Source organism: Marmota flaviventris (assembly GCF_047511675.1).
Source record: "Marmota flaviventris isolate mMarFla1 chromosome 5 unlocalized genomic scaffold, mMarFla1.hap1 SUPER_5_unloc_2, whole genome shotgun sequence".
NCBI classification, from domain to species: Eukaryota; Metazoa; Chordata; class Mammalia; order Rodentia; family Sciuridae; genus Marmota; species Marmota flaviventris.
In genome coordinates this window covers 566,324-638,412 of record NW_027287680.1, presented here as the reverse complement: position 1 = coordinate 638,412, position 72,089 = coordinate 566,324, and the positions used below count along the sequence as shown (strand labels likewise).

The 72,089-nt window shown below is 43.1% G+C and overlaps 4 protein-coding genes, 1 long non-coding RNA gene and 1 pseudogene across 5 annotated transcripts; 2 read left to right on the top strand and 4 right to left on the bottom strand.

Annotated features, from left to right (window-relative positions):
• Positions 1–11,644: 11,644 nt before the first annotated feature.
• Positions 11,645–15,866, bottom strand: LOC114084607 (olfactory receptor 14C36-like; the record flags this gene model as incomplete). Its single annotated transcript, XM_071607149.1, has 2 exons — positions 14,952–15,866; positions 11,645–11,665 (listed from the first exon to the last, which is right to left on the bottom strand). Coding segments are annotated over exons 1-2 (921 nt in total), but the record flags the coding sequence as incomplete, so codon positions are not given.
• A 5,569-nt stretch (positions 15,867–21,435) lies between these two features.
• On the bottom strand, positions 21,436–21,997 carry LOC114079509 (olfactory receptor 14C36-like; annotated as a pseudogene).
• Positions 21,998–30,595: 8,598 nt separating this feature from the next.
• On the bottom strand, positions 30,596–64,519 carry LOC139703675 (uncharacterized). Its single transcript, XR_011705792.1, has 3 exons — positions 64,347–64,519; positions 31,910–32,126; positions 30,596–31,279 (listed from the first exon to the last, which is right to left on the bottom strand). It is a non-coding gene; the product is annotated as an uncharacterized lncRNA (long non-coding RNA).
• LOC139703656 (olfactory receptor 2T3-like) lies at positions 33,323–34,279 on the bottom strand. The gene has a single exon (XM_071607133.1). The coding sequence runs from the start codon at positions 34,277–34,279 to the stop codon at positions 33,323–33,325; it is 957 nt and encodes a 318-aa protein (XP_071463234.1).
• Positions 49,585–50,568, top strand: LOC139703655 (olfactory receptor 2T27-like). Its single transcript, XM_071607132.1, has one exon. It carries the CDS (start codon positions 49,585–49,587, stop codon positions 50,566–50,568), a length of 984 nt encoding a protein of 327 aa, XP_071463233.1.
• Positions 61,520–62,461, top strand: LOC139703654 (olfactory receptor 2T2-like). The gene has a single exon (XM_071607131.1). It carries the CDS (start codon positions 61,520–61,522, stop codon positions 62,459–62,461), a length of 942 nt encoding a protein of 313 aa, XP_071463232.1.
• Positions 64,520–72,089: the final 7,570 nt, after the last annotated feature.

The following is a 72,089-nucleotide window of genomic DNA, read 5'->3' as shown; positions in this document are numbered from 1 at the left end:
TCATGTAAGGTCACCACAGCATATCCAGCTTTGCATTCTCCATATTCCATAAAGGAACTCCCATCTGTGAACATGGTGAGGTCTGGATTGGATAGAGGAAGGTTTTGAAGATTCTTTCGAGCTGAGTAATTTATAGCTAGGACTTGTTGGCAGTTATGTTCAGAATTTCCCTCTAATTTCTCTGGGACGAAGGTAGCTGGGTTTAAATTAGAACAAGTCCTTATTTGAGTTATAGGTCCTTCTAAAAGTAGGGTTTAATATTTTAGAAGGTGATTATCTGAGAGCCATAGTTCACCTTTTGTATTTAAAATTCCTGAGAGATCATGGGAGGTGTAGACTATAAAGTCTCTTCCCAGGGTGATTTTAATTGCCTCAGGGACTAGCAAGGCCACAGCTTCTACTACCCTCAAACAATGAGGCCATTCTTGAGACACTAGATCAAGCTCCTTACTGAGATAAGCTAATGGCTGTTAAACTGGTCCTTTCTTTTGTGTGACCACTCCTAGGGCTATTCCTCCTCTTTCAGTAACAAATAGGTTGAATTTTTGTTCAGTGGGTATGCTGAGGGCAGGGGCTTGGAGTAAGGCCCCTTTCAATGCCTTAAAGGCTTTAATTTGTTCTGGTTCCCATATAAGGGAAGTCATTTCTTGGCATAGTGTCTCTTTGAGGAGGCTATAGAGATGTTTAGCTATTTCCCCATATCCAGGGATCCAAAGCCTACAGTATCCAGTTATCCCTAGGAAGTCTCTAAGTTGTCTTATGATTTGAGGTAGAGGATATTGTCCTATTCTTTCTGGTCCTAGCTTGCGAGTTCCTTGAGACAGCTGTAATCCTAAATATTGAACTTATTCTTGGCATAATTGAACTTTTTTCTTTGAAACTTTATAACCCTTATCAGCTAAGAAGTTTAAAAGCTCTTTAGTAGCCTTTTGACATTCCTTTTCAGTAGTGGCACACAAAAGTATGTCATCTACATATTGTAGGACAGTCAGAGATGTCTTATCTCTGAACTCTGTTAAATCCTTAGCTAGGGTTTGGCCAAACAAATGAGGACTGTCTCTAAAACCTTGGAGTAATACAGTCCAAGTTAGTTGAGATCCACTATCTGGTTCTTCAAAGGCAAACAGATATTGTGTTTGGGAGTCTAAGGGTATACAAAAAAAGGCATCCTTTAAATCTAACACTGTAAACCAAGCAGCGGCTGCTGGAATCTCAGATAACAGAGTGTATGGATTAGGAACCATAGGGTGGAGAGGAACAACTGCTTCATTAATTATTCTCAGGTCCTGAACTACTCGTCATTCCCCATTGGGTTTTTGAATTCCTAAAATGCGTGTGTTACATGGGCTATTGCAGGGCACTAAAAGTTTCTGTCTTTTGAGGTTCTGAATGATCTTCAATAAGCCCTTTTTTGCCTCTAGGCATAGGGAATATTGTCTCTGATGTGAAAAGACAGAAGGGTCCTTTAAGACTATTTTGATTGGAACTGCAATTTTTGACCTTCCAATTTTGCCTTCAGTAGCCCACACTTCAGGGTTTATATCACATTCTAATAAAGGCAAACATAACGGTCCTCTCAGTCCTAAATTCATTGTAATGGATGTCTGAAGTTTTGAAAGTAAGTCCCTTCCCAATAAAGGGGTAGGACATTCTGGGATTATCAGAAATGCATGAGAAAACATCACCCCGTCCCACTCACAACTCAGTGGGGGAGTAAACCTTCTGGTAATAGGCCATCCATACACCCCTTGTAAGGTTACAGTATTAGAGGAAAGGGGTCCGGGATAAGAGTTGAGCACAGAATAACTGGTGCCAGTATCTAAGATGAAGTTGACCTTTCGGCTCCCTACGGAGAAGCATACCCGGGGCTCACATGCGGTGATAGGAATTATGGGAGCCAGAATAGAGCCGGGCCCCATCATGCCTGTGTGGAGGAGTCTGGCTTCAAGGACCTATGCCTCTGAGGACAGTCACTCTTCCAGTGATTTCCTTGACATTTAGGGCAGGGCCTTTGAGGTGGACGCTTGACTTTTGGGCAATCCTGTTTGAAATGTCCTTCTTCTCCACAATGAAAACAAGTCCCTTTTGTGGGTTGAGGAGCATTTCATCTTCCTCCTTCACCCTGGGAGCTTACTCCTCTAAGAGCTTCAGTTCTTTTTCTGTCTCTGAGCTCTTTCTCCTTTTTTCCCTCTATATCTCTATTATAAAAAACCGAAGTAGCAAGTCGGAAGATGTTATCTAAAGATTGATCAGGGCCATATGCCAATTTTTGTAACTTCCTCCAGATGTCTGGGGCTGACTGAGTGATAAATTTGTCCTTTAAAAGTAATTGGCCGTCTGTGGATTCAGGATCCACACTGGTGTGTTTTCTCATTGCCTCTCTGAGTTTCTCCATGAAAATAGCAGGGCTTTCTTGGGGTCTCTGAATAATTTCTGAAATCTTAGAATAGTTAATGGGCTTTTGCTTGATTCTCCTAAGGGCCTCAAGGATCAACACTTGGAAATGGCTAATTTTCCAAGCATCTTGCTAGTCGTTTGGGTCCCACTCAGGATCATTTCTGGGAACTGCCTGTGCTCCAGATGGGTAATTAGGTTTGCTCCTAGTCTGTTCTGCTGGGGAAGGAGCGAGGTGTAGTTCATCCCCAAATTCCTCAGCTGCTCTAAGAGTTGCTTCTTTCTCATTGAAAGTCAAGGTCTGGTTGAGTAATAGCATAATATCTTTCCAGGTGAGGTCAAATACCTGGCATAAGTTTTGAAATACCTCAATATATTTATCTGGTTCCTCTGAAAATCTCCCCAAGTCAGTTTTTATCTGCCTTAGGTCTTGAAGGGAGAGGGGGTATGTACTTTGGCCCAAATTCTCCTCCTGGCATCTCCTGGAGAGGTAGTATATTTGGTTTGCCTGTTGGGGCAGACGTAGGAAGGTCAGGATATGGAGGACAGGAAGGCTGTTGTTGTGCACCAACAGGAAATGGAGATTTTATGGGTTCTCCTGATACTTTCTCCTCAGTAGGTAAGTCCCCAAGATTTTCTCTCTTCATGGCAGATATCATGGCTAAGTCTACTTTACATTGTTGGCATAATTTAGGATTTTCCCTTAGAGCAAAGAAAACCTGAACATACGGCACCTCACACCATTTCCCTTCCTTTTTGCAAAATTTATCAAGCTGTAAAATTGTATTAAAATTGATACTTCCCTCTGGTGGCCAGGTTTCTCCATCAGGGAGGAGGTATTGAGGCCAGGCCTGGTGGCAGAAGAAAATGAGGTGCTTTTTCTTGAGCGTCTGAGGGTTAAATCTATTCCAATTTTTCAATATGCAGGTAAGTGGTGTACCTGGCATATTGGAGAGTGAAGCTCCCATCTGAGTGAGAAGAGGAAAAAAAACAGGACTCAGGCACCTGCGCCAGAGAAAACTGTTCATCTCCCTAAGCTTGAGCTTCCTAAATGGTCCATAAAACCTGTCTCTCACCTTGCTTTGCCAAGGGGGTTTCTGGTCCCCTTTGGCAAAGTGCTAGGGTCTCAGTTTGCCCTGTGCCAGAGACCTTGGGAGGATTCAGACTTAAGGGCATTACTGCTTATCCTCCCGGCCACTAAAAATCCATTGCAAAAGAGAATCATGTGCTCTTTTGTTGCCTTTGCTCTGTAGACTAAAGGAACCGCCTGCCTAAGGGTGAGGGATATCTACTGGTTGTAAGGTAGCACTTTCTATCAGAGAGATTACAGAAGGAATGGATTCTAAAAATGCCTCTCTAGCAGCTTAAAGAGAACACAGCACATTTTAAACATTGGGGCGGTAAAACAGACTAGTGAAAGTTACCTATGCACCTTAGGGAACCTGGGCAGATTTTACTAATTATCCCATGCTTTTCTCTCAGTCCTACAACCTGAAACATCAGTGTAATTGGTGCTATTAATGTGATCATATCTTCCAGGTATACAAGTCTGTAAGGTAGAAGCTTTAGAAAGAGCATTATATCAAGCTGTGTTTTAAAGTTGTATGGTAATTTTAGGCTTAAAAAAGAAAAACATGTTGGAGATTTATTTATATCATTTGTGTTCTATAACTGGACTTGTTATCAATAAGATATGTAAAGTTCTATGTTACATTTTACACTGAGATACAATTTAAATGTATTTTTAAGTTAATGAGAGCCTAATCTGTGTGAAGGTTTTATTGCAAAACACAAAAGTACATTACTACTTTTCTACAAAAGTTTAAAATCTTTCAGCTTTTCTTTAATTCATGTTTTAGGTGTGATATTATATTGTGTTGGCTAATATTCATGTGAACTTGAGCAACAATTTATGTAGGCTTTTTAAAATATTGTTTAAAAAAGCAAATATCAGTTTCAGAACTACAGTACTTAAGATTTATGAAGAACCCCGCCTTACCTGAGATAAGGCTCTCTCTCTGTCCCATCTCATTACATGTGAAAGTGACTATGGAAGAAGTAGGCCAGATTTCAGTACATTTAAAGTTGTGTCCAAAAGTTGGTTTTTGCCAAGATTACTAGAATCTCAAACAGGGGATTATAATGTATAACTCTGCCAAAATTCAAGGTAGCTATTACATGAACTAAACATGTTTTTACTCTTGATAATTTTATTTTGTAGTTTTCTTATAAATGATCTAAAAAAATGCCTGTTAATGTTTTGCAGAGGTACTGATTTAAGAACACACAACCTGGGTTAATTTAAGATAAGGAGTTATCACCTACAGGAGAGAGATATAGACATTAAAGCCCAGTACTCTTAATATAAGGCTGTTGAAACTTATTTGCTGGATGTTTAAGATTAAGTTTTAAAATTAGTTAAATTAAAAGGGCCAAGAAAACCAATATTTGGCTCTTGCCCTCTGAGTCAGTCTGAATCAGGGAATAGGGGACTTCTCCAAAGAGCTTTGCAACTCTGGGCCACATAACCTCCCGATCAGGGAGATTAATGAGACCAGTGGAGGACAGAAAGCCAATCAGTGCATTTGCTGTGAAGAGGAGGGTCATCAGAAAAGGGAGACATCCCTGATGCTTCCAAGGGAAGCCACATGGTCAAGCAAGGCCTGAACCCATCCTAGCGCAAATGGCACTAGCAGAACTGAGAAGCTGCTGTAAGTTCCCCGAGGACTCCCAGGGAAATTCAGCTGACTGTTAACAATAGATAGAAACAAAAGTCAGTTTGACTTGCTTCATCTTAAACACTTAGCAAAGACAGTCAAAACCAAAAGAGCTATTCCTGGGCATTTTAAATGATAATAATAGTTATTCCATAAATAAGTAAACTGGAGGCTGAAAAAGAGATTCTCAGACAGGAATGCCTGATAACTATCAAAAGGAACTGCCGGAGTAGTTTTTAGTTTAAGGCCTTTATTTCTAACCAACACAGGGAGGCTTAATGTTTGATAGTATGGTTATCCAGCCCTAAGTAACAGAATTAAAGATTTCTCTATTAGACACAGAGGTCATACTAGTAAAAGGATTTTGCAAGATCAGATGACATTAAATTATTAAACTGTATCTTAAGGAAAAGGACATCTGTAACCCTAAAAGTTAAATGTTGTGTTTACATCCCTGACATTTCTGGCAATGTGACAAATGTCCTTAAAGATTTACATGCTCAGATAGAAGCCATGTCCTCAGCAACTTTGTCATGGAAACAATATCTTAGCTCCTGGTTCTTGGTACTTCCTGGTGGAAAACATTGTTAGTCTGTCTTTTGTCATCATACTCATTGGCATATTCCTGTGCTGTGGCATTTATTGCTGCATCAATCTGGTTCCAGTACTAATAAATTCTTGTTTCTCTTATAGACCACCCATCACTCAAATGGCCCTTCAGCCTATTACTTCTCAATTGGACTTCTATCATGGACCACTCGATAGACCCGATTTTTAAAGGGGGACTCCAAACTGCTTGCCCCACACCATCCCTTTTCAGCCTGAAGAAGCTAGAAAGATCTTCTTTGCCCCCCTTCCTTACAGCAGTAAGGAGTTCCCAAATTAGAGGGGGGATTGAAGCCAGATTTAAAGTTAGGTAGTCAGTGTAGTTAGATAAATCGGGTCTAATACCGAGTGAAATCTAAAATGGAGGCCATGCTGAGAATGATTCCAGGAAACAACTCATGGAATGTTAATGAAGTCCTGAAAAGGCCCTAGGCCAAAGTCCATCCCAAAGAAGTGTTAATGAAGTCCTTCCAGCTTAGACTACTTCTTTGGCCCACCTGTGTCCCACCCCTCGGGCCTTCCAACCTACATTCCATCACCAAAACTATAAAAAGGGGAAACAACCGCACTTCCATGGATTCCACCTCTTTCTGACCAACAAAGGAAGGGGAGCATCCAGGAGGGAAGGGATGCGAGGTTGGGCGTGTTGCATGGCCCATACGGAAGCAAATGTGATTGGGGCTTTCCCTCAGTGCTAGATACCCCTAGGGCTGTCAGGAGGGGGCTCAAGAGAAAGGAACCTTAGGAATCATCTGAGTGTAGCCCAGACCAGAATTCCGCAGTTGTTCCAAACTGGCAGATCAGGATTTGGGACACTGTGTACTCACGCCAATTGCTCTCCGGGCCCAGACAGAAAGGTTGGAAGCGGCTTTGGCAGAACCCAACATGCCTGCTCTGTATTGAACAGGTGATTGAGAGCTGCCTAGCCCTGGAAACCTCTCACCCGAGTCTTGAAGAGTGGCAGCTGCACTAATTGCGTTTAAGTAGCCATCGGGTGCCCACCTTACCCTCCAGAAAGAAAGAGAGAAAGATGCACTTCAAACAGACATGGGGTGCGTGCACTTACCTCGGTGTAGAATCTCAGTCTGGGACCTCCAATATGTTACCGCTGTTGGCCTGTGACGAGTCCTTGCTTCCCCAATGTTGAAGAATAACACCAAAGAAGCACGCCGAGGCAAGGTCAGAGTAGAAATTAGAAGTTTATTAAAGGACAGCAGAAAAGACTTCTCCCAGAGGAAGAAGGGGACCCAAGAGGTGGAATCCGTGGAAGTGCGGTTGTTTCCCCTTTTTATAGTTTTGGTGATGGAATGTAGGTTGGAAGGCCCGAGGGGTGGGACACAGGTGGGCCAAAGAAGTAGTCTGAGCAGGAAGGACTTAATTAACACTTCTTTGGGATGGACTTTGGCCTAGGGCCTTTTCAGGACTTCATTAACATTCCATGAGTTGTTTCCTGGAATCATTCTCAGCATGGCCTCCATTTTAGATTTCACTCGGTATTAGACCCGATTTATCTAACTACACTGACTACCTAACTTTAAATCTGGCTTCAATAGTGTCAAAAGTTGTGTAATTGTGAAGTGTGGTAAATAACACTGGATGATAACCGTGAACTGTTACAAACGTTAATTTTGTGTCATGTGGATTTCATCTCAGAGTAAGAGATTTTGCTGCTGAACTTCAGACAGTCTTAGATGTTTCCCACTTACATGTTGGGGAGTGTGAGAGTTGCCCACTACCCTCAGTGTTAACAGATCCCCATAAGCACCCCTAACTCACACTGAGGTGAAGGAGGGCAGAGATGAAAACACACAGTGGGCACCATCAGTTTCTCCTCAGTGTTACTCAATTTTCAATAACGACTTAGGGTGATGCCCAGCAGAGGAGTTCCACTGGGTCATCCACTGTCCATGCTGGCATGTGGCCAGGTCCTCTCTCCTGGGCTCTGGAGGTGTTGCTGCATGGTGATGTGCTCAGGCCTCCTGCTGTCTCTGCAGGCTGAGCTCTGGGCTCCCTGGGACCCTGCTCCCACTGGCCAGGCACCAGGTTCACACAAAGCAGAGATGACTGAGGTTCCCACATCACTCATGGCACTGTGCTGGCTGGACAGATCCATACTGGCTGCAGACACAGTTGATGGGAGACACCAAGGAGAGACAAGGTTGTGCTCCCATGTAGAGAACTGGTGACACTCAGGAGTGAATATTTGGAAGAGTCCAAATGCATCTGAACCTCATTTTCATTTTGCTCAGCAATTGCAATATCATCCAGAGAATCATCTAGCCCAGGGAAGGAATTAAGAGTTAAATCTGTGTTGAATAGCAGGCACAGACAAGTCTTGTAAACATTGTAGTGTCTGCTAGGATTTCAGGTACTTGAGTAGAAATACCTCTCAAGTATGATGAGTGTCTGCACAGTGTTTGCACACGTCAAGCTGCCTCTTATGGGTTTGAAATTCTTCTTTTCAAATTTCTTTTACTTACCAGAAACTTAGAAAATGTACAGAATTTTCTACACAGATTAGAGAGGTGACAAAGAAATATATTCTGATTAAGGAAACATGGAGTCAGAATGCCAAATATTTTGCAGGTGACAGGTAGATAGATGAAAATTCATTGATGCAAATGATATACATTTATAATTTTCAGTAGCTGTGGGAAATAAAAACATGCAACATTCTACACAGTTTTTTTAAGAGAGAGAGGGAGAGAGAGAGAGAGAGAGAGAGAGAGAATTTTTAATATTTATTTTCTAGTTATCGGTGGACACAACATCTTTGTACGTGGTGCTGAGGATCGAACCCAGGCTGCACGCATGCCAGGAGAGCATGCTACTGCTTAAGCCACATCCCCAGCCCCTCTACACAGTTTTTATTGAAGCTTTTAAAATTCATCAATCTCAACCTTTTGAATTTATCAATCTCAGCTTTTACTGATCAAAGTTATGTCCTCCTTTTTAATAATTTTTTTTTTACATTTTATATTAAAAGTATATCAGGTGTGATGAGAATGTGTGTCCAGTGGTAAATATATATCAAAAAAGAGTGGTATAGTCTTTGGAAGCACATTGTGAAAGCCAGGATGTGATAAGTGCCTCTCAGCATTCCTCAGTGACTGATCAACAGAGCTAAGCCATAATTGCTAATACAGCAAAATATGATTTAGAAAATGATTAATTCCTGTCTCTTACAACCCAAGCAATGCTTTGCATTTTTACTTGTAATCTGTTTCCCATACACTTCCTTATTTTAAGCACTACCAAGAGAAGTACCCAAAGGGAAAAATCTTTCAAACAGGTGGTCATGCAGGAGAGGAGGTGGGCAACCCTGGAAATGCTTTGCATGGAGTCTCAGGAAGTCTGGGGAGGCCTGATGGGGAGCTGAGGACAAGTCCTGCAGGTAACATTCAGACCCTGGGCTGCAGACCTCCACACCTGCACTAGGAAGTACACTCTGTTCAGAAATGAGTAAACATATCAGAAAACCAAGAGTGACCTTTCTTCTGCAGGGAAAGTACAGCAAAATATAAGAAAACACTCTGGAAAAGAGTATGTAAAGTAATTGTATTAATTATTCTTTGCTTTCTCTCTCTTATCTCTTTATCTTCTCAGGAAAATGATAATTTCCAGTAAATGGCCAATTTCACTAGGGTAACTGAATTTGTCCTTTTCTGTCCTCCTTATGGTTAGAATCTGAGATTCCTCTATTTCACAGTATTCCCCATGACCTACCTGGGTACCATGTTAGGAAAACTTCTCATAACCACTCTCACCACTGCTTACCAGAACCTGCAAATGCCTATGTAAGGATAGTATAAGGAGTTAAATCAAAGGACATATACAGGAGGTGAAAGATCACTTCAATAAAAACTTAGAGATTGTGAAAAAAAAAAGCAAAATTCCTTGAAATGAAGGAATCAATAAACCTAATTATAAACTCAATAGAAAGCATCACCAACAGACTAGACCATTTGGAAGACATAACCTTGGAAAATGAAGACAAAATATATAATCTTGAGTGTAGAGTTGACCATGCAGAGAAGATGATAAGAAACCATGAACAGGACATCCAGGAATTATGGGATAACATGAAAAGACCAAAAGTAAGAGTTATCAGAATAGATGAAGAAGCAGTAATACAAACCAAAGAATGCACATTCTTTTCAATGATATAGTAGCAGAAATTTTCAAATCTAAAGAATGGAATGGAAAATCAAATACAAAAAGCTCACAAGACCCCAAATACACAAAATTACAGCAGATCCTCACCAAGACACATTATAATGAGAATGATTAACACAGAGAATAAAGATAAAATCTTAAAGTCCATGAGAGGGAAAAAAAATATATATATAGGGGGAAATCAATTCAAATCTCAACTGATTTCTCAACCCAGACCCTCAAAGCTAGGACATCCTGTAATAATATATTTCAAGCTCTGAAAGATATTAGATACCAATCAAGAATTTTATTTCCAGCAAAATTAGGTTTCAGATTTAAAGATGAAATTAAAACCTTCCATGACAAATAAAAATTAAAAGAATTCACAACTAGAAAGCATAAAATATAGAATATTCTCAACAAAATATTCCATGAGGATGAAGTGAAAACCCATAAAGGGAGGATCTACACTAAAGGAATATTCGACCAAAGAAGAAACTAAGTCAAATTAAAAACCAGAAATAAGTCAAAATTACAGGGAAAACAAATCATATCTCAATAATAACCTTGAATCTTAACAGTCTAAACTCAGCAATCAAAAGACATAGAGTGGCAGATTGGATTAAAAAGCAAGAACCAACAATATGCTGTCTTCAAGAGAGTCACCTCATGGGCAAAGACATCCACAGGCTGAAAGTGAAAGGATGGAAAAAACTTATCATCATATGGATTGCAACAAACAACTAGGAGTTTCCATTCTCATCTCAGAAAAAGTAGACTTCAAACCAAAGCTAGTCAGATGAGACAAATAAGGACAGTCCATACTTGTCAAGGGAAGTGTTATGTCTTCAGCAAAACATAACACTTATAAATATTTATGCCCCAAACAATGGAGCATCTACATACATCAAACAAACCCTTCTCAATTTCAAGAATCAAATAGACCATAACAAAATAACACTGGGTGACTTTAATACACCTCTCACTACTGGACAGATCTTCCAAACAAAAACTAAATAAAGAAACTATAAAATTATATAATACAATTGTTGGGGTTTGAGTGTGCAGAGTTTAGCTCCCTCAGGCCTGACATTTTGCAAGAGCTGTGGTTGTGATTTAGGTCAGCTGAGGCAAACCTCAGTTAGGAGGAGGAAAAGTTCTCTTCCCCTTATCGCAAGTCACAAGTTCTGCATGGTTTGGCCAAGAGGAAGAAGCTTCCTGCATACTTATCCTGGGAACAGTACATTCTAAAGAAACAAATGCATCCTCAGGGGATTAGATAATGTCTACAAAGAACTTTAAGAGGGTACTTATCAAATAAACAGGAACGATCTGAATTTAGCTCTGTGTATCCGCTGAGGCATGATATTTGGGCAATGTGGGTAACGTGATATTGAAGAATTGCTTGCTTTGTTAGAAGAAGTAGATAAAAGGAACTTGCAAATAAACCTCAGCATGCAGTTGCAATTGCTGCCTTTGCTCTGCATCCCCTGTGTCCTGGTTATTTCGCGACCCTTACCCAGGGACCCGAACACTCTAGACGTTCACATACAATCAATAATTTAGACTTAACAGACATATATAGAATATTTCATCCATCAACAGGCAAATATACTTTCTTCTCAGCAACACATGGCTCCTACTCTAAAATAGACCATATCTTATGCCACAAAGCAACTCTTAGTAAATACAAAACAACAACAATAAAAATAACAGAGATAATACCTTGAATTCTATCAGATCACAATGGAATTAAATGAGAAATAAATGATAAAGTAAAAAAATAAAAGTTTCTTTAACAAATGGAGACTAAATAATATAAAATTGAATGATGAATGGATAGTAGAAGAAATCAAGGATGAAATTAAAATATTCTTGGAGGTAAATGAGAACACTGATATAACATAACAAAATCTCTGGGACACTATGAAGGCAGTATTAAGAGAAAATTTTATTGCATTGAGCTCATTAATTAAAAGAATAAAAAGTCAACAAATAAATGACCTAACATTACACCTCAAATCCCTAGAAAAATAAGAGCTAATCAACACCAAAAGCAAAGGAAGACAGGAAATAATTAAAATTATAGCTGAAATCAATGAAATTGAAACAAAAGAAACAATTGAAAAAAATTGGCAAAACAAAAAATTGGTTCCTTGAAAAAAAATAGATAAAACCCTAGCCATGCTAATGAAGAGAAAAAGAGAGAAAACTCAAATTACTAAAATACAAGATGAAGACGGAAATATCACAACAGACATGTCTGAAATACAGAAGATAATTAGAAACTATTTTGAAAATTTATAATCCAATAAAATAGAAAATGTAGAAGAAATCAACAAATTTCTAGAGACATATGACCTACCCAAACTGAAGGAGGAGGTCACACACAATATAAAGAGATCAATTTCAAGTAATGAAATAGAAAATGCCACCAAAAACCTACCAACCTAGAAAAGCCCAGGACCAGAGAGATTCTTAGCTGAATTCTACAAGACCCTCAAAGAAGAATTAACACCAATACTCCTCAAATTACTTTATGAAATAGAAAAAGAGGGAACACATCCAAACTCATTCTATGAAGCCAATATCACCCTGATTCCAAAACCAGACAAAAACACGCCAAGGAAAGAAAACTTTAGAACAATATCTCTAATAACATATATGTAAAAATTCTCAATAAAATTCTGGCAAATCAAATAAAAAATATATTAAAAAGATAGTGCACCATGATGAAATGGGGTTTGTCCCAGGAATACAAAATTGGTTCAACATATGGGAATCAATAAATGTAATCCATTACATCAATATGATCATCTCAATAGATGTAGAAAAAGCATTTGACAACTATAGCACCCCTTCATGTTCAAAACTCAAAAGATTTCTAACTATTGGCTGTCTTTGTCTTCCATAATTTTGAATCTACAAAGCACTGACAAACAGAAACACAAAAAAGGCTCTACCAAGGACTCTTAAATATAGAGTCCTTATAAGGGGAGACTTGATATTTCAGAAAACCTGTCTTAACAAAATATATCTTTGACATAATTAATATTACTATAAAAAAATTGGTTCCTGGATTCACAACTAGTACCCAAAGTAAATGCTTTTGCCAAATTTTGCAGAATTTCCATACCACATCCACACACTTAGAGGGTTTTGCATTATTTGATGTAATATGTGAGATATCATGGTATCATTATATCAATATTTTCTTTTTCATCTCCTTTACCACCAGCCTTTCAATATGAAACATAATTAAATATCTAAAAGTGTGTTTCAAATGGACACCTCTCAATAGGACTGGTGGTTGCAATTCAATGTCTTTCCAACTTTATCCATTAAATTTAAACTTCAATTACATGGCCACCTCAACTAATGAAAAACTCATGAATTAAGATTCAGTAAGCTTTTGTTGTAGAGGAAATGTGTGTAAAGGTGGAGTTCGCAGATATAATTGTGTGCATATATAATTGTGTGTAGAATTCATCTGGGGTACTCCTTTTACTCTAGCAGGGAACACTGGAGCACTGAGGACCTGAAGATATGGACACAGTGTGTGGACAGAGCTTGTGAGGATCATGTTACAGCAGATCAAGGCTTCCTGCATTAGCCATTGCTGGGTTGCTCACTGGTTCCCATTACAAGTACTCCCTTGTCTGCACACTTTAAGAAATGCTTTAGATAATTAATTGCACTTATTTAAGCTTTTTTTATTTTATTCAGTAATAAATGCATTATCACTTTTCTCCACTTTTTTCCTACTAGTGTACTTGTAAACAAAATTGTTTTTTAAAATTTGGAATTCAATATAATGATTGTGATTTGCATAAGCAATTTGGATCATTTTGTTATATAAGCATTCCTAGGTAACTTGACATTGAGCCTATGTCAGTTATAATTAATGGTTAGCAAAGCATATGCCAGGGAAGACACTAAAATGTTTGTAGAGGAATATCTGTGTGAGATGATGTGTTGCCACAAGTGGACTCAGGGGTGTACACCTGCAATCCCAGTGGCTCAGGACTCTGAGGAATGAGGATCTCAGGTTCTAAGCCAGCCTCAGCAACTTAGAATGTACCTGAACAACTTAGCCAGACCCTGTTTTCTGTGATTAAACAGAAAAAGGACTGGGGCTGGGCCCTTGGGTTCAACCCTGCTGAAAACAACAGCAGCAACAACATAAAGACAGCCACAAGACAGATACAGGATTGCTTTCCGAATTCCAGGAAACTGGGGGGGAATTTTGGAGTCGACGGAAGACACACTCTTTGGTCAGACACTTACATTCCATCTTTGGTCATTTCAGGCAGGACACATCCCCATAGACATTACAGAAGTAAACATTGGGGGAGGAATGATCAGAAGGCTGACCTCAACTCAACCCCCAAATTAGCTCCCTGACACTGGGTCACTCGTGGACATACTAAAATCCTGGCAGCCGATGTTCCCGAGGAAGGCAGGTGCTCTTCCCCAGTGGACATATTTGACTGTGGACAAAGGGGGTGGTAACCATCACTCTCTGTTTACTTCATGGACAAAGAGTGTCTTCCTTTTTCATATTCCAGATGGAGAGAAATATTATTGTGATTATCTCTAAGTATTTGGTAAAATGTTCTTTAGGATTTGACTTTCCTTTATTTTCATATTAAACTGACACAATTATGTATCACAGTGCTTAAAATATGCTTTCCATTTCTCTCTGCAAGAGCAGACTATTTGACTATGTGTTATCTCCATGTTTTATTTGTAAAGGTTTCCTCTGTGACAGCAACTGAAACAGGTACTGTTTATATATAATGAAACTTTAATGTATATATTTACAAATGATTTCAGAAAACACATATTTTAAATGCATTAATAAAATTACACATTTCATGAAGGATCCATGGAAATGATATGTTAAATCATAAAAAATGAATTTATGAAATAACCTAGCTTAAAATAAGGTGACTTTAGTGTAGGCAGTGTAACCTGTAAAGCCCACATAGGAGATCCCTTAATCTCATTGAACTCCACTCAGTGATATTATGATAGCACATCTTTATCATTTCCCTGAGAACAACTGTGTCCCATTACTCTCCCCACAGCGTCCTTTACCTGTTTGTTCCTGAGACTGTAGATGAGAGGATTCAGGAAGGGAGGAACCATTGTATAGAAGGCAGAGAGAACCATGTCCTGGAGGGTGTCAGAGGTTGCTGAGGACCTCAGGTACACAGCTGTGCCAGAACTGAGGAATAGGGAAAACACGAGGATGTGAGGGGTGCAGGTGGAGAAGGCCTTCCCTGGGGCTCTGGTGGGAAATTTCAGCACAGCAGAAAATATGTGAAAATATGACATGATTATTATACCAAAGGATCCCCCACCAACTGCCACAGCAGAGACAAGAAGGAGGACCATGTTGCTGGTGGTGTCAGAGCAGGAGAGCCTCAGCAGAGAGGGGACGTCACAGAAGAACTGGTGGACCACATTTGACTGGCAGAACGACAGCCGGAATATGTTCCCTGTGTGCACACCTGCATACAGCAGACCACTGATCAGGGAAGCCAGTGTCATGCGGACACAAATCTGAGGGTTCATGATGAGGGGGTACTGGAGGGGCTGGCAGATGGCCACATAGCGGTCCCAGGCCATGATGGTGAGAAACAGAAGTTCAACACATGCACAGAAAATGACCAAGAAGATCTGTGTTGCACAGCCAGCCACTGAAATGGCTCTGTTGCCAGTGAGAGAGTTGACACAGGCATTGGGGACAGTGATGGAAATGTAGCACATGTCCAAGATGGACAGGTTCCTGAGGAAGAAGTACATGGGTGTGTGCAGGTACTGGTCAGCAGTGGTGACAGTGACAATGAGAAGGTTTCCTAACAAGGTGCCCAGGTAGGTCATTGCGAATACTGTGAAATAGAGGAAACTCAGATCCCAGCCATCAGGAGAGCCCAGGAGGAGAAATTCAGTTACCATGGTGACATTGGCCATTTGCTGGAAATTCTGGTTGTCTGGGAAGATAAAGAGAGAAGAGAGAGGAAGAAAAAAAAAAAAAAAAAGAACAGGGTCTGGGTGTGACCTACAGGGCTTGTCCTAAGCTCCCCATCAGACCTCCCTGACCTAATGAGACACCCATGTGGAGCATTTCCAGTGGTTTTCCCCTCTTCTCCTGCATGACCACCTGTCTGACAGTGCATTATTTAATATTCTCAGATTTATTTACCTTTAATTTATTCCATGAATATAATTTCCACATTATTGTGCCATTATATTCACCCTTAATAATTCAAATAATAATTGCTTTCTACTTTTTTTAATGTATAGGAAACTATTTATAATGGTGGAGAATATATCTCCATGAACACGAAAAAATTCGGCTCATTTGGAGAGCATCTCAAGAATTCACTTTCCCACCCTGGCTCACAGGTCCAGTGTTGTGAAAACTGAGGTGACCTGACTGCACTTGGACTTGCCTGCAGTCTCCCACTCTCACTGCTGCTCCCCCAGGACATGCATGGTGCTGTGTTATGGCCACAGGACCTCAGCCAGACCAGTCCCAGCCCCCACTGAGGCTCTTTCCTCTCCAACTGAGCAGCATAAGGACTTTTCAACTTCTAGGCTCCAGCCCAGCTGGCATTGACTTAAACTTCTACTTTTACTTTGTTCTATTTTTATTTCATGTTCAGCACCATGAAGTTGAAGCTTCTTTTGTCCAACACATAATTTGCCTTAGTCTTGGTGACACCTTCTATTATATTGATTTCTTATCCACATCATAATCCCACAAACTGAAACTGGCTGTAAACACTAAAAGGAAGGTTTTGCTCATAGTTTCAACACTTCTGCAGCAGTTCAGACCAGTTCACTCCTTAGTCACCTGCATCTTCATCTTTTCAGCCCTCTGCAAACCGGGGTCCTCCTCAGCCCCTTGCCAGGTTAGCCATACATGCTCTTAGAAAAAAGACCTTCCTTCTCATCCTGCCTGAGCTCCTCTGGAAGTCTGTGTGTCTTCCAGGGCAATAGGTGAGTGGTCAGACTCAGGTAGGTTGCTGTTAATTTGGTTGTGAGTGTGAAGTTCAATGGGTCAGTCTACCTGCAATCTGTTCCTCCTGACACACACCTGACATTCAGCCTGAGGGACCCTCTTGTTCACTGCTGACTTTTTTTACTGCGATGTATTAGTTTCCTTTTCCCTTTAGTTGATATTGGGCTTTAAAGGAGACTACACTGGAATCTTTCCTCTGAAACCTTCATAATCTCTATTTTTTTTTTCCAATTTTGTTGAGTGTTAGAAATCACCATGGTATAAAACCTTTCAGCCCATCAATATATATTCATCATCCCAAGTCACTGGTGCAAATTCCTTGATTTGGGATCTTGTATTATCCATCATTTTACCTTTCAGTAGCAGTGCATGACTTCCTGTGCAATGGTTAATAACCTAGCACCTGGTTCATTGTTCAGACCACTCACTTAGACTGGCTTTCTTTATGCCCCTGATTTACAGGTGAAGGGCTCCCAATCAGGCTCTGCCCCTTCTGCACTGCTGTAGCACACACAGTGCAGGGTGGTGTGAGGTCAAGTGCACTTGCAAATCGAGATGTCTTTAAAGCAGTACTCGCCCAACAAATATTACTAAGGACATAAATATGGTGACAGGTATTTCAGACCTTGAGGATTTGAAAAGAGAAAAAATATTGGTATTTCAAAATAAAATGATTACCATTAGAGGACAAATATAATAACACAATACCTAAGGTGTAAATATACATGACAAATTGAGAATGTGATAGGTGATGTGATAATTCCATATTAAAAAAACAGCAGCTTTCCCCCCTTCTATGCTAACTTCTGGGTACTTCATGGGTGATTGCTGACCAACTCCAGGCATTTGTGACAAATATTAGTTGGAAAATCAACTATCTGTTAGGATTTGGAAGCTGACATAGAACCACTTGAGACATTTTCTTTGTTTCACTTTTTTTATACTAAACCATTTACTGTTTTTGTTTTTGCAACAGAATTTAGTAATTTCTCTAGTAAGTATTTTGCATTATATCAACTTATTTGATGTCCTTCTTTGCTTATGTGGTTTAACTACAACTTGAAAACTTCTCTAAATTTAACTTAATTTTCTCATGGGTGAGTCTCCTAGAAAACTTCAGACTATATATGTGATAGAGTAAATATATGAATCACCACCTAACTTTCATAGGTCCTCAGAGTTTTCTGAAGATCTTCAAAACATTATTACTTTATGAACCTATATTTTGAGAAATAACAAATAGGTTTTAATTTTTGTAGTTTGACCTCCATATTTTTAGAGTGTTCAGAACTACATTCTCCTTTAATGGGTGAAAAATTCTTATTGAAATTCCCTTGAAAAACTCAAAAGTTGGGGAGGAAAAAACAAGGACCAGATATTTTGAGGGTTCAAAAAATAAGTACAAGGAAATGTTAGCAAATGTTTAATGCCAGATGTATGTAGAGAGACTGCTCCAAGTGCTTCCCTCTGTAAGTGGGGACAGCTTACATTCTATATTCTATAGATATAGCTGTAGAAAGTACAGCAACTACTACACTGTTTACAAGACTTCTCTGTGACTGTTATTCTTGCACAATTAACCAAGCATTTCCTGGGATACCTCACAATATGAATGAGATGGAAATTTGCTGAGCAGCATCAAAATGAGGCTCAAATGAGTTTGGACTCTAATTGCCAAGTACTCACTCCTGAGTTTCACCTGTTTTCGACCTGGGAACAGAACTCTGTCTCTCCTTAGCATCTCCCATCCACTGTGTCTGCAGCCAGATGGGTCAGTTCAGCCAGCTCTGTACCATGTGGGATTTGGGGAGCTCAGTCATCTCTGCTTTATGTGAACCTGGTGCCTGGCCAGTGGGAGCAGGGCCCCTGGGAGTCCAGAGCTCAGCCTGCTGAGACAGCAGGAGGCCTGAGCACATCACCAGGCAGCAGCACCTCCAGAGCCCAAGAGAGAGGACCTGGCCATGTGACAGGGTGGGCAGTGGATATCACAGTGGAACTCCTCTGCTGAGCATAGCCCTAAGTCATTATTGGAAATCAAGTAACACTGAGGAGAGACTGAGGGTGCTCATTGTGAGTTTTAGTCTCTGCCCTCCTTTACCTCAGTGTGAGTGAGGGGTGTTTACAAGGGATCAGTTAACATTAAGGGTGGTGGGCAACTCTCTCTCACCCACCCACCTGTAAATGGGAAACCTCTAACAGTATCTCCAGGTCAGCAGCATCATTATTTATCCTTGAGATGAAATCCACATAACATAAAGTTAACATTGGTAACAGTCCATGGTTATCAATTCAGCGTTATATACTATATTTCAAAATTGCACAACATCCAACTATATCGTGTTACCAAATATTTCTATTTCTTCAAATGAACCATCTAATATATTACACACACTATATCTGCTTATCATTAATTACAGTCACTGGAAACCACTGTGTATAATCTCCAGTTTTTAATTTATATGTCCTAGACTTTTTGTTTGACTAGAATAATTCAATATGTGTTGCTTTTATGTCTTAACTCTGCCTGGTGTTTTCAAAATTAGTCCACATTGTAGCATTTACCACTATTTCATTTCTTTAAGTCAATGGATAAGAGTCCATTATATATATACACCAGCATTTAAAAAAATCCATGTCCACTGATAGATGTTTTTCCCTTTTCTCTTTTAACACAATGTGGGATTTGATAGTGATCTTCTATAGGGGCTTCTTTGCATCCTGGGAGAAAGTACACATGAATGTGGTCTATAATCCATCTGATGTGTTGCTGGACTTTTTGCTAGGTTTTATTGAGAATGTTAGTCTATATTCTGATCAAAGCAATTATTATGTAATCTTCTTTTCTTGTACTTTGTGGTCGCTCTCTTCTCCAGTGAGGAGGTCCACAGAACAGGGTAGAGGAGAATGTGGCTGTGGAGTCACTATTGAAGACCTCCAGAGACCAAGCAGGAAGCGGGTCTGATTTTATTTGCAGTTACCATGTATATATACTCAGGCACTAGCCAAGCAGATTACATGCCGCCACCATTACAATTTTTGGCCAACTGTCGTTGCAGTGACCAATCGAGGAGCGGGCCTTGGAGTAAGAACAGGGAGTGCAACACAGGGCCTCATGCCCAGGTCTGTGCCTATGGGTTAAGAGGTTTGCCGCTCACATGCCTAGCATGGAGGATGGTTTGCCACTCAGATGCTCTTAACGTATGCCTTGAATGCAGAACTCCATGCATTTGACCCCACATTGTGCTGCCATTTTCCATATTGTCTTTAACTACTCATCCCCCACCTTGTGCCTGTCCTAAAGGAAAAATAAGGAAGAAAATAAATCTGTGTTGATCCAGAAAAAGAGAGAACAAAGACCCTGTATCTATAGCCATAGGAATGATGGCCACCTTGGTCTTTAGGCCACTAGGTCTGTGAGATTGAAAGACCCAATAAGCAGGCATGTTACTGTATGGTCCCAGGGGGCTCCGAGGCTAGGAAAAGAGTACAATGTAAGTGACTTCATCTGCAGTAGAGACAACATTACTTATTATGTCTATACACCTTATTTGACTTTGAGTCCCATGGACAATGAAAAGAAGGGAAATGTCCAAGACAGGATTCAGTATTTGACTTGGTCAGTATTGTATAGCTAAAGGGTGATCCTACATTCCTGAAAATTCAAAAGTTACAAAGGAATCTTTAACCTTTTGTACTTGTATTGGTACAGACCAAACTAAGGCCCAGAGCCCAGCACAGGGAAGGAACACTGATTATGATGAGCCACAGAGGGAAGCCTAATGAAGGACTGTCACAGAATGACCCGTGAGCATCATCTCCTTGTCTCATTCATGATCTTCAGCAGACCCTGGGCCAAGGCCAGCAGCCTCCACTCCTTTATGGACATTTCATGTGAGACATAGTGAGCAGGACCTGGTGTTGGTCATCAGAACAATGTAGTTTCTAAAATAAGAACAATCTCAGGTGTACTGGTGATCGGTCTAGCTTTCACAGGTTAACTATCATTTCTAGTATAACCTTCCCTATGTCTAGGAAGAAAGTACAAAATGTTCTATTTTTATTTCATGTTCTGTGTCAAGTTTCTTCAATACAAACCTCGAGAGGCCTCCTGGCTGCTCTCCTTAGAGCGTCCATTTGAATTTATACCCTTGTACCCTCTCACATGCAGAGGGACACAGAGAAAAAACACCTTTAACTCAGAATTGTCTTTATTATTCATGTTTGTGCCTGAATAAAATGTATTATTGCCAAAATGTGGACATTGTTTCATAGCTCAGCAGGTAGTCTCATATATGGAGTAAGTCTTAAATATGTTACTGCTTTCTCTTTTTCTATAGTTTAACCTAATGTCATTTTATGAAGGATTAATAGAAATAATAGTGTAAATCACAAAATTATTATATTAAAACTTTCATGGGTCTTAATTAAGTGATACCAGAGTAGGCAGTGTAACTTTTAAAGCCCAGGTTTGAAGACCCCATCTAATTATAAATCTTAACAGTAAAATTAAGCTTATGCTGAAATGCATCTTTATCTTTTCCCTGAGAACAACTGTGTTCCTATTACTCTCCCCACAGCTTCCTTTACCTGCTTGTTCCTGAGACTGTAGATAAAAGGATTCAGGAAGGGAGGAATCATGGTATAAAAGGCAGAGAGAACCATGTCCTGGAGTGTGTCAGAGGTTGCTGAAGACCTCAGGTACACACCCGTGCCAGAACTGAGGAATAGGGAAAACACGAGGATGTGAGGGGTGCAGGTGGAGAAGGCCTTCCCTGGGGCTCTGGTGGGAAATTTCAGCACAGCAGAAAATATTCAAATGTATGACATGATTATTATAGCAAAGCAGCCACCATCAACTTTTATAGTAAAGATAATAAGAAGGACCTTGCTGCTTATGGTGTCAGAGCAGGAGAGCCTCAGCAGAGAGGAGAAGAACTGAGGGACCACGTTTGATGGCAGAAGGACAGCCAGAATGTGTTCCCAGTGTGCACACCTGCATACAGCAGACCACTGAGCAGGGAAGCCAGGGTCATGCAGACACAAAACTGAGGTTCGTGAGGAGCATGTACTGGAGGGGCTGGCAGATGGCCATATTTGCTCTCTTGTATCATTCTTTAATGCACAGAACATTTAATTATGTACATCCTGAACTCCATCTCTGTCGTTTCATCTGCTGTGCTGGCACTGGATTCTAATAATTTAGTATCTTGGTTTGTTTGGGGCACTTTCTTCCCTTTTTTTTTCATGGTGTTTGGGTGTCTTCCCTTCTATCACTGTGGATCTGATGTGTTACACTTTTTACCCTGTAGGCTTATGGTGTTCCTGCAGGATTCCAATACTTCTCCTTTAGTGGGGAGAACAATATTAACACATTGCGATACAAACAACATATAGCTTTAAACCAAATAGCTGCTATTAAGATGTTTATGGTTTTGTCACAATATACAGAAATGGTGAGTCCAATCATTATATTCAATACAAACAGGAGGTTTGCAAAAGGATCTATAGTTTCTGATGGTGGACAATGAGAGAACCAGGGTTGAGGTGTAGGATGAAGTGTTAAGGAGGTAGGAGGTGAGGATATAGATTTATTGGCTCTTAGGAAGTGTGGAAAGGAATCTGGTTATTTTATTTTCCTTGGTGCACAGTCACCCTGGTAGAAGACTGTAGGTCTTTCCCAGATGGCTGGCAACAGTTAACAGCTCCTGTACAGCATTGGCAGGGCAGCAACGACCTTTCCCAGCAGAATCCAGCCTAAGATTCACAGGGGTTAAGGTTTGCATGCTGGCTCAGGTGAGGAATGTGCTGGGTAGTTGGGACTCTGGGTGTTCATGGTTCCATGGAGACTTGTTCCCTCAGTCAGGGCTCATGATTGTGAGTTGGTACTGATGAGCGAATACTAACACAAGGTCAGCAGGAGCCAACCCAAGATAGGGCAGTGTTTCTGAGGTCAGGGTGTGTTGGGTGCAGCATGTGAGTGAAGGTGGGCTCATTGACACAGCCTCCTGCTTCCCTGTGAGGCTGCTGCCCAGGTGCATGGAGACATGAGGATGGTTGGTATTTCTCCTACTGTGGCCATGAGCTTGGCCACAGGTTTCCTGAAGTGACATGGAAAGTGGAACAGAGAGACTTCTGCATCCACTGTTCAGTACAGTGCTCATCCTTTTTTTTTTTTTTTTTTTTGTAACTTGCTCATAGAGAAAGAGGAGCACCAAAGAGAAGAGATACAAACCACGTGAGTGGGTATTAGACCGTAAGGAGCTCAGACATGATGGTTTTGAACCTTCTTGACAATGACGAATGCTCCCCACAGGTAAGAGACCGCAATCTCAGAAGAGGCTGCAGAAAAATGTGGACTTTGGGTCCATTTGAAAAGAGCCTTCATCAATTGTGGTTAGCTAGTGTGTCAGTGAGATCCTGACAGTGGGCCCTGTGGACTCCTCCTTCAGACTTAAACCTAAGCAGTCATCCTGGAAATGACTACAGGCTGTCAAAGCAGGTGAACTCAATCTGGAATCTGTAAAGGACATTGCAGAGCCAGTGTTCACCATCATGCAGAGGGAAGCCTTCCCAGGGTCCTGGGGTACCAGGCGGGCCCCTGACCAGCTGAAGTTGCCGTTCACGGTTCCTTGGCTGAATGCTCTTTCTCATGTCTGAGCTCTTTGCTTTGCTGTCATCCTGTTTAAGACTCTGGATGCATTATGGTGTTTTTACCAACTGGAGCTCTTCTTTCCTGTCACTCTTGCCATCTTGTTCTTAATGTTCCTACTTTCTCCATGAAAAAGACACATGTGGTTTGATTTGACTCAGGATCTGCCTAAAACTGTCAAGCCAATGTTGTGCTTGTCCATATTTCTGTTTGAGTTCCATCAAGATACATTTGTTACCAGGACCTTGGGGGGAATTATTTATTTCCCTCCATAACTCCATTCAAACATGAAACAGCGTTTTAGATGAAAATACCCCGGGTGGAAGTGACCACAATTCTGTAAGGCCCAGTAAGTAAAAGCCAGAATGGAGTGTGACAGCTGAAATAACACATGCGCCTTTTGTAGACTTTAGCCCCTTCTCCAGATTTTCACAAAAATGGGGCTTAGGGAAGGACTCTGGATGTCAGTGTACAAAATTCAAATCTTCCATCTGGGAACCTCACAATAAACTCCTTAGTTGGGGTTTCCTGCATATCTGTAGTTCAGTTTGTTGATCTTTCTACTTGAAGTCTCTCCACCTAGTAAAATACCAGCTCTGAGAAGTGAGGCCCACACTGTGCTATTAGACAATTCCAAAGAGGTATTTTGCCAAAAATAAATTACTTGCATTTCTACAGGGACTGGTATGTGGTCCAGCCAACGAGCAAATGTTGCTTCCTGATCCTAGGCCAGGCAGTGGTAGTTCCCAGGGATTGCTTCTTACATTCACATCAACCCTTAAAACATCCAGGACTGATACTGGCCTTGCATATTCCACTTTCATCATAAAAGAGGTGACTCTGGGAGGAGAAAAGTCACTCCCAGGTTAAACACCACCAAAAGTTTAATTTCTGAAAGGAAGTTTTGCACCCCATCTTATACCCTAAATCATATTCAATTCCAACATAAATAAGGCATACTACATTTAAAAAAGTGCTACATGCCATGATTTAGAGTTCTGATGTCCCAAGACTATAAAGCTTACACCCTGATGAGTAGACAGAGCTGAACACAGGCTCACTTGACAGACCAAACTCTGGACATGATGCCTGACTCCTAGGGTGTAAGAGCATCCTGTCTTGGGGGAATCTTCTACAGAAGTCTGTGGTCTTTCATGCTATTACACTGGACCAAAAAGTGTGTCTCCATTTTTTTAAAATGTTGAACAACTGTATCATCATCCATAGAATCACAAAAATTAGAAGAAAATTTTTGAATTGACCTTCATGTAAATATCGATCTGCACACATGATTCAGCGAACAGTGGTGCACATCTAATTGGGCTGCTTCTATCCCTGGGCACATTCTATACTCCAGCTTCACATCACTAGCTGCACTAACAAATCGTGGGGTCCTGTAAGTTCTTACTCAGAAAGCAGAACCAAAAAACTAGAGTAACTTGACTATTGGCTCAGGAAACTCATTTGATCCAGTAAGTCAGGGCCCATGGTAATGTCACCTGCTGTCAGCCTGCTCCTAGGAACTGGCTCATCCAGCCATGCTGCGGAGACTTGTCCCTTGCAACCAAGAGTACAAACTCAGAAGCTGTGCCTTCACATAGTCACAATGACATTAATGTTTTAAAACATTTAACTGTAGGTCCCCCAAATTCATACTCTTAGTAAAATCTTCCATATCCTTGTCTGTGAAGGTGATATTGTCTCTTGATGCAGAGAATTTATATGTGAAAAAAAATCCTTTTTTTTTTTTTTATACCAGGGATTGAACTCAAGGGCACTTGACCACTGAGCTATATCTCCAGCCCTATTTTTTTTATTTTATTTAGAGACAGGGACTCAATGAGTTGAAGAGCTCCTTACTGATGCTAAGACTGGCTTTGAACTCACGATCCTCCTGCCTCCCAAGTCCCTGGGATTACAGGTGTGCATCACCAAACCTGGCTAGCAATATCTTTATATTTGCTGCTATATTCTGTTTTTAACTGAAGGTCGCTTTCTTTGTCTAGAGGGCCTTGACATGGGAACAACTTCTGAGCTCCTACCTCCTAGTAAAGAGTTACTAGTTCCTATCATCTTAATGATATTCATGATCATGTTCTAGATTCTGCAACATTTATTTTGTACCAATCTCATTCCAGTTCTCATGTGTTCTTGTTTCTCTCATAGAAGCACCCACACCCAGGTGGTTTTATAACCTGTTCCCTCTGAACCAAAAATTACCCACAGACCCCTTGACTGTCCCATGGCTTCTGGTTATCAGTGCTCCAATGTTCCCTGCTAGATCAAAGGACACTCAGAGGACCCCAGAAGAATTCTGCAAACTCCACCTTCACATGCATTTCCTCCCCAGCTATAGCTCACTGAATCCTAATGGAAGGTATTGAAGTTTTACGTGATGCAAGTGGCTAGATAACTTAATTTTAAATTTAATGTAAAAGCTGGAAAGTAATTAAATAATAAACACCATTTTTGTATAGATTATATTTTTATTTGTTCTAATTAGTTATACATGACAACTCAATGCATCTTGACACATTTTACACAAATGGAGCACAACTTCTCATTGCTCTGTCTATACAAGATGCAGAGTCACACCAGTCATGCAATCATACATGTATCTAGAATAATAATGTTCATATCATTCCATCACCCTTCACATCCCACATCCCCTCTCCTCCTCTTACTCCTTTCTGTGCAATTCAAAGTTCCTCCATTCTTCCCTAGCCCTACCACCATTATGGATCAGCATCTGCATATCAGAGAAAATATTTGGCCTTTGTTTTTTTGGAATTGAGTTATTTTGATTAGAATGATATTCTGCAGCTCCATCTATTTACGTTCATATACCAAGATTTCATTCTTCTTTAAGGCTGAGTGATATTCCATTGTGTATATATGTTATATTTTCTTTATCCATTCATCTGTTGAAGGGCATTTATGTTGGTTCCTAGTTTAGCTATTGTGAATTGAGCTTCTTATAAACATTGACGTGGCTGTGTCACTGTAGTGTGCTGATTTTAAGTCCTCTGGGTATAAACCAAGGAGTGGAACAGCTGGGTCAAATGGTGATTCTATTCCAAATTTTCTGAAGTATCTCCATACTGCTTTCCAGAGTGGTTACACCAGTTTGCAGTCTCACTAGCAATGTACGAGTATACCATTTTACTCACATCCTTGCCAAAACTCATCATTTCTTGTATTCTTGATAATTGACATTCTGACTAGAGTGAGATAAAATCTTAGAATAGTTTTGATTTGCATTTCTCTAATTGCTAGAGATGTTGAAAATTTTTTCATATATTTGTTGGTTAATTCTATTTCTTCTTCTGTGAAGTATCTGTTCAGTTCTTTAGTCCCTATACTGATTAGATTATTATTATGATGATGATGATTGGTGTTAAGTTTTTTGAGTTCTTTATATATCCTAGAGATCAGTGCTCTATCTGAGGTGCATGTGGCAAAGATTTTCTCCAATTCTGAAGGCTGCCACTACATTTTTTGTTTGTTTCTTTTACAAAGAGGAAGTTTTTAGTTTGACTCTATCCCAAAAGCAGGCCCAAATCTTCATCCTGTTGGCTTGGGACCTGATTTCCTTAAAAAGACTCCTAAAGTGCAAAAAATAAAATCAGGAATCAACGAGCGGGGTGGATTCAAACCTAAATGCAAACACCAGTTCTACTGAGGGGGTGTCCCTCTTGATGAAAGCTTTGTATATTAAATGTGTGTTTTAAGAGGTTTTATATCAAGAAAACAGGTGGCAAAGGATATGAAACAGGAAACATTGACATAAGGACTTTATGATATCTCAAATCTTGTGTCAAATAATGTAAAACCCTGCAGGTGAGAGGGTAGTATAGTATTTCTGCAGAATTTAGCAAAAAACATTTTCTTTGTGTATTAATCATGAACAAAGATTAATACACAAAGAAAATGTGTATTAGATTTTTATACTAATATGAATTGGAAAGATATCTATTGGAAAAGGAGCTCTTCTGAAATATTAGGTCTACCCTTTTATGGAAACTGCATTTAAGAGTACTTGCTAGAGCCTTTTGGTGATTATGTTTTTTCAGTGTGTTGTAGAACTGAAATTGTAGAAGACAAAATACTTAGGACACCCCATAGTTAGAAATTTGATGAGAATTTAGCAACCAACAAAAAGTGTAGTAACTTATTCTTTTTTTATTCATTTTATTTGTATATGTCAAAATACATTTTTATTTCCAATATGGTGAGTTTTGCAACTAGTTTCATGTTGAAACAAGGCCTGCTCAATACTACCAATAAAATCAATATAGCACAGTAGCTGTTCAATTTTAAATACAAAGAATAAATAACCTAAATATAAAACACTAAAATATTAGAAACATGTATTTAATCATTCTTCACAGGCATCCAACTTCACAAATATAAACCACAGCTTGCCTAACTGTTGTGCAACCAGAGCATGTTACAGTCTCTCAAACTCATCAACTACTGTATATTTTACCTCCACATTAGACCATGACCATGAAAATTCTCTGTATTCAGACCCACCATTCATACAGTTCAAATATAACCAAAAATAAAATTCTACAATTATCCTTGTACCTTCAAAATCAAGAATTTATTTCTTATATGAATACTTTAAAGTCAATTGAGATCAGGTCTTTTAAGTCCTATTTTCTGCCTTCATTGGTCACTTTTTGTTTTTGTTTTTTATCGTAGTATGTTAGATTCTGTAACCTCCACATTCATTTTGGCAGGTAATGAGTGATGCTGAAAATATAAATAAGTGTATTGTTTTTATTTTTAGAACACCACATGTGCTGCTTGACTATTTTCTTATTTCAGATGTCTGTTAATGCAAATTAGGCTACTCCATGATAGTGTTAAAAACAAAATGTACTAACAATGTGATATAAAGACTTTAAAAGTTAGGCATTATGTGGAGCCCTATCTTTACAGAAGTTTTGTACTGTTAAATGCTTTTACTTTTATTTTCAGCTTTCATTTTCTAGTATTCCACCATAATTAAAATTGCATAAGATAATTGCTTCACATTTCACATACATATATTTACCTGTAGTAACTTCTTCTATAGCATGTTTTAAGGTACTATTCTTGACAGAGAATATTATGCCAGAACATTCAGACTTTTCCAAGTTTTGTAAAATTTTTAGAAGATTTGTATCAATACCAGAGAAACATAGCATTCTAAGAAAGAAGATGTTTATATTAAAGTCAAAAAACAGATTGGATCAGAGTTTTAAAGGGATTGTTTAAAAAAAAAAAAAAAAAAAACAGGGACTAGGAAGGTGTGGTTGTAAGAGATAGCAGCACCTAAAGAGACTTTAAGCATTTCACACAGAGACATTTGAAAATGAGCTGAGGGCATCGAAATAATTTGCAAGACCACAGCCATGACATGTTTAAAAATGTAGAAGGGAAAATTCCCTTGAGAAGGCTTATGGGGCACCCTGCTTGCAAACAGGGCCCAGGAAGTTGCTTTACCACACTCAACCAGAAAGACATTCAGAAACCACCAGGGCAGTAATTCCAGGGACCCAGCTACGTGTGAGTTGGCAGCAGACTTTGGCATCATCTCTGTGCTGCTGGCTCTTTAGGAATGTAGGGTGCTTATGTTAGGGGTCACAGAAGTTTCCACTGTCATTGTTAGAAAGGCCTGGGAGGTCAGGCAAACTGTCCCTGCAGGCTGCTCCTGAGAGGGTGATATGTGAAGCTGTGAAAGTGAAGCCAAAGTTGGAATGGAATCCCCAGAATTTAATGGATGCAAGTAGCATAAACTCCACCAAGGAATCCTGCTGGCTGCAGAGAAAGCCAAAGGAAAAGAGAGCCCTGTGCTCTGCCCGCCCCCCCCACCCCCGCAAGGGGGAAAAGGCAGGCATTGTCAATCCCTCTGGAAATAACATCTTGCAGTCAAAGGTCCTAGATGTTCTACGTGAAATTCCATGTGGAGTTATGGTTGCTCAGCTGGGTTTGCATTTCCTTTGGCCCATCCATTCTTTCCATAGCCTTGTTATTTCCTTTTTGAATGGGAAGATTTACATTCTACCAGTGGATATTGGATGTATATAATTTGCTTTTGACTTTTACAAGGGCTCACAGCCAAGAGTTTACCTTCAGTTTCAGGTGATATTTTGGACTTGGATTTCAGGGCAAAGACTATGGGACCCTTGGAGATGGACTAAATTCATTTTGAATTGTGAAATGGACGTGAGTTTTGGAGGTCTGGGGTTGAAATGTTATGGATGGGTGTGAAGTGTCTCCCAAAAGTTCCTGAGTTGAGGCCAGAATTTGCAAATGTAAAATAATTGGATTGTGAGACCTCCAACCTAATTAGTCTCTCCTAGTTGGAATGAATTGACTGGGTGGTAGCTTTAGGCTTTGGGTCTATTGCTGGAGGAGGTGAGCCATGGAATTAAGCCCTGGAAACAGTCACCTTCCTTGGATTTCCTTTCCCCTTCCCAGTCTTTGCTTCCTGGCAGCCACATCCTGAGCAGCTTCCCTCTGCAGTATCGTTCCTCAATGTGCCCACACCACGGGCACAAAGCCATGGAATTGGCCAATGATTAAACTGAAACTCTGAACCTAGGAGCCAAAAATGTGCTTTCCCTCATCCGAGTTGTTTTTTGGGTTTTTTTGTTTGTTTGTTTTGGTTTGGTTTGTTTTTTTGGACCAGAGATTGAACTTGGGCACTCAACCACTGAGCCACATCCCCAGCCATATTTTGTATTTCATTTAGAGACAGAGTCTCACTGAGTGCCTCACTGTTGCTGAGGCTGGCTTTGAACTCACAATCCTCCTGCCTCAGCCTCATGAGCTCTAGGATTATTGGCATGCACTACTGTGCCTGGCTGGTTTTTGGTTTTGATCAGGTATTTTTGTCACAGCAATGCAAAGCTCACTGACACAATTACTCAGCACAATCATAGAGAGTTTAAAGTGTTTACAAGAGATGTCAAATATGGAAAAACATACGATAATCAATAAATCAGTCACATTATATTAGCAGAATGAAAAATACATGTCTACAAATGGATGTGTCGATTAAATATTTCTGGTATATACATATAATGGTATGTCATTCATCCTTAAAGAATGAACAAGTGATACATGCAACAAGGTAGCTTAATTTCAATGATGTTAGGGTAACTTCAGCCAGAACACAGATCATATACTGAATGATTACATTTATTTCACAAATATGTAAATTCAAAGATACAGAATAAATTTAGTATTTTCCAGTGACTGCAATTAGCATAATATGGAAAATGTGTGTAATGGATTAGATGGTTCATTTGAAGTAAAACAAGTATTTGGGGACAAGATGTAGCAGGAAGTTGTGCAATGGAGCAGTGTGGTAAATAAGACTAAGCCAATAACCATGAACTGTTGCAAAGCTTAACTTTATGTCACATAGATTACATCTCATTGATAAGAAATTTTGGTGCTGAACTGCAGACAGCCTTAGAGGTTTCCCACTTACAGGTTGGGGAGTGAGTGAGAGTTGTCCACCACCCTCAGTGTTAACTGATCCCCATAAACACCCCTAACACACTGAGGTGAAGGAGGGCACAGATGGAAACATACAGTGAGCACCATCAGTCTCTCCTCAGTGTTACCCGATTCTCAATAACGACTCAGGGCGATGCCCAGCAGAGGAGTTCCTCTGTGCCATCCACTGTCCACATTGGCACATGCCCAGGTCCTCTCTCCTGGGCTCTGGAGAGGGAAAGAAAGAAGTGGGGTAAGGCTGCAGTAGTTATGGAGGAGCTGAAGACAACAATGAATCTTCATGGTACCAACAACTCCATAATGAATCACTATGGCTCTCGTTTATTTTATAATTCATGTTAGATCAAGCAGCTAGCTCCTTGTATGCTTATCAATTAACCCAAATCATATACTCTTGGAAATACAAAGATCAATAGGTACTTCCTAAGTAGAACCCCTTTGCACGTTGTTCTCCAGAGTGGCAAACAGATAAACAAAGCACTTGTTAAAAAACAAGAGAACAAGAAAAAAAAAAAAAAAAAACATAAACTCCCCCATGACACCAGCAATGTGACCACAAGTGCAGTGACCCCAAGGTCCCGGTGATGTTGGGATGATGCACAGTGCTGCCGCTCACTTGAGCAGCTTTGCTCCTTTTATTACTTAGTTTAATCACATCAATCTCTAACCTACATTCTAACCACCTCTAAATATAAGCCCCTCTTTCTTAACAGATGACCCTTTTTTCCTCAATTCAGGCAAATTCCCCTGATACCCTGCAGGAGTGATGGTCAGTCAGAAGCACAGTGTGGCTGCCAGCCCTGGTGATGTGCCCCTGGCCTGGGAGACCCGGCTTACCTTCCTTGATGGTAAATAAAGTGAGGCCAGTGTGCCACCTGGCATGACAGATGACTTCAGGACTCCTGTCACCTTCTTGCCTGTTGGCCACAGATGATGTATGTCTTCCCACCTCCTTGCATTCCAGAAGCACTGGACATGTAGATTGTATCAGTTTTGAAAGTGATCATGATCTTGTGCTGGTAGACACACAGATATGTCCTTGACAGCCTGACACCTGGCAGGGGACACACAGCCTAGTTGTAAGTCCAAAATCATCTTATTGGCTTCCCCAATTTCAAAGAAAAAAGCTTGGTTTGGGAGGCTGAGGCCAAAGAGTCGGATCATAGGTTTGTGGCCAGTCTCAGCACCTTAGCAAGGCTCTACACACTTAGTGAAACCCTCCCTCAAAATTTAAAATAAAAAGGGCTGGGAAGTGGCTCTGTGGTTAAGCATCCCTGTGTTCAGTCCCTGACATGAAAGAAAGAAAGAAAGAAAGAAAGAAAGAAAGAAAGAAAGAAAGAAAGAAAGAAAGAAAGAAAGAAGGAAGGAAGGAAGGAAGGAAGGAAGGAAGGAAGGAAGGAAGGAAGGAAGGAAGGAAGGAAAGAAAATTGTCGAGAAGTGTAAATTTCCCAAATTCCATCCTCCTCCAAGACACTTTTTATATTCAATGTAAATACAGTACACATTTTCTACAGTAGTATAAATTCCAAAGAATTATAGAATTATATGTGGAAGCACTTTTATTTACATCCTGTAAAATTAGAAGAACCTATGATCTCCCTGGACTTCAATATTAATGACATTTTGTCTCAGTAGTTTAAAACCACTGTGTTTACACTATCAAGCTCACTTATTTTTTTTAATTTGTTCTTTTTAGGTATACATGACAGTAGAGTGCATTTTGACATATTATACATACACAGAGTATAACTTTTCCTCTAATTAGGACCCCATTCTTGTAGTCGTACATGATGTGGAGAATCACAGCTCACTTTTAACATTGTGAAATCTGTGCTCCCCTGTCCTTACTGAGGCACCGTATCAGGCTGCTGGGCACCTGTGGCTGTCACAGGTCAATGGTGGCTTACAGGGTAGCGAGAGCGAGGGAGCAGCCAGCGTCCCTTCCAGGGCTCTACAAGGTCTGAAGTCTGCACAGTGAGTCTCTGCTAGGGTTAAGGCTGGCCCCTAGGTCACAGGACATGCCCTGTGAACCCGGGATGGAGACAGGTGAGTAAAAGTCACTAGGTCAGCTACTGAGACACAGTTAAATGATGTCAAGAAGTGAAATGCACTGAGAAAACAGGATGAATAGCAGCATAGAGGAGAAGCTCCAGACAGGAGTGGGACTATGGGAGGGCTCCTTGTTGGCTCTGGATCCTGAGGACAGCTGAGAGGAGAGATGGGGAGGAGGAGGGAGGGGAAGAGGCAGGCTCACTCCCAGGTACTCCCTCTCAGAACCCTCGGGAGGGGCCTCCTTGACTGCAGCAGGCTCCTTAGAGCCGCAGTGACATCTCTGTTGCGCAGGCTGTAGATGAGGGGGTTCAGCACAGGGGTGAGGATGGTATAGAAGGCCGACACCATCACATCCTGCTGCGCTGTGTGGTAGGAGCCGGGGAGCATGTAAGTGTAGATGGCCGCACCAAAGAAGAGTAGCACCACTGTCATGTGGGAAGAGCAGGTGGCCAGTGCCTTCCTGCGGCCCTCGGCTGAGCTGGTGCTGTGGATGAGGAGCAGGATGAGGGTGTAGGAGCTGGAGATGACCAAGGTGGGCACAAGGAGCATGAGGACGCAGCACAGGTACATGAGCATCTTGTAGAGGGAGACATCCGAGCAGGAGAGCCTCAGCAGGGCAGGGGCCTCGCAGAAGAAGCTCAGGATCTTCCTGGACTTGCAGAAGGGGAAGCTCATGGTGATGGGCGTGAGCAACAAGCCGTCCAGTGCTCCCAGGAGCCAGCAGCCGGACACCAGCAGCCGGCAGACCCTCTGGTTCATCAGCAGTGGGTAATGCAGAGGTCTGCAGATGGCAGCATACCGGTCATAGGCCATGGCCGACAGAAGGAAAAACTCAGCCCCTGCCAGGGTCAGGTAGAAGAACATCTGGATCCCACAGCCTGCAGGGGAGATTGTATGGTCTCCCGTGACCTGGCCCACCAGCATCTTGGGCACAGTCACAGAGATGTACAGGAGATCCATGAGAGAGAGCTGGCTGATGAAGGAATACATGGGGGTCCAGAGGCGGGGCTCTGAGTAGATGAGAAGAATGAGGAGGGCATTCCCAGCTAGGGCCATCAAGAAAATGATGAAGGTCAAAGTGTAGAGGAGGGTAGTGTGGGTGGTGTTCCCAAAGAGTCCCACGAGGAGGAAACTGGTGCTTAAGTTTGATTCCATGAAGTTTCCTTCCCCACATGCATATCTAGCAGGTAGTTTCACCTACGAAGAGTGAGGGTTGTCACTCTCCCTCCATCATGCCTACGTGACTGTCCCAGTCTGCTTGGGTAAGATATGCACAAGGAGCTATTTCCCCACACACTGGGTTAAACCGAGGTGTAATCGTAAATTCAAATCTCAGGGAAGTGAAGCTGTAGGCGGCCCCAGGAGCAGATTAAGCTGCTCCAGAATCTCGGGACCTGCGGGCTCATCCGGGTCTCACTGCTGGAAGTCAGAGTGAGGCAGCTGTCGAGGTTGATAATGTCAGTGGAGCTAAAAATCACACCTCACATCCTCTGAAAACCACAGTCTCCTCCAGTATCCTCTCCTCCTATATCTCCATCATGTGGACCCCGTGCAGGGCAAGGAGCAGCAGTGGCTGGCCACCCCTACAAGGGATTTAATCCACTAACCATCCTGCAGGAACATGATATGTACAAGAAATGGCAGAAATAAAAGTTGGAGATGCTCTAAATATCAACTATTTAGTTTAAAAACAAATTAAGCACTTATTTTTCCTTCTGAGGGTGCTGTTTCTCCCCTAAAACAGTGCCTGGGAGCTCAACATTCCGTGTGCCGTGATGGGGGAATGGAGTTGAAGGGCCATGGGAGCAGTTGTATTAAGACTCGGTGCTGCAGCCCCTGCCCGTCTTTGGATCCTTCCAGCCCTGAAGTCCACTTAGAAAACCAGTAGAGTCATCCCTTAGGATCCACAGCTTTGCTCAGGAACAGCTCCACCTGAGATGCACCTGCAGGTTTTCAGCTGACTGGTGTGAGTCACACTGGGCATGAGGAAAATCGTCCTGCACTCAAAGTTAAGGAGATGTCAGGCTGCAGACTACTGAGGAGTGGGAATTCTGTGCTGTCAGGCTGGTTGTCCCGGGGCTGCTGCACTCATGGTAGAACAGCATGCAGAGGAAAAGTCACACAGCACCTGAGTCCCAGGTACACACAAAGCAAAGCGCAGTGAACCATGGGCAGGCAGAAAAGGCAAGCCTTCAGGAAAGCTGAAGTGGGACTCGTGCAGGAGACAGCAGCAAGGATCAGCAGCTAGTGTTCCCTGGCCTCCCCTCCTTCCTGGTACAGAGTCCAGCAGACCTGGCAGAGCAAAGCCTTGTGCTTCGCTTCTCTGTTCCCCAGTGAGTGAATCTGCACCACAGCAGCCCAGCAAAGTTGTCCCCATCCTAAAGATGGGCGATGGGTACACTGGGGAGGCAAGTAGGGAGTTTCATCAGCAGGTTCTTGGCCTGAGGGAACTGAGACACACACCTGCTGTGTGACCTCCACGCTGCTGACGAAGCCTGGACCAGCTCCCCAGGGGAACCTAGGAACCTAGGAACTGCAGCCACCACTTGTCATCTATCCATCTTCCCCACGCTTGGCCTGCACTCAGGACGGGACGCCTGCTGTCCTAAGCCTCTCCAGAAGTCCACCTTTCTGGTTTCTGTTGCTGTCCTGCTCTTGAATTTTTTCCCATTTGGTTTTCCAAGTATATTGTAACTTTCCACTTACAACAAACATGGCAAAGTTGTACATATTTGCCAATTTGATGGGGTAAAGCTATAAAAACTCCATCTTTTTCAGTAGGACAGGCATATTGTTTTTTAAATTATTTTCCCAGCTTAAAATCATGTTTTCATATTTGGTATTCATTGTCTCTCTCAATGAAATAAATCTGAATTTCAGAAAGGCAGGATTGTGCAGAACACACATAGTCAGACTATGAACCCAGACAGGATTGAAGGTCCCAGCTCTCTTCTCCTCAGTCTGTAATTGTTCTGTGCACCACCCAATGACCGCTTCAAGTCCTCTTCAACACAACCAAGCATTGCCCTTCAGTACCCTAATCAAGCAAGGATAGGGGCCATGTAGGCACTCTCCTGGCAGACTTGTAAGCCCATAGTAGGTCCACAAGAAACCTACTCACAGTTCAGCTAATTCCTAGTTGTGTCCAAGTTCACTCCATAGCCCCAAAGTTCAAAGGAATTCATGCCTGACATGTTATCACCAGAACAGCTTCCCACTGTCCCTTCTGTTTCTGTGGGAGTGCCCGGCCCCACAGACTCGGAGCCATGTGGAGGCCGCCAGGGGAAGGCAAAGACTACAACTGAAACGGGCATCAGCTAAAGCTGCAGTCCAGCTGCCCTGCTGGCTTCAGACTGCGTGATCTCAGTGGAGACCCTAAAATCCCTGTGGCTTCTCAGAATCCAGTCAAGCAGCACATGTACTCTTGTGTCTGTGAATCGCAAGACACATTCAATTCCAACACCCGGCTTGGTCTAGGCCTTCTTTGGGGCAGGGTAAGCCTCCTTTCTCATTGCCCTCTGCCTCCAGGCCCAGAGACCTCCCTTGAAGGTCTGTCTCTTTGTTACCTAACTTAAATGGAAAAGCATGGGACGCCAATCTTGAGCACCCTTGCGCACTTCCCAGCACAGGGAGGCACAGGCATTGACTGGGCTTGTGTCTGTTCACACCAACTGACTCCGGGACTGAGACCCAGCCCATCTCCACCTTGACTCTGAGGTCTGTCTGCTTCCCCCAGGTTCCAGCTACCTCCAAACTCCACGCCTCTGCCTTTGCGCCTTTGTGCCTTTGCATCTTTGTGCCTTTGCATTTTGAGACTCCCCCAGGCTGTTCCGTGCCTGGTCTTACTCAATCAAGCTGTCTGAATTCCAGCACCCTACCCACTGCACTGCCAGCTCCTGCAAGGGTCTTCTGTACCCTAAAGGAGCTGACACCTCTAAGGGGACCCAGAGCTTTGACAGTGCCATTCCCAGAGGCCTCTGTCACCTACTGCTGATTTCATTGCCTCTTTTCAAATTCCAACAAAAATTCTGCATGAATGACATGTATATCTATAATTAAAATGGAAGGTATTTTAAAAGGGTACCTGTTGTATAAGTATGAAAGTTAAAAAATATGAACTTTTTAAAAATTATAGGTGGAGGATGAATGTATTTGAAAACATAAAACCACAAAATTCTCCCTACATAAATTTTATAGTGTAAAAGCACCCATGAGCTGTACACTGATAATATGAATGTTTTACTCACGTACATCACACTTCAGTTAATAATTTATAAAGGGGCTGGGGATATAGCTCAGTTGGTAGAGTGCTTACCTCACATGCACAAGGACCTGGGTTCGATCCCTAGCACCACCAAAAAGGAAAAAATAATAGTTTTATAAGGTTAATCTAGAAAACACATAAACAGATTCAAGAGTACAAAGAGAAATCAATAATGAAGCTCTCCATGGCCCTGGATCCTAGAGACTGAACCAGGGGATGCCCAGTGCCACCAACAGACTCCAGGTGCTCACGGCAACACGGGGTGCACTTGGCATCACCTTAAGCAGTCGCAGGGGTCGCTGCCTCTCAACCCTGCCCACTCGGAGGGACCCAGGTCTGAACCTAGAGCAACACTCCTTCCTCGCCTCCTGCTCATGTGGCGTGAGGAGGTCACATGTTCTAACCATTCACTGTTTGTTTGTGCTAGGAGGTACAGTGCTTGTTTCCTTCCCCATGTCCCCTAGCAATACCATCATACCTGGCACATAGGAAAAATTAATTAGCATCTGTTAAGTGAATAAATAACTGGAGAAGGCAAATTTATGTTCAAAAATTAAATTAGTGCCACCCCTTTAGGAGTGAATTAGTAATGGCTTTTAACTTAAAGAAGTTCTTCCCCTACACCTTAGGCATTCCAAGGAAATGTACAAAAATATGAACCTTGAAAGAAAGTGGGAAACCTAAATACTTCTCTATGGAAAAATGCATGCATAAATAACAACATTAATGTCAATTCATTGAAACTTTTCAAAAAACAGGGCTGAAAGAAAAGAGGTCAAAAAATGATCAGTGTGACACCATTTAACAAAACACCACCCTGCAAAATCTTAACATATTAACATTTTAAATATGTGCACACATATTTGCTGCAGTCATTAAAAACTGATAAGCAAGATACATACCCACTGCAAAGGAAGTGCTTTCTCTGAGAACAGTGAAGCAGGGACCCAAAGGGACACAGGCAGGGCTCCAATGTGTCTATAACTTATTTTAAGAGTTGATATTTCTTTCAAATTTTTGGAGTGGAATTTGAGCAAGGTGAACACTACATTAATTTATATGTATGGGTGTGTATATATATATATATATATATATATATATATATATATATATACTCAGCTATGAAATATTTTAAATAAATTATACTAAATAAGTTATTTCCATTCAAAAGCCAAAACACACTATTTCTTAGTGGTATAGGTTATTAACTGTCATTAGCCTTTGCCTTTATTAGAGGACAATGATCACAGTAGACAATACTATATGTAAATCATTAGATTTGGTAAATGTGCAGATGTCAGTCTCAAAAACAAAATGAAAAGATAGAATACATCCTCAGTATTTATTCCATCCTGGAGGAAACCATTCATAAGTCATCAGAGAAATAATGTGTCAGTTAAATTTCAAAGCTCTGTGTCATGCAAAAATGTTTCAATCCTGTTTTCATACCTGTGACAGTGGCTTTATGCTGACGCTCCACCTATTCTGGGTAAACATCATTGGCCTTACAAGTTAATGTTTAAAGGTAGTTTATTTCTTATGGAAAGTTTTCATTGCCATTACAATTTGAATTGTTCTAAAAATGAAATCACAAGCCAGGTATGTTGACTTGCACAGTTTCAATTACATATCACCTAATACACCTGGTTCTGTGGAAAGTTTTCCTGTAGCTTGTAGCCATTTGCATGTCTTCTTGCAGATCTCTTACCATTCTTTTATGAAATTATGCTCAGTAAGCATAAGAATAGGATTCTCTCTGCACATAGCTGGTGATCTGTGTCACATGGCTTCTTATGTCCATGCCCACACTGCCCTGACTGCTGAGCGCTGTGCCTGGTGAGGGAAGGACAGCCAGGCTGCACCCTGAGTCAGGATGGAGAACCGTGATCTGTGGAACTTCCAATCTGCTGCAGCAGAGACTTGTCAGCATTCTTTTTTTTTTTTTTTTTTTGTACCAGGGATTGAACTCAGGAAGATCACAAAGATAAAAACATTATTCATAGAGTTGGAAAGAATAAAGACATGTAATTTTGATTTCTTCTTCTGGTTCATTCTGATCAGACACCAAACATCTTTAGCAGCATTATAATATCATCTATGCTCAGATTTACACTTCTCACTAAATCAAAAATTTGACATATTTATTCATATGTTTAATAGTTATCTTCAAAATAGAGAATTCACTGAGAAATCAAACTTTTTCCATGCACATTTACATTTAATTTACATTTAGTTGCTGCTATAAATTAGATATTAGTGGTTTCTCCAGCTTCATTCTGATCATGTAACTTATAGCAACAAGATTCAGATTCTTACAGAGATTTCCTAATTAGCTGAAAGACCCTCTATGAGCCACTCTAGGTCTCTGCCTTCGCTCACACCAAACAGGGATAATAACACTACAACCTTATATATGTGCCTTCTAGCTAAGCAGACTGAAGACCATGTGAAAATATTTGCTGAAGTCACCTAATATGTGTCAGGAAACATACATAATGTTCTGTCTACAAAAATGTGCCAAGTCTATCCTCACCAGTTAATCCCTTCTTAGTTTTGGGTGGATTCTATTTATTTTCACTCTCCACACCAATTCAGTCTTATGGCAATGGCATATTATTCGTGATTTTGAGTTGTTTCCCCATTTGATCATTGTGAGAAGTAAAGGAATTTTCAAAACTGATTTCAAATATGAATATTGTCATTTGATTTTATATTTCCACCCAAAAATAGACATAATTGAAAATTTAAAAACAATAAAAAACAGAAAAGTCAATAAAGCAAACACTTGATTGCTATAGTTGGGATCAGAAATGTCCCCCAAAGCCCAGGGTTGAAGGATGGTCCCCAGGGTGGTGCTACTGGAAGGTGTCACTTTCAGGAGGCGGGGCCTGGCAGGAGGCAGGTAGGTTGTTCAGGATGTGTCTTTGAGGGAATGTTGGGACCCCAGCACCTTCCCGTCTTTCCTTGCTTCCTGGCCACCGTGAGTGACAGCTTTGCTGCACCAGGTGTACACCATGATATTCTGCCTTGCCACAGGCCAAAGTGATGGGACCAGGCAACCACAGGGAGGAACCTTGAAAGCTATGAGCCAGAATGATCTTTCCTCCTTGTAAGTTTTTTTATCTCAGATATTTTGTTACAGTGATGGAAACCTGACAGTGATTCTTAAAAAGATCAAACAAATGGATAGATTAGTAACCATATACAGAGACAGAAGAATCAATCATCCCCACATACGTATACATTCCACTTGCAATGGAATTGGTCTTATGGTGATTACAGGAGATAAAACAAGTCAAATAGAGAATACAAGAAGCAAGTAAGAGTAGATTGGTTCAAATTTTTTTTGAGATATTAGTTTTATTATTATGCAGGTATTGTGAGGCCAAGATCGGGAGAAGGCAAGGAATGAATGAGGTTGAAATGCTGTACTCACAGATCTCAAGAGAAAAGGGAAAGCTGTGCCATGTGGAGAGTGGGGGAATGAGGGCACATCAGGAGGATGAGGGAGCCAGGAGAAAGAGCAGACAGCACACAGCTCAGACACATGAAAACCTCCTAAGGTGAGGTGTCAGGCCAGGAGGGTTTCATTACAGCAGGACCTCACAGGAGTGACCGGTCTCCCAGGACCTGCCATGGTGAAATGTGAAGCCATCTAATGATCCCAGGAACCAGCTGCCAGATGCCAGGAGGAGTCTCAGTCCATGGCTCATGTGGACAGAGGAACAGGGAGGAATGCAGACAGCCACATAGCATCATGGGCCAGGCAGCATGAAGGCAGTACTCTGCACCTCCCACATCAGGTGAAAGCTCATCCAGGTTTCACAGCCGAGGACTGAGATGCCCTCGTTGTGGCCGATTGGTTCACCAGCATTTGGGGTACAATGACAGAAGTATGTATCAGTCCATGAGTTGAAAACTCACTGATGCAGAAGCAGATGGGGACATGCAGAGAGGAGTCCCTGTGGCTCAGAAGTATCAATGCAATGTTCCCAGACTCAGCCATCAGGAATGTTCTGAGAATGAGCAGAGGTGGCCAGGGGGTTGAAGGACTGGCCAAGATCCCCAACAGGAAAAGGTGAGTACCAGGGCCTTCCTGCCAGCCACATAATGGACCAAATGGTCAAAGTGACTTTAACCAGAGGACAAAGCAAATCTTTTGTTATTTATCAGCATACAGTTATCATTCCTGGCAAAGTTTCCTTTAGTGTATTTTATAGTCTCAACTTGAAAAAAATTTCAGAGTTTCCAAGATCAGATGTGAATTTGCACACACACACACACACAAAAAAAAAAAAAAAAAAAGAGACATCGTTTTAGATTATGATAGATTCTCCACCTGGAGTGGGAATGTACCCTTTATATTTACCACAAGGTATACAGCAGAAATCACAATGTCATTTTTATGAAAAAGGAAATTGAAATCAGAAAACACAATTCCCCATGAGAATGATTTGGTGATATCAGTGGGCTGCCGTGAATGGACATTAGGGGATGGCCACTGGGACCTGTTGGCTCTCTGTCTGATACTGTGTGTCACACACCTCAGTTGTGGCCACCAAATTGCAACAAGGAGATCAGAAACTTCTCCCTGTGTGGGCTGAGTCACTGGCTAAGAACTGAGAACTGGATCTTGGCGACAGTCGTGTCGTTTGGATGTAGGTGTTTAGCAATCTGTGGTTTCCGCCCTGCCCACTGTTACCTGCTCTGTCACTCATTCAGTTGCTCACTCAGAGAGCAGCTGGCTGCCATGTTGGGGCTGACCTATGGAAAGGTCCAAGTGGCCCTGGCCAGCAGCCAGCCATCTAGTACCTAGATTCTGTCAATGGTCATGGGAAGGAGCTTGGAAGGGGGCCATTCCCATCTGGGCCCACAGTGGATAGCTGCCCCAGCCAATATCTTCACTGGTTTTGTGAGAGACCCGGGACCTGAGACACCTGCCGAGCAGTACCCAGATCTGGCTCAGAAAACTTAAAACAATGTTTGTTGTTTTAAGTGGCTAAGTTTTAGAATAGTCTGTTACACAATCATTGATAATGAACATATCATCTATTGTATTTTTAAAATCAAAACAATCACAGTCTATTTGAATCAAAACTATAAAAGAAATGGGTAATGTCCATAGAAAAGTATAAAAGAATGAAGATAAATATTGAGTTATATTTGCACAAACATTTGTAATAGCAGTGAAAGATAAACATTAAACAGCATCAGGAAATATATTAATGTGAAAATGTATGAAATAGAAATTGAAGTTTGTTTATTTAAGAAAATTGTAACAAGCACAGGGAAATGGAAATCAAGCCTGTGAAGCATTAGAAAGAAGAAGTTACAGAAATCTTCACAAAGGTGAATAGCACTTACCGATCTCAGCTCACCTTTGAAAGAAAAAAACTCAAAGGAAAGTCAAAGTTGTTCTTTAAATCTAAAGGTAGCCAAGGACATGATAAATATGAGGTTACATGTCCTCTCAGTGAAAAGAACAGGAGAGTAAACATGCACTGGGAAGATGAAAACCAAGCCTGAGCATGAGTTGCAGGAAACGGCAGGTGCCCAACAGCACAGAGAAGCAGCAGAGCAGCAGTGGTGTGGGGTGGCGAGCTTGCTGAACTGCAGAGACCTCGATGACAAAGGCTTGGCTGGGAGAAAAGATAGGCTTCTTAATAAATGGCACAGGAAAAATGGAGATGCATTGGGGAAGAATGAAGCTAGATCCCTGTCTCTCACCCTGCCCAAAAATCAGCTCAAAGTGGATCAAAGACCTAGAAATTAGACCAGAAACTCCGCAACTGCCAGGAGACAACATGACAGAAACACTCCAACATCCTGATCTGGACACCAGCTTCCTCCACAGGACCCTTAGCGCTCAGGAAACAGTGCCAGGAGTTCATAAACGAAATCACATCCAATTAGAAAAGCTTCGCACTGCAAAGGAAACAAGAGAAAAGAGAGAACCTACGGAGGGGAAGAAATATTTGCCAAGTACATATAGGGGACTAATATCCAAATATATAAAGAACTCAAACAATTTAACAACCAAAATATGAATAACCCAATCAATAAATGGGCAAAATAACTAAACATACACTTCTAAAAAGAAGAAATACAAATGTCGAGCAAATACATAAAGAAATAGTCAAGGGCTGGGGATGTGGCTCAAGCGGTAGCGCTCTTGCCTGGCATGCGTGCGGCCAGGGTTCGATCCTCAGCACCACATACAAACAAAGATGTTGTATCCGCCAGAAACTAAAAAATAAATATTTAAAAAACTCTCTCTCTCTCTCTCTCTCTCTCTCTCTCTCTCTCTCTCTCTCCTCTCTCTCTCTCTCTAAAAAAAAACAAACAAATAAAGAAATAGTCAACATTTCTAGCAGTCAGAGAAATGCAAATCAAAACTACATTGATATTTCATCTCCTTTCAGTTAGAATGGCAGTCATCAAGAATACAAACAATAATCAATGCTGGTGAGGATGTGGGAGGAAAGGAGCACTTACACACTGCTAATAGGATTGTAATTTAGTACAACCACTATCAAATAAGCATGGAGTTTCCTCAAAAGCAATGATATGACCCAGCTATACCACTCCTTGGTATTTATTCTAAAAAATTTAAGTTGGCATGCTACAACAATATATGCATACTCCTGTTCATAGCAACACAATTCACAATAAGTTATGGAACCAGCTCAGATGCCTGCCAACAGATAAACAGATAAAGAAAATGGGGTCTGTATACACATGGGGTTCTACTCAGCTATAAGGAAATAGATGAAACAGGACAACATCCTGCTAAGGGAACCAGCCAGACTCCGACAGTCAGGGTTTGTGTATTTTCTCTTCATATGTGGAAATTAAAGAGAAAAAGAGAGGGAGATGGAAATAGAAGGGAGACCAGTACCATAGAGGATGGGGATTGGAGAAGGGAGGGAGGGAAAGAGGAAATACAGGAGAATGAATATAACCATAATTCATCAATACATACATTCTTATAATTAAGAAACAGGGCTGGGGTTGTGGCTCAGTGCTAGAGCACTCACCTAGAATGTGTGAGGCCCTGGGTTCAATTCTGAGCACCGCATATGAATACATAAAAATAAAGTTCTTCAACAACTAAAATAAATAAATAAATAAAATTAAGAAACATCCACAAGCATGCTACTTTATAGTACACACAAAATTAATAGAAAAAAAAAAGTATATAACTTAAACTATGGGCAAACATACAAAAAACCAAAAAAAAATATTAAAAAATTAGAAGTGGTATAATTTCACACGAGTAAAATTCTACTTACTAAAATAATAGGGTTGATTTCATATTCAAAAATGCCCAAATAGAGGTCCTCTCCCTCCCTCCCTCTGCAAGGAATCTCTGACCTGCTCAGTTCCTGAATGGAACGGTCCTTTCCTGCCCTCAGCCGGCCCTCTCATGTTTCCTTAACTACTGCCTAGTGGATTTCCTGACTTGGATGTGTCCATCAATGGGAATAATAGAAAAATTAAATTAAAATACCTAAGTAAAGTTAAGATACATGCTTCCCGAATTTAAAATAGATTATAATTCAATTTTGGGTGTATGAAGAAAATCGTTTTAAAAGACAGCACTATTTGTACATGATTTTTGTGTTTAAGAAAATGTCTTAATGAAAAAGGAGAGCTGCAATGAATGATCAGCTACACTTGCTCCATCCTCTCTATCTGACAGTTCCTTGCTTGTGACTTGCCTGCTCACCAGAATTCGTCATCTCAAGATCATGACATTTCTACAGCTTCCCATGAACGTGCACAGCACTGGAGAAACTTGCACCAGATGATCCTGTTCCCAGTTACATAGGAAATTGTGCTCTGCCTTCCCAACCGGCTCTGTAAAGAAGCATTTTCCTGTGGCACTTTTGTGAGATGCTTTTCATGTTTCTGTGCTTTTCTAGGGGACAAGTTTGCTGCTCAAAGTGGCTAATGTGACTGGAATCAAGAAAGTTGTGTGAGGCTTACAGAGCGAGTGGAGCTAGCTCAGCCTCTCTCGGCCAGGTGCTGAGTTCAAGTTCAGTGCTAACTGACGCAGTGAGGTCACCACGTTACACCTTCATGAGAGTCTCAAGGGTAGTAAGTCCTTAAAGAGAAACACAGGAAACACATGAAGATGATGTGATCAGAGGCGCCCGGGCACTTAGCCCTGTGTTTGCCTTGGGGCGATGACTCATTATTCACTAATTCAGTGTGCTCAATGACACTATTGAACACAAACACAACATATAACAAGAGCCAACTTGTATATCAAAAAAAGGTGGATCTACTGGGGCAAGTGAGCAAAGAATGTTTCTTCCATATTGCAGAATAAAGCCCTCCTTCCTAGGAGGGGTGGAGGGGAGTGTATGTTTTTCAAACATGACATGCAAAAATATCTTGTGACAAGGTATATGTTTTCATCCTGGAATACTTTTTAAAGGATATGAAGTCACCTGATAATTCTGTCTCTTATAGTTTCTCAGGGAAATCTGGAAACCTTGGGAAATGATCCAACTGGATATGGAGCCGAGGACACCCACCTTAGGTTTCTGATCCACCCTTCACCCCAAATGGCAACAGAGGGAAACAGCAACCCACAACCATCACAAAAGAAGCTGAGAGAGTCCCAGGACAGTCTCTTATCTACAGGGAGTAATGGCCTCCTCCATAAAGCACCTGAGAGGAAATTCATCTGTCCCCACCCCACCGGGTGGGGAGTTAGCCTAGGTTAAGGGTGACCCTAGTGCCCTTAGGGAGTGCCCCATGGTCTCTGGTCTGCTGTCACACAGCTTTCCTGATCCCTCTATGTCCTGCCTTGTGAGCAAAATGGTCTTCTGAGAAACCCTTCCCCCATCTCAAACAAAGCTCCCATCTCACTCAGTCCCACTTAATGATCTAAAGAGTTATTACTAGAAGATAAAATGATTTGACTTGTTGAATGCTTTTCTTTAGATAAGATTTCTTGCTAATTCTATAGCTGAGCAAGTCACACTTGACACCACCAGTTCAGTTTAGCTCGCCCTCTCTTCAGTGAAGTGGTGTGAGATGAACTAACCCTCCAGCACAGGTGTCATTGGAATGGGTGCAGTGGATTGCCTTGTGACACTTGCTGGCTTTCTCACCCTGGATTCGGCTTCAAGGATTGTGTTTGTTTGGAGAATCTTTTTTTAAAAAAAATTACATTTTCTCTCCATTCTTTAAAACTTGCCCAAGCAGTTAGTTATCACATTTGCAATATGGAATTTCTTCCCCCACCCCCGTACCGGGGATTGAACTCAGGTACACTCGACCGCTGAGCCACATCCCCAACCCTATTTTGTACTTTATTTAGAGACAGGGTCTCACTGAGTTGTTGAGCACCTCACCATTGCTGAGTCTGGCTTTGAACCCCATGATCCTCCTGTCTCAGTCTCCTGAGCCACTGGGATTACAGGTGTGTGCCACCGTGCCCAGCTGGAATTTCTTTAATGCTTCCATTTCCATAGGGGCAGTAAAAAGTCAACTGTGTTATTTTGCAATCAAACTACAGAACACTGGACAGCATTATGCTTCATAAGGAGTTTCTAAGAGCCCAACATTTATTCTGGGCTGTCATTAATTAAAGTCTGGGGACAGACTCCCATGAGACAGTGCTCAAATGTTCCCAGGTTTTGCAGCACCCAGAAGCTGTGGGTGGACTAAATCGAGTCCAGAAAATGCTACTGAGCCATCACATGCTATTCTCAGACCTCAGCCAGGTGTGCAACAGAAATGCAGTTAGTCCTTTGAGATGAGAAGTCAGAAGTCAGATTCCTCAAGACAAGACTAAGTTAATGCCAAGGAGCCATGGGACCCAAGATGAGCCTGTTTACCTGAAGCTCACTGGGCAGCAGCAACCAGAGGGAGCACGCTAACTCACTATTAATAAACAACTGCTTTCTGTGCAGGAGGTTAACTCTGGTTGTCTAGAGCTCTTACCATGTCTTACTGAGCAGAAAATTTGCTAATACTGGACAGGGAAACAGTACGTAAAAACAGAGGAGTGTAAGAACTGCATATAACGATAGGAGCAGAAAATGCTGAAAAGCAAGAGCAGGTAAGTTTCAACCAGTGAAATGGAAGGATGTCTCTCACTGAGTTATGACCTGTGAAATGTATTTGCTCAGCCCGTGGAAGAGCGAGGAAGCAGGAACCCAACTCCTATGGTAAGGATCAGTGTGACAGGGGTAGATCCGGGTCCTGATGCAGAGGGGCTCTGGGTCCTGGTAGTGCATCAGCCAGTGCCTGGCCGGGGCCAGCTGCACAGCTCCCTGCCACCTCCCAGGCTGCCCTGCATCTTCCCAGGCTGAGGACAGAAGCGTTCACCATTCGACAGAACTCGCAGTTCCTTGCTTGTCCTTTAGTCAAGACAGTCTCCGACTAGCTGTGTAGTTCAGTACTGCTTTTAACTTCATGTTCTAAAGTAGGTGCATGAGGGCTTTATCAATGACTATTGATTTATTATGATTTTGAAGAGGAGAGAGCAGCCTTTTAGATCAAAGAGAACATGAAAAATCCAAATCCCTGAGCTATACATTGATTTTTCAGCTTACAAGTTTATTGAAGAACCAAGACATTCCTAATGAAAGCACCTTTACCACGTAGTCCCATAAAACCTCATAATATTTTCATCATATAAAATATCACATGTGGGGCTGGAGTTGTAGCTTAGTGGTGGAACACTTGTCACACATGCGTGAGACACCGGGTTCTATCCTCAGCAACACATAAAATAAATAAATAAAACAAGGATATTAAAACAAAAAAAAAAAATCACAAGGCACCTGGGTCTAGTACCTCGAGGAAACAAAATTCTCTAGATGTGAGGTGCTGAGAAAGGCTTATCATGACTCTACCCTATAAAGGCGGCTCTTTCCACTGGCTGTTAACACTGTATTATCTCAAATAAAGGAAGCCTTAAGAATATGAGATGGGAAGACAGGCCTGGTGGTGCACACCTATAATCCCAGCTATTAGTGAGACTGAGGCAAGAGGATCACAAGTTCAAGGTCAGCCTCAGCAGCTTAGTGAGACCCTGTCTCAAAATAAAATTAAAAGCCTCAGCATATAATGCAGTGATAGGGACTTTGCCCAGCATGTGTGAGGCCCTAGGATTAATCTCCCATGTTGAAAAAATGTAAGTCTCCAAAGTATATGAGTATATGATAAATAATGAAAGTAAAATTTCTAGTTGCTTGACAAAAGCAAAAGATATTGAACATGAGTCATTAGGGTACACAAAGGAAATCAACTTATGGATTTGGAATGGAATATTTGTCTGTCTGCCACAGCTAATAAATACCCTTTGCATGCTAATCAAAGACTCCATGTTACATTTTACATGTGATAATCGAGCACCATCTGATATTTGTTATCAGATGAGGGTATAAGTCTTCACTTGTCCTAAGGGGAAAGAGTAAGGTGTTATCTACTGGCCTTTAGACAGCACCCTTGCAAACATGGGATCTTAAAAATTATTTATGGGACTTTATATGACACCTTAAAATATTTTAAGAAATTTTATGTTATTCTATGGCCAATGAACAGTAATTGAAGAACTACAGACCCAGCAATAAAAGACCACTCGCTTAAATAGGAGATTATTTTATTTAATACAAAGATACAGTTTAAAATTATTTTTACTTAGAATAAAATGGAAAAACCTGAATGTAATACAAATTATGGATCATCACAAGCAAAGCAGAATAAACAGCCCTAGTTAATTTGGTTGACAACTGAAATTTTTGAGTATTGTTGTGTAATAAAGGGCCACAGGGAAGGCCTCTGGGTCGAGGTGGATACACAGGACGCTTAGAAACAGAACCCCCACCAGGAGAGAAGTCCAAGAGCCCAAAAGACATAGAGACTTCAAAATACAGGGAAGAATGATGGGCTGGGAGATTGTTATCAGTCAAAGGGACTAACATCGTCATATATCCAAGTCAGAGTAACTACAGGACATGACTTTGCTAATTTCCAGGTAATGGCGTTGTTTGATGGAATTATTTAACTGTCTCTTTATTGGGATGCAGAGTTTTAAAGTCCTGGTGAGCAGCAAATGAAGAAGAGGTGCTGACCAAGAGACAACGGTTATGTCAACAAAACACCACAAGCCCTGTGGTATTATTTTGCCCCTGTAGATTTTCAATCCAAATTTGAACACTTGAATGAAAACATGGAGGAGAACGAAACCTCGACGGATTTCGTGCTGCTTGGGCTCTTCCCCAGGTTCGGGCATCCCAGCCTCCTGGTCCTTATCATTCTCCTCTTATACACCATGGCCTTTGCTGGAAACTCCACGCTGCTCCTCCTCATCTGGCTGGACCCCCGTCTGCACGCCCCCATGTACTTCCTACTCAGCCAGCTGTCTGTCATTGACCTAGCTTACATCTCCAGCACGGTGCCCAAGATGCTAGCCAACCATTTCTCAGGGAAGAGGAGCATTTCCTTCCTGGCCTGTGCTGCCCAGATGTTTGCCTTCCTCACCCTGGGCCTTGCTGAGTGCATCCTGCTGACCCTCATGGCCTATGACCGCTACTTGGCTGTCTGTAACCCCCTGAGGTACACAGTCCTCATGAGCCCCAAGGTCTGTTTGCAGATGGCTGTCTCGGCCTGGGCTGGAGGAGCTCTTGCAGCACTTGTGCACACCGTCTACCCCATGCACTTCCCCATCTGTGGCTCCAGGGAGATCGACCATTACTTCTGTGAGATGCCCGCCATTCTGAGGATGTCTTGTGTGGACACGTCCGTCTATGAGATGGTGAAATTTGTGTCAACCATTGTGTTTCTGCTGGTCCCATTTCTTCTCATCCTGGCCTCCTACACTGTCATCTTCCTCACCGTCCTCAGGATGAACTCTCTGAAGGGCAGGAACAAAGCCCTGGCCACCTGCTCCTCCCACCTGACAGTGGTGAGTCTCTACTTTGGCCAGGCCATCTTCATCTACATGACACCCAGCTCTGCCCACACGCCGGAGCAAGACCAGATAGGAGCTGTGCTGGGCACCATAGTGACCCCCATGCTCAACCCCCTCATCTACAGCCTGAGGAACAAGGAGGTGGTGGGCGCCCTAAGGAAGTGCCTGGGGAGGGGCTGCAGCTGCTCTCAAGAGTGTTCTAGCCTCAACTTTCAGAGGAGCCACCTTCACCTCACATCCTGAGGAAATGACTTTGTGACAGGGAGGGAGGGAGGAAGGGCGTCAGGATCCTGAGGAATCTATTCCTGGGGGTGGGGCTGCTCTCAGTCCCACAGTGGTGGCTTCAGCAGAACACAGCCTCCCTGACCACTACTGACCAGCTGGGGAGAAACTTCCTGGATTCTGGCAGTGACGGCCGAGAGACAAGTAAGGGCTCTGGCTCCTTTTTTAGCTTTAATGCACTGGATCACAAAGGAAGCACTGGTGCTTCTAATGTAAACTGTCCCCTCTGCGTCCACTCCCTGTCACCCGTCACTCCCCAAGCTCCTCCTCAACCTCCCCTGCCTGAAACCCGAAGGCCTCTTGTTCCATGACACCTCCCCAGAGAATCCCCCCTTTCCCTAGCTCTTGTGGTCCACTTACATTATTGTTGTTACAAATTATTTATGCACTTGTATTCCTTTTCCTTCTGATGTAGCCATATGTAAATAGAAAAATCTGAGTGAATTCAGGAAATTCTTTAATAGAACTTAGTCTTTTTTCTTCTTGTCTACCAGATTTTACCATTTTTCATTTTCATTGTTTTATTAATATTTATATTTATCTATATAATTAAAGGCCTTAACTTTAGGATTTTGTAATCATCTTCAGTGAGAATTCTGAGGCTTATGGTAAACTTTGATATAATGATATAGTCTCTAAACAAAATTAGCAATAATAAAATCTGAAGTTCTAAAATCACAACTGGTCTTGGAAGATGCCTTTCAACTTATTATTGTTGACATCAGCATATGATCATCACAGTCATAGTGTTCTAAAAAGAGTTGTATTTTAACAATTTTAAAATGGCATGGTGTTTTGCTCTTAAATGTAAAAGTAGTCCAATTCAACTTAGCAAACCCTCACCACTGGTTTGGCCAGACAGGTGGCCTTTCTTCTGAAACACTGGAAATTCTTTTCCCCTTCACCATGAAATGCATTGAAGATCCCCCGCCCTGTCCCGCACAGCCCCACACCACATCAATCCTTCCCGGACACCTGAAAACAGCAGGCTTCAGCCACCTCCAAGGTGCTATGTCCCTAAATCTGGGAGCAGTTCAGCTGGGCAGCTCTGGTGAGGGACTGAAGTCCAGCTGTCGTAGGAACTGCTCTCCTGTCAAGCCTGGGAGGACCCTCCGGGCACTTACGCCTTGCCTCTGAGTGCTGCCCTGGCCTGCAGTGACTCCCACAGTGATCCCACAGGTGCCCACACAGAGACAGACTTTGATGTCCCCCAGCCTTTCAATCACTGTTCTCAGAAGACTTCAGGAAAGATGGTCACACACCATCACCTGGAGAGTGGGGACCCTCAGAGGCCATCGTGGGAACTGTCACAGGTGACAACACGTGCCACCTTCCTTATCTACCAACCACATCACCCTAGGACTCAGGCTCAATTGAAATCCCATCTGGTCTGCATACCTTCACATACTTCTGTTGAAAATTGTGATGCGTAGAAGACTTTATCCCTGACAACGTGTTGCCTTGAAAGAACGACAACTTGACCTGGAGAAGTAACTCAGTGATAAAGTGCATGCTTAGCCTGTGCTGTGCGAGGCCGGGGTGGACCCCAGCACTGGGTGGACCCCAGAAAACAAAACTAAATTAACCCTACATCTTGAGTAGCTAAGATAATCCCGCTTTTCTTTTTCACGTGTTTTCATTTTATTTTTATAAGATGAACACTTTAAAAACATAAAATATGTTTTCGCAAACTTAAAAATAATGGAGGTTCTTTTCAAATCATGGTAGATGACGTAGAAATACACTGAAAAAGAACACCTGGAATCTTGTCACCCAGCCACAGTTCCAGGATAACACACCCCACATTCTTTCATGCATCTTATTCATGAACACACACACACTTTACACAACAGGTGGGACAACACGTGCCCTAATAGTTTTGCAATCATTGACATGCTTTCTTCCCCTCTTGCTTCTCTTCCCTAGATAAAGCTTCAAATTCCCAACAGACTATGGAAGCAACCTGGTGACCTTCCATAATCAAATCATCAGCAGGTGTATATTCACATACAAACATATAAATATACAATAGATATTGTGTCACTGTTTTTTAATGGGCTTTTATTGCTACATTTCCATTGAATTTTATTTTCTTGCTCACTCTTTGTGAGCTCAGAGATCCTTCTGAGTATCTGGTATAGCTTTAATTCTTTATAATGACTTCCCAATATCCCATGACATTATTTGGATATACCACACTGTATCTGTTATTACCCCAGTTACTCTTACTCTTTGAATAAATGATTCTAAAAATACCCATGTATATACATCCTTGTGCACTGGCATTTCTATTTCTATGGGAATGTTCCAAGAAGTAGAATTCCTGAGAGGACAGACAGTTTTAATTTTAATAGATGTCATTCCAAAGAAGTCACAACACTGCACATTTCTACCAACCAGGCACAAGAGTGCTGTTTTGTAAACTTCCTGTGCACCAAAAGAGGTTCAAGTGCTTTTTAGTCTTTAATGGCCTTATGGGTGTTTTACACAAACTGAATGCCCGTTCACCTTTTCTGTGGGCACAATTGCTTATTGTCAACAAAAGTGTGATATGTTAGTTGTAAAAGTTTTATAGTGATTGATGTGAACTAACACCTCTCAACCATGGCTTTTATCAAAGAAAATATTTTTTTCCAATCAGAGAATCTTGATTAGGGACCTAATGTTGGAACTCACAACTCCAGCAAGATTTATGCCACCAAGTCAGGGCAGCAAGCTGGCCTGGTTGCACCACACAAGCCTGGCTCTTGGCAGTGGATGGCTGGGTTCTATGCTTTGGGCAGTGGAGGACCCCTCCTGGCTGGTCTTAGGAGGAGATCTGAGTCTGCACACGCAGTTGTGGGTCTCCTCCTGAGGACCCCAGTAAACCCCCCTCTGACGCTCAAATGCTCAACCTCCTAAGGGCCTCCATTTTTCTCCAGACTGCTTCCTTCTGTGTTGAGACTTATGCTTGCTTTACCTTGACTGACAACCAGGACACCAGTCTCTTCTGCCTCTGCCTCTGCCTCCATGAGGACCTCAAGGGTCTCAAGAACTAAAGTATCCCATGAGAGGACTTAGCTCTCAGTAAGCAGTGGCCCCAGAGGCTGCAAAATAGTTGCTATGGCCAGAAAGACACTCCTCTAGACAGGCAGCAAGCCTTTCCAGCCCCACTCTCCCGCTCTCTGCCTTCAGTTCCAATTGCACTTGCTGCAGGAGGAGGAAGCTAGAGCCAAGAGGATGGAGAATCCAGAGAGAAGCCAGTGCACCTGCCAGCTCACATCAGATTGCTATCACTGGAGACTGGGCGTGCTGGTCAGAGTCCTCCTGCCCCACACAGGAGCTGCTGCCAGAATTACTAGAAAGTTTCCACCCAAGGAGGAAGGGAGAATAGAGCCAGCTACTGGGACAGCCAGAACAATCAAGAGGGAAAATATATTGTATCATCATTGCCCCTGACAGGACAAGACACACTGTCTTCCCCAGGAGGCTGGATTTCCAACAGTGACTATTAGCATACCTGAGCCACTAATAATTCAGGACAGAAGTGAGCCTCAAAGGAACTAAGAAGTGTCCGAAGCAGGTATGAAGACAGAGGACCGGAACTTTGTCTACATTTATCAGCTGGTTTAAAAGAGAACCTCAGGGGCTGGGGCTGGGGCTCAGAGGTAAAGCGCTCCCCCCTAGCATGCAAGAGGCACTGGGTTCGATCCTCCACACCACATGAAAATAAAATAAAGATACTGTGTACACCTATAACTAAATAAATATCAAAAAAGAGAGAGAGAACCTCATTGTCGTAGAGATGCATTCAATTTGTTGAGACTTGTGAAGCTGTTTCTATAATATATGATCCTGGATTGTTATGTCCTTCTTATGTTTCCAGCTCTTCCCATAATGATTTTCTTCTTTCTGTCGCTGTCAGATGTAATGTCTTCCAAGCCTGTTGGATGGGATGTGAATAAGTAAGGATGCGTCAGTGACTGACATCACTGTTCACTGGGGCTTGAGTTGCCTGCATCCGTTTTGTCTGTGGGGCCTCTTATTCTTCCTTTGCTGCTGTTCAAATAGACAAGGTTACCGAGACTTTGGTTAATTCTAGACATTATATAATAAAATACTATGATTTCTTGTGTTAAAAGGGATTGTTTAGCTTAATTTTCAGAAGTTCAGATACTTTTCCAATAGGTTTTTTAGTGACTTTTGTAATTGAATATTATTTAAAAGTAGATTTCTCTCTGCTTTTCTGGGGGGAAAAAAAGAGAGGGAACCTCAGTTGTTTAGTCAGCTTGAAACAATCTCAAATTAATTACTAAAAAATCCCTAAACTTCTTGATGAATAATATTGGAAATTAAATTAAACAGGCTTTGAATGCTTTTTCTATGCAGATGTGATATGCAGATGCTAGTTCACGATAACGGTGGGGGGGTGGCTAGGGAAGAATAAAGGTAAATTTGGATTAGACAGAGGGAAGTACAGGGAGGGGTGGGGTGGAGGATAGGGAGGACAATAGAATGAATCAGACATTATGACCCTGTGTGCTTATAGGATTACATGACCTGTGTAATCCTATATCATATACAACCAGAAGAATGGGAAGTTACACTACTACATTTATGTATGATATGTCAAAATGCATTCTATTGTCATGTATAACTAATTAGAACAAATAAAAAATAAAAATAAACTGAACCTAGGCTTTTTCCCCAAGAATGGAGCAAAGTCCCTATCTGTGCTGGGAAATGAGGTGTGCATGCTCCCAGGGTCCGCTGTTGGCCCTCCACACAGCTGTTTTTCACACAGACGTCTTTGTGGTTTTTTTAGAGACTGGATGTTCACCCAGAACTTTAACAGGTCCCTTACAACATCCTTGCTTCCCAGGCTGCAGATGGAGGCAGCAGGTTTGCTTGGATGAGGACACACAGCAAAATACTGAGGGGCACAGGAGGAAGCAGCTGTCACCCACTGGTTAACCCAGTCATAGGGGAGATGGAAGGAGCAGGCAGCCAAGGTTCCTGCTTGGAGGGATTCACATGAAGAGCAGAGAAGAAGGGGAGGGCGTAAAAGGCCATGACAAGTCCAAAGGGGACGATCTACCACGAGCACCCATCCAGCATGGTGGAGCTGTCCACCTGCCTGCTTGGCTCTCAGGTGGAAGAGACGGTGCACAGGATGGCCAGGATCCCCAGCACCACCCAATATGGATAGTGGATTTTTCTGGCTCCACAGATCAGCAGACCATGGCAGAGGATGCATGAGCCGTGGAGGGACGGATAATCTCCCACAGTAATTACTTCAAACTTCAACAGAATCTATGAAGTTCAATAGGAAAGCAAGTTCCAGTGTTCCTCAGCACCGTGGGAGACTGTGCTCCACAACACCCTGTTCTGTTTCTTAGGAAGAGCTGAAAGAGAGGCACCCAAAGGCCACAAACATAATGAAATGACAAAGAGAAGGAAACGCCATCATCACAGTGCCCCGTAAGCATGTTCAGCTGCTTCATGTTAATTAAAAACAAAACACTTTAAATGTCAGAAATATTAAATAAATGAATTGAGTCAGGAGGAAGACGCCGAGTGGACCCTCTGCTGGCAGAAGCTGTCCGGGCTTCAGCGCGAGGCCAAGGGCTGCTGAGCTGACACAGCACGAGCCACCATGTCTCAGTGTGTCCTGGCTGCATGTGAGGATGTGTCACACACTCCAGTGAAGTACAGCCTCTGCCACCCGACTGCTCTCTCAGCTTCTAACTCTTCACTTTCCTTAACACTTAATACTCCTGGATCTATGAAAATATGTGAGTCTGAAACCCAGGAGCTACTTTATATCCACAAGTCCAGATGAATAAGTAAAAGGTGTAGTTGAGCAATCCGGGTGACACTGGCCACCCAGACCCCCTTCCTGGGCACGCAGAACCATCTAATGAGTGCCAAGTTGGTCACAGTATCTCCCAGCCCTGGTCACAGCTACAGAGCTCTCCAGGGCTCACCGAGTGTCTGAGTTTGAACCTCCTCCCAAACCTAGAACAATGAAATAGGTGGTTCCAGGAGCTGCTCTCTGGTGTCCTTTCTGCTCTATTCATTTTCCACAGGACAGATCCTGATGCCACCAGGTATCCTGGGTGTCCTCAGCCCCTGCACAATGCTCCGGCCTGGCAGAGCTTCACTCCTGCTCTGCTCCTTGGTCTCCAGGACCCCAAGGTGTCAGCTCCCTGGGGGATGGAGGAGAGCTCCCTGGGGGAGCGAGGAAGTGACTGTCTCTGGATCACATGGCTTTCAGAGCTTTCAGAGCACACATGATGCAGCCAGAGGCCTCTGGAAGCCCTGCACATTTGCTAAAAGAGACTTTTGATCTCCTGTGCTGCCTGGTGTCAGACTGACAGTTCTCAAGTGAGTGGCTCAACGTGACAGACCACTGACAGGCTTTCATCCGGGTTCTCCCAGGACCCCGCACCTGCATAAGGGCACCTAGAGCTCTGGCCACTCGCCTGCCCCCCAACCAGCCTGGCAGAAGCCCGAAGGTCTTGCTCTAACACGTAAGCCATGGGGTCAGGATCAGAAGACAGCACTGAAAGGAAAAAGAAAGGAGGGCAGAGGCAGCGAGGGAGGGATGGCTCAGGACCTTCAGGACCCGCCACTCCCGGGAACCCCAGGCCATGGCCTCAAGCACTCCTCTCTAAGTGCTGCCTGTGCCACTCTGTCTTGCACCTGGGTCTCATCACCTGTGACAGCACAGTGGTCCTCCACCTCCTCACAGCATCCTGACAGGGTGGCCTCAGAGTCTGGGTGGAGGGGGCCCTGGGCCAGGCCCACACATGCCAGGGTCTATCTAGTCTATCTCACTGGACATGCATGGCTTAGGTTTGCACTGCCTGGTTCTCTTCTTCAACCAGGTGATGCCAGAATTACAGTCTTCTATCAAAATGCAAGTGGGAAAAAGTAAATGATTTCTACATTTAAAAAATATTTCTAGATAGGAACAATGGTCCACCTACAAGCCAGGTGTTGACACTGAGGCCCCTGCAGTTAACACTGAAGGGCTAGAAGATTGCTATTTGGGGTTTTGTGCACTCACCACCAAGCAGCGCACTGTTTACTGCTTTGCAGATGAGGGACTGGAGTAAAGGGGCCACCTAGCCTGCCCAAGATGGAATGAATAACCAGGACAGGGCCTGGATCTGATCCAGGCAGCCTGACTCAGAGTTCCTGTGCCATCTTTTACCTGTGATGTCACAGCTGCTGTGCACCCTCCTCTCCTCAGGCTTCACTCTTGCCCTGCATGCCTCCCTCCTACCCCATCTCACCTGGGCCACTTGTCCCCACACTTCTCCATTTCTCACCCTGACTGTGAGCCACATCAGGGTGATGTTGAAGAGGGAAACCAGAACTAGTGGGAAGGGATTTCCCTTCGGGACATTTGCTCTCTGCTATCCCCAAAGCCTGTCTGATTACTCCTCCTTGACAGAGCTGACCTGGAGTGAGCTTCACTCCATTCCAGCCAAGGATCTGGTTTATGCAGCCGCTCCTACCAAGTCGGTGACCACCCTAGAAAAGGGGTCTTCTCTGAGGGCATCAGATCATTCTCTGTGGAAAGCGCACTGAGATGGGCAAGTTGAGGTTCACAGGAGGGAGTGGAGCCTGGCCAGCACGAGCCACATTGCCCTGGGGCTGTGTCCCTGCGGGAAATGGGGACAGACTTGAGAAGGCGTGTCAGAAAGGGAGCCGTGTGATGACACCATTGTCTGCTGTTAGGCAACAGCCTCTGGGGCCAGCCTCTTGCCCACTGGGATTCTGCCCCCAGACATTAATTAACGTGTGCTCCCACAGCTGCTTGATGGCCCCCGACTCCACAGCAACTGTCTGAAGAATGGGAGGGGCTTTGGAGAACATGGCCCAGATCTCTCAGGGCTGCAGCCGAGCAGAGAGGGCAGGAATGCTCTGCACCCATAGCTTGTGAGAGCTCCCTTTCCACGGCCCTGAAATTGACCATTAGGGGACGCCCTGCTGTCTGCTCTGAGGAGGGACACTGGCACTACGTGGAGGCAGCCAGAGATGAGCTGGACTGGGAAATGGACCCCTGACTGGGTGCTCAGACCAGGTGAGAGATGGTGCAGAAGCGTAGGGTGGTGGCCAGGTGTGATGGGGTGGAGCATGGTGTCCATGGCAGAGGGGAAGGCAGTGTGGCAGGGCACAGGGGAGGACACCCACAGGAAGGGATGGCACAGGGACTGCGAGTCAGGCTGCCTGGCTCAGATCCAGGCCTGTCCTGGGTTCCCACTTGACCTTGGGCAGATTAGATAACCTCTCTGGTACTGTGGAAACCCCTAGCCCAAGGCTGGTGGCAATAATGAGTGAAGAACCTAAAGCAGTGAAGGCTGCCTCGTTAGCACTTAAGAAACACGACTATTTCAACTACCATCATTTTCTATATGTTGGCATTTCTGCCTCTCCAGAAATTTATTTTAAACTTCATGATTAATTTTTTTTCTTTCTTAAGTAATGATTTTTATGTAATTGTTCTTCAAGTTTTGTTGAAAAACGGTGTAATGGTGTCACCAAGTTCAAAACAATAACCAAGCAGAACCATACATATAGCTTCCAAGTCAAAGACGGGACAACGGGACCAGGACCAGCTCAGGCTTTATGACCAGCCAACCATGAGGCCTGAGGAGACAGAGGGTAGCTCTTCCACAGGTGGCCCTGCACTTTGAACCAGCCACAGGCGGGTCACGCCCCAGGCACTGCTTCCATAGGTGAGTGCAGTGGGATTTCCAGGACTGGCCCCACGGGCTCCCTCCCCCTCCCTGCCTCTGTCCTTCCTCCTCTTTCCCTCCCCCAGTACTGAGGAGCACCATGTGCCATACTGTGTCAGCACTGAGAGACAGGCACAGAGAGCCAAGCTTCCCCAGCAGAGACAGTGACAGCAACCACTGAGCCTGTTGGGAGCATCCAGGTGAGGCTCGGTGAGGACCCAGGCGAGGCTCCGTGGATGGCATGTCCGTGCTGCGGGCAGTCATTTTAAGCTGGTACTTACGAACCCACTGACCTCCACTCATCAGTCCTTGAGATCAAAGCTAGCTTTTTTTATTATCTTAAAACCCTCCTATGAAGAGTGAAGGCTAGTGTCGACCGTAGCTCGGATGATGGTAATGAGACGGCACAGGTCAATTGCAACAGTGTTCAGGAAGGCTGCTAATGGGGGAAGGGAGCCATGCATTGGGTCAAGTGGTATGAAAATCCTTGCTCTCAATTTTCCCATGAACTTGAAAATGCTCCAAAATTATAAAGTCCATTAAGAGTCATCTTCCAAAAAGAACTTCTAAACCCCCTTCCCATGTCAGTACCCTGATGTGCTTTGAAAATGGAAGGCATCTTTGAGGTAACTGTCTGGCCAGCTCTCTCTCTCTCCAGAGGGAGAACCATCTCATTCAGGTCCCAGAGACTAAAGGAGCAGAGGAAGAATGAGGCTTTCTTGGGGAGGCACATTGTGCAATGGGCTGGTGGCACTCAGGACAGCCAGCAGCCTCAGGGGATGTCCTGTGGGCACTGAATAGAGAGCTCAAAGGACACAAGAGACCAGTATCTTGAATCACCTATTTCGTAATTTCAAGAAGGACACCAAAAGCTAGGCATTGCAATTCTCTCAGACTAGCTCCATGATTTCAACCAGGATTATAGAGAACATACTGACAGCTGGGTGTGGTGGTGCAGACCTGTAATCCCAGTAGCTTGGGAGGCTGAGGCAAGAGGATTACAAGTTCAAAGCCAGACTTAGCAAGGCCCTAAGCAACTTAGGGAGACTTTATCTCAAAATTAAAAAAAAAAGAGCTGGGGATGTGACTCGGGGGCAGGGTACCCCTGGGTTCAATCCCTGGTACCAAAAGGAAAAGGAAAGAGGAGGAAGAGGAGGAGGACATTCTTAGAGCTTCTTTATAAGAATCCATTTCTTCTTAAGCTGTGTTGGCCAAGACAACACATGGACAGATCCACATACAGATTTGGCCACTGAGCAGCCAGCATGCTGGACTCAAACCAGTGCCTATGATTAGAGCATTTGTGCCATTTTCTATGACTGCATTTGAGGACAAATATCAGGAATGGTGCTGAGTTTAAGGCATTGACCACTGGTCGCTATTACTCTTACTTTAAGAAGATGAAACCAGTCAAGGCCTGAAGCACTATGATTTCTCACAGAGAGCAATGTCCACAACCCTGTTCCAATCAAGCCACTGTAAGCCATTCTCTTATGTGCAAGGCAGCTATAAGGGGGGTTCCTACGACCTCCCAAATTGGAATTAAGCTGATACGAATGTATGCCAAGTGCAAAAGGAAGTCTATACCACCTATCCAAACTTTCTATCTGCCTCTTGTGGGTCATAGTTTGGGCCAGAGCTCAGGACCACCAGCTCTGAAATGTGGCTTCCGTGGCTGTGGGTGATGGGGTGGTTCGTGGTACCAACAGCTCTTGCCATATATTGCCTCTGCCCTGCTCCACTCCATGGATGCACCCAACAGGTTTCAGACCAACCAAGGTTTCATAATAATGAAAGGCATCTGCAGGCAGCAGCACACGCAATATTATCAGGCATGCTGTGTACTCCTGTTCTTAGATGACGTTTGGCCCTGATCCTGATCCCTGGGACTTTCTCGACAGTTACTCTTCTCTGAAGAACCCAGTCGATTCCTTCCATGCCTCTCCTCTAGTCTATTCCTGTTTGTACCATTCCCAAGTCCATGTCAACACTGCGTGCAGAGTTCTAAGAAACGCTCTGGTGCCAGCTGTTGAGTTTCCCTTTTATTTATTTATTTAGTTTTGCACTGAGGTTGCCATTCAAGGGAAGTACGTGTGACACGTTTTAAGGGAAATAAAGCCAGCCCCTCTCATCAGCACTTGTTTTTTTCTCCTCCGTCTAGTGCACCTCTGGGAGTTCCGAGCATGGAGAGAGGGAATGACACGGGGACGGGTTTCTTTCTCCTGGGGCTTTTCCCAGGGCTGTGGCAGCTCGGCACCCTCGTCACTTGTGTCCTTCTTGTCTATATCTTCGCCTTCACGGGGAACTTGGTCCTGGCACTCTTGATCTGGGCCGACTCTCGCCTCCACACGCCCATGTACATCCTCCTCAGCCAGCTCTCTCTCATTGACCTGGCCTTGATCTCCACCACGGTGCCCAAGATGGCCATTAACTTCTTTTCAGGGAAGAAAGACATCTCGAAAGCTGCTTGTGGGGCCCAGGTTTTCTTCTTCTTTACCCTTGGTGGTGGCGAGTGCCTGCTGCTGGCCCTCATGTCTTATGACCGCTACGTGGCCATCTGCAGCCCCCTGCTTTATCCAGCCATCATGAACTCCAGAGTTTGCCTGCAGATGGCGCTGGTGTGCTGGGGCGGAGGGGCCCTGAATTCCCTGGTCAACACCATCTACACCATGCATTTCCCCTTCTGTGGCTCCAGGGAAATCCACCACTTCTTCTGTGAGATGCCGGCCATCCTAAAGCTCTCCTGCGGAGACACCTCCCTCTACGAGACAGTGGTGTCCATCATCTGCATCGTGTTTGTGCTTCTCCCCCTGGGATTCATCGTCTCTTCCTACATCCTCATCTTCCTCACCGTCCTGAGGATGAACTCTCCAGAGGGCAGGAGGAAAGCCCTGGCCACCTGCTCCTCTCATCTGGCTGTCGTCAGCCTCTACTATGGGCCAGCCCTAGTCATCTACATGACCCCCCAGTCTGCCCACACTGCAGAACAGGACCAAGGGCTCTCCATGATCAACACCATCTTCACCCCCCTGCTCAACCCCCTCATCTACAGCCTGAGGAACAAGGATGTGCTTACTGCACTGAGAAAGGTGGTGGGGCGAAGGGGCACTTTAAATTGGACATGAACAGCCTCCCCAGCTGCAGACTCAGGACCACCCAGCAGCAGAGAGCCTGAGCTCCACACCTGTGGCACCTGCGAGGTGAAGCGCTGTTCCCTCCACCGCCCTGTGACCTACGGTCTAACTGAGCTGAAATGAACAGAACCTAATGCTTGGACACCTAGCTTGGACACCTGTCAGCTGTGTGAAAAAAAGAACTGTATTTAACTTCTCTGTGCCAATTAAGACGTTGAACTTGACCTTGAAGATGGTTTCCATACTTAAAATGTTTCCCAATTCTCTCCTAAGATTCTAGGAGATGTATTTGGCTCCATCCCTGATTCATATTTTTGAAGTGCCTTTTGAAGTTTATCCTGTAAAATGTGTCATCATAATTCCTCTTTCATAATGAATACTGAGATTTTACTTGGTCATTATTAAGTTGCTCTGGGGTTTTGAGGGTGGTTCTGCCCAGTGTTTGGTAGATGTGTGATTCCCTACAAAACTGTCTGTGGCCAGTTCATTAATAAAGAAATAGTTTAGAACAAAACACATCCTGGGAACCAGGAAGGAGAGTGTGCCCTTGAACACCCAGTCCCTGGGAGGTCACAGGAACAGCCTCTCGTTCTTATGGAACAGGAAGCAGATACAGGAACCTGTCTGGGTTGGAAAAACAAGGGCTCAAGAGGAAGCAGGGATGGAGAGAGAGGCCCAGCGCACATGGAGTGTCCACAGCAGTTGCACACTGGGGTCTCCAGGTGAGGACAGGCTCCCTGGGAACGTGCACCTCTAGTGGAGGCTTGGGTAGAGGCACACCTGAGGGCCGCGGGCTGAGCTGGTTGCTCAAAAGAAATGCACGTGAAAAACCCATCACACTCACGGCTTCACATTACATAGACCAAGGAGAGGCATCCTGTGGACGGCCTTGCTTTTCACATGACCATCTGGACACCAGGAGAACGTGGAGCGCTGGTTCTTGTTCCTGTCCATCTCCCAAAGTCTCCACAAGGATGATTCCTGGGCTCTTTCCTCAGCACTATTGGCTCTGCCACCTAGCTGTGTGCCTTAGTGGCTTAGGAGATGGCACAGTTAGCCTCCACTGCACTCTTTTTGATGACGCAGGTTAATCATGACATCTTTTGGTATCACTCTCAATTCTAAAATGCTATTATTCAGGAGTGAAATTATGGAAAACAAATTGCAAATAAAAACACATAAAACAGTGTGCCCATCAGGAAGGTGGATTGATGCCTGGGACTTTCTGACAGATGCTAAAGTGCTCCACACCTTGGACACCTGGAGTCATGCCACGCTCATGCCCCAAGTATGAGTCAGATGACTCAGGAGAAGCCCGACTCCAGGCTCTCAGGATCCTGTCCTGACCTTGCTGAAAAGCAGCAAATGCAGGACTATTCCCTGTGCATTATTTATTTATTCTCAACATAACAGTAGGGACGGTGTCTTCCCTGAGTCACAAACATGTTCAGTGAGCTGCCCCAGGTCACACCTAGTTCTGAAGCCAGGCTTCTAACTTCAGGGGGGTCCCTACAACAGGACAGTAACACTGAATCTGTAAAACCACACAGTGGGGTCGAGTCTTCATAATGGTGGCAGGAGAGGGCAGAGAAAGGAGGAACCTCTCCAGAACTGAACCACGTCAGGCCCCCTCCTTAGTACCACAGGCGCAGGGCTGCTGGGGAAGGGAGAGGGCCTTCAGCAGTGCGTGGCCTGTTGTCCAGGGCAAGGGTGAGGAGGAGGGGTTGTGCAGGAATGACTTGTGGTCACAAAGGACATGAGAAGACTCGGCTGGCGACTGAACAGTCCCCCTGAGCCACATCCCACACCGTCCACCACTAGAGAGCTACCTGGGCTGGAACCTCATCGCTTCGGAGCGTGCCGTACACTCACTCACCGAATGACCCAGACCAGACACTGAGAGTCCCTGGCCATATGAAGAAGTGAACAAGGCTCCTCTGGTGCTGTGGTTCTGGTCAATTAGCTGCTTGGCTACCTTGTCGTGGTGGGCGGAATCAACACACAGACTCCAGGAGATGGTGAGAGAACTGGCAGGAGACAATCCTCAAGTTGTCATCCAGTAGCTCAGTTTATTTTTGGAATGCATACAATTGTTATAGGGATCGAGTGGGGTGTGTGCCCGTCAATCATACACAAGCAAGATAGTATCCATAAGCCAATCATCTTCTGCCTAATGTAACCACACTATGAGGATATTCTAAATATTGCTATCATCAGGAAGGGTCTTTGTCCCTAGGGGAGGGAGTTTCTAAGTTAGAAGTTCCATGTCAAAGCTCCTGGCTATCAGTTTCCTGGTCTGACAGCTTGGTAAGGCTAACCACAAGTGCTAAGGATGTGGTTTCACTAACAGCTCGCTAGAGCAGAGCATCCCATCCTGCAGGAATCCCTATCAGGCCTGAATGAGTGTCGATTCTTCAAGCACTCCGAGCTGCTCACAGCTGCTAGCTGCTAGCTGTAAACTGAAAGTTATTCCAACACTCTGGGGAGGGCTTGGTCCACGCTGAATGCTTTTTATTTTGTGAAAAGCCACCATGAGAACCCAGACTCCAGGAAGTCTGGGAAGATGTGGCTAAGAGACATTAAAGTGTGTACCCTAAGGACATCTGACCTCCACTGACATGTTGCTGCAGAGCCCCTTTTATCAGCCTAACTCCACGCTGAGATTGAACCAGACAAAACGGCTGGCATAACTCAATTCTCTAAGGATCTTTATTCCCATTTTTAATAATTTGTTTAATTGATTTCTGTGAACCAGGAAATCATGGTGTTGTCAACTGGGAGAAAACGGGATTCCCAATAGCACGTGCCCCCACCCCTGGTTCTGCACAGGTGAGTATTTAATAGAAGAATGTGGGGACATGGGCATACTTCTGTGGACTGAGTGACTTACAGAGTGACCTTCAAACCAAGTCACTTTTTTTTTTTGATGAAGGTATTTTTTTGTTTTCTTTTTTTTTAAATTTATTTATTTATTTATTTATTTATTTATTTAGTCGTACATGACAGCAGAATGTATTTTGACATATAATACATACATGGAATGTACATACATCAATCATATCACTTTTTAAAGGAGCAACCACATGCAACACAGCAGAACTGGGCCTGAGGAACGGCTGTCCACAGCAGCAGGAGCCGAAGACGTCACCACAGACAGACTTGGCTGCAATGATCATGCAAGTTTCTCTTCAGAATATCTAACCATCCTTCAAGAAAAAATTGACCATAAATGTACCTAAAACACGTCTGACTGATTCTTCCTACCCAGTTAAAAATGAACCTAACTTTGGATTTCAACAACAGCTCTAATTCACTAGTCTGAAATATACTGACAGTGCTGATAGAAACCACCCTGAGGAAGTAAAGGAAAACTACATACATCCATAAAGAGACAGAAATTATAGAAAGAAACCAAATTGAAATTCTGGAGCTGAAAAGCACAATAACCAGATGAAAACCTAACTAGAAGGGCTTAACAGCAGACCAGAGCAGGCAGAAGAAAGAATGAGCCAATTTATACTTGAAATTACATAAACAATTAAAATTATCCATAATGAGGGGCAGAGGGAAAAAAAGAATTAAAAGAGTCAACAGAGCTGTTTGCCTGTAGGACATTACCAAGAAAATCTCCGTGCACAGTACAGGAGAGTAGACTTGAGGCCAGAGTGAACCACCGTGGTGTGCACCTGTGTGTGCATGGCTCCGGAGGCCAGAGGACTGCAAGTCCAAGGCCAGTCTGGGAGACTTAGCAGGACCTGACTCATAATAAAATTTAGGAAAGGGCTGGGGTTGTAGCTTAGTAGTGGATCACCTCTGAGTTCAATCACAAAAACAAAACAAAACAAACAAACAAACAAACAAAAAACCCAATCACAAAAATAGGGTTGGGGGTTAAAACCACTCATGTGGCATTCACAATAAGATGACCAGAGAATTCTCCACAGACACCATGGAGTTTAAAGGCAGTGGGGGAAAAAAAATTTAAATATTGAAAGAAAAAAAATAGTCAAGGGTTCTGTATCCTCCACAACTCTCCTTCAGGAATGAAAAAGAAATCAACACATTTCCCTGAAATGAAAGGACACTGGATAGTAACCCAAAGCCATGGTGAGCAGATAAAGACACTGTCAAAAGTAACCGCAAAGGTAAATATAAAAATCAGTATGTTTGTGACTCCTCTGTTATCTTATGTGGTTTTAAAAGGCAAATGCATAAAACAATAATTCCAAGTTTACACAAAAAAATAACATAATCTATAAAAATCTGTGAAAGAGCAACATCAAGGAGAGGTAGGGAGATAGGAGCAGAATGTTTCCATGCTATTTAAACTAAATCTACTTAGGGGATCAATTGTAATCCTCAAACTAACCACTTACAAAATAACAAGAAAATATTCAGAAAATGAGAGAAGAAAGGAATCGAGACAGTGCACTCCCAAATAAATATCAACTACCCACAGAAAAGGAAGTAGAGGGGTTAAAAGAACCAAAAGTACATAAAACATTAAGACAGCCTAAACAATCTTGGAAACCGATGAAGTTGTGGGATGACTTGATTTTAAAAGTTATGACTGAATTATGACAACCAATCAGTATGGACAGAACAAATAGTCCCGATTCAGTAAATAGGCAAATGATCATGTCAGACAGTTCTCAAAGGAAGAACTACAAACAGCCAATAAGTACATGAAAAAATGCTTCCAATCTTTAGCCATCTGGGAAATGTAAATCAAAACTACACTGAGATGCCCACTTACCCCAGTCAGAATGACTATTAAAAAAATTAATACAACAAATAAAAACAGAACCCTTACACATAGCTGGTGGGAATCTCAACTAGTATAGTCATTATGGAAACAGTACAAAGTATCCCCAAAAAAACAAAAATAGAAGTGCCATATAATCCATCTATACCACTTCTGAGGATGTACCTGAAAGAAATTAAATCAACATACAAAAGAGACACCGCATGCCCATGTTTATAGCAACACCAGGCTAGGTGCCCCTCAACCAATGAATGAGTGAGGGAAATGTGATGTAAATACACAATGGAGTGTTACCACTCATAGGGCATTTACAATCACTATTTCTTTTTCTTTCAGCCATTAAGAAGAATCAAATCATGTTCAGGAACATGAATGGAACTAGAGGTCCTCATATTAAGTTAGACACAGTTTTTTCTGATATATGGAAATAACAAACAAAAGAAAGAGGACATGGAAATCTGAAAGCAGAGAGGTACTAGTAGGGAAAGGAGAGTGGATGGAGAGGATTGGAGTGAGGGGTGGAGGGGGAGGGAAAGAAAGGGTAGTAAGGAGGATGGGTACAATCAAAGCTTGATACATGCATGTATGGGAATGTCACAGTGAAATCCATGATTCTGCACCAGTAATGAGTTAATATTTATAATAAGAGGCAGTACGGTACTTGCATGAGGATCTACATATAGACCAAAGGAATAGAGCTGAGAGCCTGAAAGAAACTTGACACCTAGGGTCCATTGAATTTGGCACACTATTTCCACAGCCTGCCAAGATCATTCAAGGGGAAAAGAACCATTACTGAAAACAAATGGTGCTGGGAAAATATATCCACAATCTAAAATCAAAATTGGACTTTACATGATGTACAAAAATTAGTTCAAAAAATCCAAGACTGAGACGGAAGAGTAAAAACTATGAAACTCGTTAAAGAAAATATAAGGGATAGCTTCGTACATTGGATTTAACAATGATTTCTAAACTATGACACCAAAATCACAAGTAACAAAAGAAAAAGGAGATCAGCTGGACTATGTTAAAATTAAGAATTTTGTCCATCAAAGAACACCATCAACAGGGAGAAGATTCCAAAGAACAGGAAAAATCAAGTCATTTATCTAATAAGAGATTAATGTTGCTGGCACACCTGTGATCCAGCTACTCGGGAGGCTGAGGCAGGAGGATTTCCAGCTCCAGACCAGCATGGACAACTTAGAGACCCTGTCTAGAAGAAATAAACAAAAAACCACAGGGAGATACCATTTCACACCTACTAAGATGGCCTTAATTTTTTTTTTAAATGGAAAACCTGTGTTGAGAGCAATTGGAGTCCTTGTGTTCGCCTGGTGCTGGTGAGACACAGCAGGCACCCCGTGGGATGTTGGCAGAGTCTCAGACAGTTACACAAGGGATGGGAGAAAGATGGCGTGGGGTTTCTCTGCACTCGTCCCCTCAAGAAAGCATGAACTGGAACCACTGTCCATGCACACAGCTCTGTGTAGCATGAGGGAGGTGCAAACCGGATCACATGAGATGGGCCCTCAGACGTCAGAATGGCCAACAGCAAAAGATGACATGGTATTGGTGAGGAGGCTGAGAAGGGAGACCCTTCAACACTATTGGTGGGAATGTAGACTACTTCAGGCAGAATAATGCAACTACGTATGGAATCTCCTCAACACAAACTACAAACACAGATTCCCATTGATGTGTAGTTATCAAAAAAAATTAAATCAGTATGACAAAAAGATATCTATGCCTCATGTTCGATGCAGCACAACACACAATAGCCAAGATAAGGAATCACCAAAGAGTCCATCAACAGATGAGCGGATAAAGAAAATGTGGAATACATACAGATGGACACACCATTCAGATTTTGATAAGTAAGGAATTTTGCCATTAGTAAGGAATTTTGCCATTAGCAACAGCAGAGATAGATTGGAAAACATTACGATCAGTAAAATAGAGCACACACAGAAAGACAGAGGCTGCATGTTCCCACTCACTCACGTGTATGATTGGAAACAAACCCACAAAGCAGAGAGCAGGAGGAAAGGGACTTGGGCAGCTGCAGCTGAAAGCCCCAGCTAGGAGCAACAAGGGCTGCTGCACTGTCTTTGAGATGCTCTGGACAGGGTGGTGAATGGAGTGAATAATGATATTTCAAAATCACTGAGGGCACATTTCAAGTGCGCTGGCTACAAAATGTGATAAGCATGTGAGTGATGAGGTGCTCATTAGCTCCATCTAATTTTTCCACCTTGAAGTACTCCATGTGGTAGTACTCATGAGTCACAGCACCCTTTTGTACCACAGTAGACATAACTATAATTCATCATTTATATCTAAAAGTACAACTTTTAAACACTAAGATTTTGCACGTGCCAAGAGTGTGAAATAATCAGCTTGTTAGGGAGGCTCACCAAAGCGAAAAGTGACAAAGAGGGTAAGTTGGCTCTGGCCAGCCAGGAGGCATACCCTGCCCTCAGAGAAGGGACCACCTGAGTACAGGATCCTCTGAGGACAAGACAGGTGTGGCAAGGAGGAGCAGTGCTGTTTAGAAAATATCACTTAATCACCCACTGGAAGTGCCAACATGCACAGACTAATTGTGGGGATGCCCAAGGGGCCCAGGAGCACCCCCTGGGTCCCCAGGCCCCTGAGAACCAGGCTTGTTGGCTGGTGCTGATCACCCAGAACTCGTGCTGCATGCCCAGGGAACTCCCGGCTTTCCAGAGCTGCCCACCAAGAGTGCTGGGGTGGGAGGTAGCAGGATCACATGCCCAGGGCAAGAGAGACCAAGTCCTACCAGCTCCCCCCAGATAGCCGGAGCCACCCACGGACATAGCTTTGCCCTCCTGGGGTTTAAGTCTTCTACCATTAACTCAAGTTTGGAGAATAGCTTCATACAAATAAACAAAAATAGTTATTTCTGCTGTTATCCAAGCAGGGGAGTGTGATAATCAGTTTTAAGTCCCACAAATTCCTTATGGATGAGCCAGAACCAAACATGTATTCTCGTAAATTGTTGCACACAGAAGTCCACCTAAACAGCCTGACATCTTGAACTTATCAAGACTTGATTGACTGGACATAATCCATTTATGTTCTTACATTTATTATTATAAAGGAAGAGTAAGGCTTGGTAGTCAGACTAAAAGTAAAAGGTGAAGAAAATTCTCATCATGCACCATCTCCAGATCCTGAATCCTCCCGTCTCTTATCAACATGTATAAAACAGTTCTCTGCAAGTGAGAGGTCCACACTGCTGGGGAGGCTCTTGTGCTCGCTCTCACCCCTTGGGCCATGAAGAAGAGCGTATGTCCTTTGCAGTCTTGCTTGGGTTCATTCACTGTCACAACCTCTGGTGGCCCTCAGCAGATGAGATCAGGACCAGCATGGAGTCCTGGTCCTGGCAGTGGACACTCACACGTGGTCAGCCCTGTCTTGGAGGGACCTGTTTTCCCCCTACTTTCTTCACGTTTTCTGAATGCTGTAGTTGCCTGAGTGAAAACCCAGCTACCCACACATTTCTCCTAGGTAAGAGATGATCCCAGGCCTTCCACTGCGGGGTTCATAGTTTCACAGTCGAGTTCCCCCATGGCATGACTTGGTCATGCAGTTCACTGGTTTTGTGTGTGTGTGTGTTATGACTTAAAGCTGTACTAGTTCCATTTTGGCATTGCTGGGTTTCTGGACCTAAGCTGACCATCCTACATTAATCCCTACTGGAATTTCTTTTCCACAGGCAACAATTGAACATTCCTGTGTACAATACAGTGATTCTTATATTTTTCACGCACATTGAAACCTTTCTGTTAATATTGCATGTTGACATAGGCATTATAAGCCTTTGGTGCAGTTATTAGAATTATTCTGGATACCAACAGTAACAACAGATACTGTTTGCCCTGCCCTTGCCAGTGGCCATGATTGGGCTAGGATCTTTGTGTTGTCACAGCAAACACATGAAGTGTGGATTATTATATCTGTAGGCCCAAAGGAGGCTGTAAGTTAAGTAACTTTCTCAGGGCCACGTGATTAGTAAGGAGAGAGTCAGGATTAAACCAAGGAAGCCATTTCCCAAAGCCTCACCTTCTTAGGGATGCTTCTTTTTTTTTTTTTTTTTTTTTCTTTTGGTGCTAGGGATTGAACCCAGGGCCTTATGCATGCTAGGCAAGGGCTCTATCCCTGTGCTGCATCCCTAACCCTTCTGATATTTTGCTTTTAGAGAGTCCCCAAGGGACTAGATGGATCAAGGATATGTCCTTGCTTCCCTCCCTGCAAGCCCTCCTGGAGGGAGGCACTGTCACATGAACAAGCACAAGGCTGCATCAAGAGGAGAACAGGCCGCAACCCAGCCCCAGCAGCAGGCAAGGCTTCCCCTGGCATTGGCAGCAGGCGCCCTGCAAGGAGTCAGCACAGGACCCACGTGGGACTGAATGCCAGGCCCACACCAAACTCCCAGACAGAGGGCTTGTGTGAAGCCCTGCAGGCCACTTTCGTCCCACTAAGGGTCAGTGCCTTGGATACAAGGTTGTGTCACCACGACAGAGACGGGATAGCTGGAAACTGGAGAGAGAAGAAGCAACAGGAGTGGGAAGGAGGTTGAGGGAAAATAAAAGAAAACCAGACTCCCCAGTCTCGCCTGTAATTGTGAAGCCCTTTCAATATGGAGCAATTTTTTTTTTTTTATCTGACAATGGAGTTGAACAAAGGGCCACACACTTTTTAAAAAGAGACTCGTATTTTCCATTTCACTCTCTACACTCACAGCCACATGAGTGTGTGCAGTGTACTCTCCCTAGAGCAACGTGCCACAGTGAGCAGAGAGCCACCCAGCCTCCCTGCCAGGTC

Bases quoted from the DNA above. Each gene is read 5' to 3' on its own strand.
- LOC139703655 (XM_071607132.1), top strand. From the start codon at position 49,585: ATGGAGGAGAACGAAACCTCGACGGATTTCGTGCTGCTTGGGCTCTTC.
- LOC139703654 (XM_071607131.1), top strand. From the start codon at position 61,520: ATGGAGAGAGGGAATGACACGGGGACGGGTTTCTTTCTCCTGGGGCTT.
- LOC139703656 (XM_071607133.1), bottom strand. From the start codon at position 34,279: ATGGAATCAAACTTAAGCACCAGTTTCCTCCTCGTGGGACTCTTTGGG.